The following is a 72,089-nucleotide window of genomic DNA, read 5'->3' on the forward strand; positions in this document are numbered from 1 at the left end:
GGCTCCCAAAGATCGCAGCCGCCCCCCATGGACCCCCCTTGCAGCGTACATTTTACAGGCGACGTTGCTGCCACATTACGAACTGGGGTCCAATGTGGTGATACCTCTAAATAAAGAATATAATCAGGCTCCACACCCAACAATCTCCCACTTGGAGATTGATTATAGCAACTCCACCACTGCTTCATTTGCTGGATAATGACTCCACTTTGGACCTACGGTTTCTCATCTTCTTCATCATACTTGAAGACCAATTGAAGCTGAGTAGAATCTCAGTTTCTCCCTGGTTACAAATTTTGTTAACATATCTGCAGGATTCTGGCTAGTGTGTATCTTTTCCAGCTTCAACTGTCCATCTTCTAATGCTGATCGTATGAAATGGTACTTGAGTTGTATATGTTTAGTCTTGGAAATTAAATGGAGAGTTATTTGCAAGATGTATGTCACTCTGGCTGTCACTGTATAACTTGCCCGACTCCTGCTTCTTACCCAATTCATCCAGAAACCTTTGTAACGAAATCATTTCTTTACTAGCCTCTATAGCAACAACATACTCTGCTTCCGTTGTTGAGAGTGCTACAACACTGCAGTTTTGAGACGCAACTGACAACTGTTCCACCTATAGTAAACACATACATTATAAGTCTCCTCCTCTTATCTCTATCACCTGCCATATTTGCATCAACATATCCCTATAGAGCAATGTTTAAACCACCAAAGTATAATGCTTGATTTGTAGTACCTCTCAAATACCTAAGAATCCACTTCACCACCATAAAAAAGTTCTTTTCCTAGATTGTTCATGTACATGCTTACAACTCCCACTGCATGTGCAATATCAAGCCTTGTGTAGACCATTGCATACATTAAGCTTCCAACTGCTAATGCATATGGAACTTTAGACATATAAGCCATTTCTTTCTGAGTCTTGGGACACACCTCCTTACATAGTTTGAAATGGCTAGCCAAAGGTATACTAACTGGTTTTGCATTCTACATATTAAATCTTTTCAACACCTTTTCTATGTACTCACTGTGAGACAATGTTAATTTTCGATTCTTGCTATCTTTAGTTATTATCATACAAAGGATTTGTTTTGCAGCACCCAAATCCTTCATTGCAAATGAGTTTGCCAATTTTCTTTGAGCATATTTATTTCTTTCATGTTAGAACCTACAAAAAGCATGTCATCTACATACAATAACAATATAATATAGTTTCCATCATTTTTCATTTTGAGATAAACACAATGATCAGAGTGACATCTAGTATAACCTTGTTCAGACATAAAGCTGTCCAATTTTAGGTACCACTGCCTTGGAGCCTATTTTAAGCCATACAAGCTCTTCTTCAACCTGCATACTAGTTTATCCTTCCCTTTTACCTCATATCCTTGTGGTTGTTGTATATATATCTCTTCCTGCAAATCCCCATGGAGAAAGGCTGTCTTTACATCTAACTGCTCAATATGGAAATATTCAGCTGCTACTAGACTTAAAATAGTTCTGATTGAAGTCATTTTAACAATAGGAGAAAATATATCATCAAAGTCTATACCCTTTTTCTGTGCAAACCCCTTCACCACAAGTCTAGCTTTATGCATTTTTCTAACTCCATCTTCTTCCTTCAACTTGTAAACCCATTTATTCTGCAATGCTGTTTTACCTGCAGGAAACTTGACTAAGTCCCAAGTCTGGTTATGTGCTAAGGAGTCCATCTCTTCTTTCATGGCTTGCTCCAACTTTTTCCTGGTTTCTACCTGCACTGCTTCTTCATAACATTTTGGTTCACTAGAATCAGTCAAAAATACATAATATAATGAAGGAGAGTATCATTCAGGGGTTCTACTTATCCTGGTAGATCTTATAACACCACTTTTAGGTGTTTGAGATGCTTGTTGCTATTGTGGTTGTTGGATTGTTAGGGCCTGACCCAGGTTTAGAGTTAATTAGCCAAACAAATTCCTGTACTACTGAACCTTTCGAAAACAGTCCGCAGAGCGTGGACTGAGGTCTCACCTGAAGTAGTATGGGGGGGGGAGGTGCTAGAACTAGGTTTCTGCACCCTTGAGATGTCTGAGGAGTTGACTTGGTCTAATTGAGAGTCTCTTCGCGCACTTCCCTCGCCTTCATGCCCTAATATATTTGTCTTCGTGCACTTCCCTCGCCTTCACGCCCTAATATATTTGTCTTCGCGCAGTCCTAACCAGGGGTTGTGGGGCTTTTGCACTGCTGGAGCAGCAATCTGCACTATTTCCCTAAGTCACGCCCGAGATCTTTACCTATCTTCTTATAACAATTAGTTATCTTCATGTAAACATATGCATTGTATTATAATTACTATTCAGCACATTCATATGAGTTCGCGTAGTAAATAAATAGTAAACTTGCAATTCATACCCAATAATACATAAAACAGGAAAATATACACAGAAATATGGTAAAACTTCTCTTTATTAATTCTTCCCATGGTTATAGACTCGACCTGCCCTGCGCACTCAGCTGCAGTGATCTGCACACTCATCTGCCGACTACTAGGCCTTTGCGCACTCAGCTGCAGAGCCTTCTCCTACTCTACGACCCAAAGACATGATTTACACTTGATTCAATGCTTCATCAATCCCTTAGACTCATCATGCTTCGATGTTCTTTCTACACTTAGAGCCTTGCTCTATTTATACAATCCCATGGTCCGCGGATCATGGGTAGATCTTTCAAACCGACATTACATTACAAAGCCAAGGGAGGACAACCCTGTGACTCTATTATGACTTCACACTCCATGCCCACAAATCGCGGAGTCTTTACAATGGAATTAATCAAAACTTGGGATTTAAGCCCCAAAACATGCCTTAGGGGGATTCCATGCCCAACAGGCCCCCAACAAAAACATCATGATTCACCCTCGAGTCACTCTGTCGGTTTGAAGATCTTTGCGAGGAGACCCTCTAACTCTACTCGAATAGCTGCAACGTCAGCAATGCACTTAGTCGCTGCTTGCTGAATCTCCTGTACACATTGTTCCGAGACTGCAGAGTCAGAACTGCTTCCATGCATCTGTTCATGTGTCCCCTGTATTTGCATGAACTTGCCTTCAATTGTTTCTGTAATGATGAAGGCCTCGTCGATCCAAGGCTGAACGTGTGCCTTTAAGACTGCTTCTCTATGCCATGTTGCGTCCACCTGCTCTTTCAGCCCTTTGGCCCATTGCATTCGCGCGAGCCTCTGAGTGAGGGCCACCGTTTGCGTGGTCCCTTTGATGCTGTCATACTGCTGATGGAGCTCACGTGCCTCTGTCTCTAAGCTATGCATGTTAAGGTCCTCATGTAGATTGGTGATGACCTCGAAGGACTCTTCCAACATTTTGGTGCAGTCCCTTACTGCACTGCTGATCTCTTACATCCTCGATGTAATAGCGCTGACGCGCTGTTCTCTTACTTCTGGAGGGGTGCACGACTGCCCCTTCAACTAGCTCTGCTATATGAAGGTTCAACTCCAGCTAAACCTTGGCCATTTCTTCTCGCACCTCGTGCACCCCTGCTTCCAGTCTGTGAATGCGCGCCTTTGCTGGGATGGCTAGCTCAGGGACCATCTGATAGGCTTCTTCCAGTACCTGTACCATCTGCCTATTCTGCGACACAACCTTGTCGCACTACAAGCTCAACTGCTCCATGTTGATCTTTTGCTCGCTCAGCACTTGCAATGCGTGACTCTCCCTAGTCAGCAGTTTTGCAGTAATCCCATCCTGCAGAGCGTAGAGTGTCTCGCACGGGAGCACATCCATGTTGATCCCTATCCATTTTAGTGCAATAACCATAGGCCTGTTGGCGTCATTTTTTGTGACTAGTTCCCCCTCTGGGAACACTATTGTGTTTGTTGTTCGAGCACGTAACATTTGCGCGGCTGCAGTTGTCCCTCCTACGAGGTTGGTCACAAGGGTACCAACCTGAGGAGTGCACACTTGCAACACCTGAATCTGTGCTCTGAGGCCCCCCAACACAATCTAATTCTCCTTTGCGAAGTTCTAGAGGGCCTCGGTGGTCACATCGTGCACCATCTCGCCTATGTCGTGTAGATCCCCCTCAGTAAGGGTGATTAGGTCGATAGACAGCTTGGATGATTTCACCTTCTTGCGTGGCCCCATCTGCTCACTCGGGCACTGGTGCTTCAGTATTGTTGATGCTGTTTGTGGGTCAGCACCGCCCTCCTCTTCATCTTTTTCCATTGCTTTCTGTTGCCCATGCAAAGGCAACTTCTGGCCCTCACGTGCCTTCTTGGCTACCTCCTATGTTGCTATTGCTGCGACCATTTTCTGTTCTGCTGATGTCTGCGCAGTGTCCCATGCCTCATGTTCTTTTGCTGCCACAACTTCTTGCTTTCTCTTCTCTACCAACTGTGCCATGCATAGCTTGGCCTCCTCTTTCTTCTTCTACGTAGCAGACTTCTCCATCGCCGCAATGTCTGAGGCGCGCCACTCCAGTGGCCATGTCTCGAGTACATCAAAAATCACATCATCTGTGGCTATAAAGGGTAGCTGCTCCATTTCTTGGTCGGGTCCTTGCACGCTCTGATATATATGTTGTGGAATTCCTCTTTAAATTATGCAAAAAATTGCAAGCTGTTGTAGACAGTGGGTGATAACCGCAGTTTGCGGTTAATCCCCATTTTGATGTTCATCTCCATGAACATCCAAAATATCTTACTGTCGTAGATCTGGTTTGCGTCTTTCGTGGCCCACAGTGAAGCGTACTTCGCGGCCTCCGGCAGAACCTTGTCAATTGTGGGGAACTGGCTGTCCTTCGGTAATTCTCTTGCCATCAGCACTATGGACATCAGAAGCCATGCATAGTGGAACATTTTTCCTTGTTCCTGGGCCTCGTGGAAATTTTCCAGGAACACTTTACATAAGAACTTGAACCAGTTAAACTGGACCCCTCCACGCACTGCTCAGCAAGTGCAACCACTGGTGCGAGCACCTCGTCCGCGCAACACTTCTGCATGAGCTTGCCTGACAGTATCTGAGTCAAAACTTTAACGACTTTGTTGTTGATACTGGAGATTGCGTAGCCCCCTTTATTCTTTTCAAGCTTGTATTTCTTCTTCATGGCCTCCGCTATTGTCAAATCGCTGCTCTTTCCCTCCAAGATGTCTACGGGGTCCTCTCCTTTGCACGGAAGCCAGGTAATGCGATGGATTAAGTGGTCTGTGATGGGGATGGGATCCTCCGGCCACCAAAACCCACCATGCACCAGGTAGAGAAGCTGCCTAATGACGAAGATCATTACTGGGGTGTGGTGGAAATGCAACACCTAGAGCAGGTTTAATAACCCTTCTTTTTCCACTCGGTGTAACCACTTTTGTGGCTCCAATTCTATAACCCCCACTGTGGTGTTCTGCTTGGGCTTCATGAGCTGTGTGGTCTCTAGGTGGGGGAATTTCTCGTGGTTAGCAAGATCCCAATCCTCAAACTTCAAGTTTGGCACCCGTCCTAGGTGCCTGCCCTCAAAGATGATGTCGATCAGGAGGAGCAGAGTCTGGAGAGAGCTCTTGCTCTAATCAAGGTCCTTGGGCACTTTTGCCTTCCGCTTTCACAAGGGGATATACGAGCAAATTTTTTGGAGGGTGCGCAAGCTTAGTTTCTTCCTCCATGCCCTCATCCTCATCTTCTTCAATTATAAGGTCCTCCAGGTTTTTCTCCTCCTCGTCAATTTCCAAGTTAACTGCTTTCCCTTTTTCCTCCATTGTTAGTCTGGTGCACATCGGGTTTCGCGAGGACACACACACCAAAATCATTAATTGTTTATCTTTATTCGGCCTCGGTGTGCGTGGTGATTTATGGATTTTTTCCACAATCCCGGTGCCTTCAGGGGCATCTTCCACAGTCAAGGCCTACACGGCCTCTTCGGCGGTCATCTTTGCAATTTCCCTGGCTTCCTCAGATGCTGCCGTCTTTCTCGTATAGAAATCTCTCAATTTCTCAATCAGGGGATCAATCAATGCTCTGCACACATCAAATAGGTCTTTGCTCAAAATACCCAGGGCATACAACAACTCACTTAACAAATGACCAAGTGTTGTTTGCTGGGTAGCCCTTTGTAATTTATAGCGTCTTTTGAATTTGAATTCGACCGTTCCCCCCAAATCCGGTTCATTAATTCTTCCTTAGCGATAGATTTTCCCAAATCTTGCCCATAAAGCCCATCTTAAATGCCTGCCGCCCACTCCATTTGGTCTCAATTCGAGCATCGTGTCGTGAATAGTGACTCTAACGGTCACTTTCTAGCCAACCTGCGTGACAGCATAGTCTCCCTTGCACGGTCGCGGACCATGTGACACTTTGTTCTTATGCGCAACTTCAACATCGCGCAGCTCCTAGGTAGAGTAGTTTATAGTCCTGCGCCTTCTTTCAACTGCTTGGAGTGCTAAGATTGCACTTCCCACGGCTAGTCAGGTGGCCGCACCACTTGTATAGTGTTCCAACCAGTCATCCATCACTTTTCCTGGAAAACATTCACCTTTTATTATTACTGGCTACATCGCACACTTAATCATCTGGAGTGTGCCACCATGGTTGATCCATTTAGTAATATGCAGTCCAATCCAAGGCATCAGGTTGATCAACTATCAGCGATAGTCCCCAAATTCGTCAACATGATCGTGCGCACCCTGCTTTATCACCTTGGTCTTCTTATCGAGAAAATATTCCTTTATCCTGTCCTCAAGCTTCTTGACTTCCGCTTCCACCAGAGCGCTTTTCTCCCTTAATCGAACCCTTTATTTCATAAGTTCTTGGAGCCTAAGTGCTTCATTCAGCTGCGTGACCCCTTCTTCTAAGGCTCCGTGATCTGTCATATCTACTTGCGCTGCTATGCACAAACTAGGCATTTGATACTCTATGGGTATTTCAGTGTTCACTCCATACTTCATCCTCAGAGGCATCTGCACCATCATTTTCTTGCACGTGGTCCTATAAGCTCACAGAACTACTGGTATGCATAGGTCCCAATCAGTCCACTACACATCATATACCTTGTTCAGTGCTTTGCATACTTCGTTAAAGGCTTCTGCATGGATAACCTTCTGCACATTCGTTCCTTCCATACTCTGTTGTTACAGCCTAAGAGGTCATTTGCGCAATTACCTCGCCGACACATGCCTACTGACTGTGTCTCCTAACGCAAAGTCTGTGTGCATTGCGCAGGTTTCATGACATATGCCTGTATCCATCTGGACAGGTATGCGTGTGGACTGTTTTGGCCAGCAATATTGTCTGTTAATCGCATCTGAGGCTTCCCAAACCATATGTGCATTAGTCTCCTGCATTTGCGCCAGTCCCCGAAACTTGGTGCACGCCCCACCACCTCGCGGGCATAGTGCGTAGTAACCATTTCAAAGCCTCGAAGCGTTGCTGTTCTGACACTTCTCTTTCGAATCTGTTCATGAAGTCATCTACCTCTCTTAAGCCATCATACATAGGTATATCCCTTACCTATATCGATACGCATTGCAATGATCTCATCATCATGTTACATTTCAGCCTGGTTACCTCGTGTAATCGGTTTTGCCATCGCTCTATCTCTTCGTCAGAATTTGATGTACAGGAGCTTACACGCTCCCATGAGATTCGCCCATCTGCGGTAAGAATTACCCTGTCTTTCTCTTACGCGGTTATCTTGTAGATGTAGTCCAAGTCGTCATCACTTTCATAGTCGTGCACTGGATCTGTGTAGCGCGATCCTTCTGCAGGGTCCAATGGTACGACTACGTGCAGGGAATTTTTCTCAAAAATCATCTTGCGCTTCTTCAGATTTATCACCCCATTCATGTTAGTGACCCAATCTATCCCTAATAGCGTTGGGTAGGGATTTCTATCATCAACAATCTCTATCACTTCAAAATCTTTCAGTGCGCTCACTCCTTCGATATCCACGGTGATCCCTTGCAATATTCCCATCGGTAGGATATTTTGCTGGCTCACCATTCACAGTTGGATAGGAGACCATTGTAGCATAGGCCTTCCCATGCACTCCCATGTTTTCTTCGGTAGAACGTTCCTGTCTGATCCTAGGTCCAAAATCACTTAGTCCATCTCATATTCCCCAATCTACGCGGTCAATCTCATCTCTCTTCCCATCCTCGTCACGTGCTTTCCAATCTTCTGGACTACACACATTCTCTTGGCACGGTCCCAACACATCTATTTATGAGTTCCTGCAGTCCCTTTACAACCTTGCTATCACACAACAACTTCATGCATATTTCCAGGAACATTGTAATCATTGATGGGTCCATGTCTGGCTTCGGTCTGTCTTTGCTTCCTGAAGTGGCAGCATCAACGAAGATATTCCTAGCTTCCATGAAGGTTTCCTTAGTGCATTCCAAATAAAACTCTGGTTCTTTCATCGAAGCCTTGCGAACCCAAGTACTCTCTTTAGGCTGCTTGCCTTTGTCATCCCCTGCCATAATTCCACTTCGGAGCACAATATTCACATTAGGATCTTCCTCGCGTGGCTCAGACCTCATCATTGCAGGTTCTAAGTCGGGGGAGGTTGGAGTGCTCCCTTGTTGCGAAACTACACTCCCTTGTCGCACAACCGCGCTATCAGTGTGGGACAATCCTCCATCTCATGATCAAACAATGTACAATACAAGCATGGTGGACGTGTTAGATTTGTACAATCGTGGGCATAATGTCCTGGTCCCCCATAATTATAACATATCAGCTATCCGCGACCTCTTCCAAGTCCTCCGCCACCTCGGCCTTGTCCACACCCATGAAATCCGGTTCACGCCATCCCTGCGTTTTGGAAAAGTGTCCACATTTTGGCTTCAACTCTGTAGGTGGGAGTTCTATCCATCATCAATTCATAGCTTCTACAGGTGCGCTCATCATGTCCCACTGATATACAGAAATTAAAGACCAACTGTTGTGAATTCTGCGTGTACTTCTGCAATAAATGGAAATTTTCCGTAGCATGCTTTCCTCCTATTTGACAAATCATGCACCACAAAGAAGGTGCCACGCTAGGTCTTGCTTGTGCCTTTGGTCTCAACGACATTGGTCCTCCTCCCGCGAGGTAATTTGTGAACACTGGGAAGTGGTCCTTATCATGACACTGACCGTTACATTTAACATACCATACTTCGTTGTGCACCTTTGGGCAAGCTGTCTTGTCCTGTTTCAGACTCTGCATCTCAAGGCACAAGGTTTTCAACTACGTGTGAATATGCTGAACTCCCAGGTTAGGATCCTATAGTGGGGACTCATGTAATCTCATCGCGATCTCCAAGGCTTCGGCCTGAGTTGTTAGCCTCTGTTGTGACAACACGTTCCTTAAATGCGGTGTTAACGATTATACGAACCATTCGTGGTGTTGTCCATCCATTAAAGTCATGTTAGCTTCGCGAATTATGCACTTCAATCTCTGAGCCAACTCCCAAGGGATCTAACCTGGTAGCATTGTGATCTCCTTGAACCCAATGATCGATTACACCTCTGACTTTGACCTGCTAAATTCCCTATTCAGTTTAGTTTGGATGTCTGCGATCCCCGCATTTGGATTGTCATTAAAATGCTTAATGTACCAGGTCAGCGTGAAATCATACAGAGTGATGACCAATGTTGCCTTCTTTATATTGTCATCCGTAACTCCCTATGTTTCTCACACAAATTTTATCACGAACCAAAACTGGTCTGGATCTTCATTTCCTATTCCCTTGAACACTGGTAACGTTATCGCGCTTTCCATATTGGTTCGCGGTGGTGGCAGAGGTGGTATGGGCGAAGATGGGGGTGAAGATGGTGACATTAGCAGTGGTGTGGGTGGGGGTGGTATGCATGGAATCCCCTGCCTTATCAAATTGATCGCAATCCTTGGTGAGACCTTCACGAGCTCTTCCTTGCTCCCTCGCAGAGCTGAAATCAAGGGGCTAGTTTCTAGTTCTGCACTAGCTTCGTTTCTATAAATTCTCCCACTTCGCATAGCCCCAAACATCAATTTATTTGCATAACCCGTTTTTCACATAGTATCATTTTAATCCAAGTGTTCAAAGACTTAAAGTACTTACCTTGTGGTCCTTTAAGGAAGCGTCGTTCTGCCTTGCTATAGCTGACTGAAGTATCTACCACGAACTCAGTGATGAATCCTCCTATAATTTGATTGAGCCAATGATCAACCGTGCACACGATCTTATCCTTTGATGCTTCCAATTTGTGCACCAATTCTCAAGTCCACACAATAGGTCTATCGAGCTTGCACCTTCCTTAGCTATCTGCTAGCTTCACAATCCACTTGTACAAATCAGTAGGAAAGGATGCGAAGAAAATTTTGTGGATCTTTGTGTATAGGTAACAGTTTAACCACTCTTCTTTTGATAGTCATGGATTCCTGTTCTCCTGCGCCGCGAACTCGTGAATCTTCCTATCCAACCAATTTTCAATTTATTTCTTAGTTGGATTCCAGTGATACGACATCAAACATTGTTGTCTTGTTGGGGCCTGACCCTGGTTCAAAGGTGATTTAGCCAAACAAATCCCGGTACTACTGGCCCTTTTGGAAACAGTCCGCAGAGCGTGGACTGAGGTCTCACCTAAAGTAGTATGGGAGGGTGCTGGAACCATGTTTCCACACCCTGGAGATGTCTGATGGTATCAAGTGGTCCGCGGTTTGACCATGTGCGCATGTCGCTACGCGCGCTTACCCGTACCTCGCAGCCTGAGATGCTGCCCTCACATTGCCTTATTCGAGGACTGAACAATGTTATTACCAAATTCCTTTCGGGGACTGAACAATGTTATTACCAAAGTCCTTACTCGCATTCCACTATTAGATGATTAACTGAATTTATTTATACCCTTTTAGTTATACTTAACAATGTTCACAATTTATATAAGTGTGCACAATAAATAAATAGTATAATTGCAAGTAATATCAAATAGGTAATAACTCAGAACAGATACACAGGATTTCAGATAAAACTTCTCCTTATTATTTTCTTCCTTCTATTACAGACTCAACCCTAACCTACGCACTTAGCTGCAGGGGTCCGCGCACTCAGCTGCAGACTCTACTAGGCCTCTATGCACTCAGCTACAGAGCCTCTTCCTACTCCTACAACCCAAGACACTTAGCCTCTTGCTCCATGCTCTGCTATCGTATTCTATCCATCTCATTCCATTCATTAGTTACTTTAAAACTTAGAGCCTCAATCTATTTATACAATCCCATGGTCCGCGGACCATGGATAGGCTGACACTACATTCAAAACTTAGGGCGGACAACCCTATGACTCTAACATACAATTTGCGCTCCGCGCCCGCAATTCGCAGAGTTTTTACAACAATATTACTCAAAACTTGGGCTTTGAGGTCGAAAACATGCTTTAGGGGGATTCCATGCCCAACATGCCCCCAACACAAACATCGTGACTCATCCTTGAGTCACTCTGTCGGTGAGACGATTGTGGCGCAGAGTCCCTCCAGCTGGTCTCGAACGGTCTTGATGTCTGCAGTGCACTGAGCTGCTGCTTGCTAAACTTGCTGGATTCTCCCTTCTGAGACCTCTATTTTTGGTGTGCCACGCTGCATCTGTGCATGCATCCCCTAAATCTACATGATATTTCCTTCAATATTTGTCGTGATTGTGAAGGCTTCGTCAATCCATGGCTGGACGTGTGCTTTGAGAATTGCTTCCTTATGGCGCGCCGCTTCCACTTGCTCCTTTAATGCCTTGGCTTGCTACATCCTTGCAAGCCGCTCAGTAAGGAATACTTTCTATGTAGTCCCTCTGATGTTGTCGTATTGTTGCTGGAGTTCGCATGCCTCTGTCTTGAGCCACTAGATGTTGGGGTCCTCCTACAATGTTGTGAGGACCTCAAGCACCCGTTCCAACATGTTGGTACAGTTGCACACTGCACCTCCAATCTCTTCCAACACTGCTGTAATAGCACTGGTGCATTGTTCTTTGATCTGTAGGGGAGTGGAAGGCTGCGTCTTCAACCGCTACTCGGAAATTTGAAGGTTCAGCTCCAGCTGAACCTTTGTTGTCTCTTCTCTCGCATCATAGACTCCACTTGCCAAATTGTGAATCCGCACTTCTATCGGTAGATCTGCTGCGATAACCAGCTCTGGGACGCGTTGGCAAGCATCATCTACTGTCTGCACCAACCTTTGGTTCTACGACACCAACTCGTTGTGCTACAAGCTGAGCTGCTCTATATTGATCTTCTGTTCACTAAGAACTTGGATCATGTGGTTCTCCCTAGCGCGCAGCTCTACTGTTATTCCATCCTGTACCTAATAGAGTGTTTCCTGGAGAAGGGAAGCTAGATTAAGGCCAAGGCTCCCTCTGGAAACACTATTGTGTTGGCCATTCTCGCATGCAACATTTTCTCGGTTGCTGAAGTGCCTGCTGCGACATGGGTAGACAGGGTACCTTCCTAAGGGGGCTGCACTTGTAACTCCTATAGCTGCACCCTAAGGGCCCCCAACACACTCTGGTGCTCTGTCATAAACTCTTGGAGTGCTTCACTGGTGACATCACGGACCGTCTCACCGATGTCATGGAGATCACCTTCGGTTAAGGTGATCGGGTCAATGGCCAACTTCGAAGCCTTGACCTTCATCCTTGGACCCGATCTCTCTGCGATGCGTAGCCGTTTGAGCTATGTGGACATGGTCCCTGGGTCTGCGCTACCTTATGCTATTTTAGTGTCCTTTGCCTCTTTCCCTGAGGACATTGCTTGGCCCTACTCGTCCTGTGCCATTGCTGCCTCTGCTATTTGTGCTGCTGCTGCTGCTTCTGTAGCCTTCTTATGCTCCGCGGCTTTCTGTGCCACTTCACGCACTGCCCTTACTTTAGCTGCTACTTTTTCGTTTCACCTTCTCTCTGCTAGTTGGGTGATGTGCAGCTTGCCATCATCCTTCTTTTTATGTGCTGCTTCTTTCTCTAGTTCCGCCAAATCTGGGGCGTGCCACTCGGGAGGCCATGTCTCCAATATGGTAAAGATCGCGTCGTCAGTGGCTACAAATGGTAGCTTTGTCCATTGCTACGTCGGATCCTTTCACGCCCTAATGTATATGTTGTGCATATCCACCTTGAAGTCTGCAAAACTCTATAGACTATTATGAACTGTAGGCGACAGGCGCGACCTCCTGTTGATCCACATTCGGATGCTTGCCTCCATGAGCACCCATAAATTTTTTTGTATCGCGAATCCGTTTCACGTCCTTAGTGGCCCTGAGCAAAGTGTACTTCACGGCCTCTGGTAAGTCTCGGTCAATGTTTGGGAGCTGACTATCCTCTGGTAGTTCTCCCGCTACCAGCACTATGGATAAGAGCAACCACGTGTAGTGGAAGGTCTTACCCTACTCCTGGGCCTCGCGACAGTTTAACAAAAACTCCTCGCAGAGGAACTTGGCCCAGTTGAACTGGACCCCCTTCGCGCACTTTTCGGCCAATGTGACCACCGGTGCTGATACCTCATCGGCGCAACATTTTATCATCACTTTATCAACCAGGAGTTGGGTTGCTACGCGCACCCCTTATCCTTGATGTTGGAGATGGCATAGCGCCTCTTGTTTTTCTCCAGCTTATACTTTGCCTTCATGGCTTCCGCGAGAGCTAAATCCCTCCCTTTTTCGGCTATAGTCACAGGATCCTTTCCCTTACAAGGAAGCTGAGAAATTCGGTGGATGAGGTCCGCCGTGATGGGAATAGGCTCCTCCAGCCATAGATACCCATCATGCACCAGGCAAAGTAGCTGCTTGATGACAAAAATGGTGATGGGCACGCAGTGGAAATGTGGTATCCATAACAAGTGCAGCAACCCACCCTTTTCCACTTTGTGCAACCATTTTCGTGGCTCTAACGCAATCACCGACCCCTCAGTATTCCGCTTCATTAGATGCGCTGTTTCTAGGAGGGGGAACTTCTCGCTGTCTGCGAGGTCCCAGTCTTCAAATTTCATGGTGGGCACGTGGCCTAGGTGTGAGCCCTAAAATACAATGCCATCGGGGAGGAGCGGGGTATGGGGTGAACTCTTTGTTGCATCCAGATCCTTCGGTACTTTGGTTTTCCCTTTCTGCGGAGGGACATACGCGGGCAATTTTGCTGCAAGAGTTCAACAGTTGGATGTCTTCCTCCGTGTCTTTGTCTTCTTCTGTGGTGGCAATCAGGGCCTGCAATTCTTGTTCCTCCTCATCTGTTTCAATCGTGACTGCCTTCCCTTTTTCTTCCATTGAAAAGTTGTTGTGCCGCGGATTTATCTAGGACATGCGTTCTGGTCCCATTGCCTGCTTATCCTTCTTCGGCCTTGGCGTTCGCGGTGATTTGGGGACTTCTGTCACAACCCCAACACCTTCAAGAAAATCTTGTACCATGGGGGTCTCCGCAGCCTCGCCGGCGGTTCCTTCTTCAATTCCCAACACATCCTTAGTGGCCGTCATCATCTCTACACAATATTTTGTCTCTCGCGTACTTAGGGGCTTAATTATCGCTCAGCTCTCAACACTTTATGATCTGCTCAAGGGTTCAATTCTCAAATGACTAAGTGTTGTTCACTAGCCAACCCTTTGAGTTTTATACTACCTTTTGAATTCAAATTCGACCATTCCCCCCCAATTCCGGGCCATCAATGCTTCCTTGGCGGCAGATTTTCCCAAATCTTGCCCATAACTCGCGTCATAAATGCCCACCGCTCGCTCCATTTGGCCTCAAATCAGACGTCTCGTCATGAACAGTGACACCAACAGTCACTTCCCATCCAACCCATGCATTAGCGCAACCCTCCATGCGCGGTCGTGAACCCTGTGACATTCTGCTCTTGCGCGCACCTCTCAGAGTGCGCAACTCCCAGGCAAGATAATTTATAGTCCCGTGCTCCCTTTCAACTACCTCGAGTGCTAAGACTGTCCTTCCTATGGTTAGTCAGGTGGTCACACCACCTATGCAGGGCTCCATCCTGTACTTTTTCATGGTTCGCGGAGAATCCTGATCTGCCATTGTGGTAATCGGAGTCGCACGCTCTACTATTTGCAATGCGCTACCCTGGTTATTGTGTTTGGCGATATGCGGTCCCAGCCACGACAGTAGACTAATCAATTCTCGATGATAGTCCTCCAATTCATCAGTATGATCGTACGCACCTTGCCTTTCCATCCTTGGTTTAGCGACAAGAAATGCTTCCTTTATTTCATTTTCCAGCCTCTTGACCTTGACGTCCATTAAAGCACTTTTCTTCCTTAGCTGTACCCAGTCTTTTTCAAGTTCGAAAAGTCTATAGTCTCCTCGTCGAATTTCTTCCTGAAGTCTTATATGTTCTGTTTTTCGCGGCTACGTGATTTCTTCGTTTTGGACTTCTTGCACTGTTGAATCTACAGGTGCTATTACATGCAGATTCGTCTTTGCATGCTCCTCAGAGATTACAGTCCCTGCTTCATTCCACAACTTTGGAATTGATCTCGCGGTTAGGGTTTTGCACATGGTCCTATAGGCCCATCGAACCACTGGTACGCGCAGGTCCCAATTAGTGCATCTCACATGGTGGACCCTGTTCAACACTTCGCACACCTCGTCAAATGCTTCTCTGCGGATAATCTTTGGCGTGCTTCATTTTTCCTGCCGCTGAGTTTTGTTCATGTTTTCTATCCTAGGAGTGGTGTGCATTTGTGCGGGCTATGTGCCATACATCTGTACCCATATGGAAAGTTGGGTGCGCAAGCTATTTCGCCCCTCATAACTGGCTCTCATCCATAGCTGGGGTTTTCCAAATCGTATAAGCATCCCCCTTCTGCATTCGTACCAATCCCCGAAACTTCGTTGGTGCGTACCACACCACCTTGTAGGCGTAGCACGCAGTGCCCATTTCAGAGCATCAAAATGTTACTGTTCTGGCACTTCGCTCTCAAATTTGTTTATAAATTCATCCACCACTGTGAACCCGTCGTACCTAGGTAGATCCCTTATCTCTGTTGTCACACAGTGCAGTGATCTTACCATCATGTTGCAATTGAGCGTGGTTACTTCGTGCAGTCGATTCTTCCATTGTTTTATTTCTTCGTCTGAATCCGAAGTGCGGGAGCTTTCGCGCTCCCATGAAATCCTACCATCTGCTGTTGGATTCACCCAATCCTACTCTCGTGCGGTTATCTTATAAATACAATTGAGATCATCATCACTATCATCGTCGCGCACCAGTTTTGTGTAGCGCGCTCCTTTCACAGGGTCTAAAGGTACTACTACGTGTAGTGACTTTTTCTCAAAAATCATTTTGCGCTTCTTTAGGTTTATGACTCCATTCATATCAGTGGCCCAGTCTATGCCCAGTAGTGTGGGATAGGGATTGCTATCGTCGACAATCTCTATCACTTCGAAATCCGCGAGCACACTCACACCTTCAATATCCACCGTTACTCCTTGCAATCTTCCCATGGGTAAGATCTTCTGTTGGTTCGCCATTCACAATTGAATAGGAGACCATTGTAGTGCGGGTCTGCCCATGCGTTCCCATGTTTGTTTTGGCAGTACATTCACGTCTGATCTGAGATCCAAAATTACTTGATCCATTTCGTACTCTCCGATTTGCGCAGTCAATCTCATTTCCCTTCCTATTCGCAATGCATGCTTTCCAAGTTTTCGAACTACGCGCGGTTCTCCTGACCCAACGCACCTAGTGATAAGTTCCTGCAATCCTTTTACTGCCTTGCTATCACGCAGTAGTTTCATGCATGTCTCCAGAAAGGTAGTGAGCATTTAACGATCCATCCCTGGGTCTAGTTGATCCTTACTACTTGAAGTGGAGGCCTCCGTGAAGCTCTTCTTAGCTTCCATGAATGTCTCCTTCGCGCGCTCCAAATCAAATTCAAGTTCCTTTGTAGAAGCCTTGCGAACCCACGCACTTTCTTTTGGCTACTTACCTTTATCATATCAGGTTGTGATACCACTTCGTAGCACTATGTTTACAGTCGGGTCCTCTTCGCACAACTCAGACCTCATCATTTGTAGGTTCTGTGTCGGGGGAGGTTGGAGTACTCCTTTATCGCACAACCTCACTATCAGTGTAGGGTAGTCCTCCATCTCATGATCAAATTGGGTACAATATAAACATGATGCTCTAGTCAAATTCATACAATTGCGGGCATAGTGCCCTGGCCCTCTGCAATTGTAACAAATTAGTTGTTCACGACCCCTTCCCGGTCCCATTCCACCTTGACCTCGGCTGCACCCCTGGAATCCAACACGCGCCATCCCTGCATTCGGATTGAGGGCTCGCATTTTGGTCTGCACTCTATAGGTAGGGGTCTGATCCATAATCAACTTGTAACTTATGCAGGTGCGCTCATCATGGCCTACTGACCTACAAAAATTACATAACAATTGCTGGGACGTCTGCATATACTTCTGCAACAGGTGACAATTATCTGTAGTGTGTTTTCCTCCTATCTGACAAATCATGCACCATAATGTAGGTGCCATGCTTGGTCCTGCTTATGCCTCTAGTCTTAATGGCATCGGTCCTCCTCCCACCATTAATTCACGAAAATAGGACAATGGTCCTTGTCATGCCCCTGACCTTTGCATTTTATGCACCATACCTCCTCGCTCGCCTTTGGCCGAGTTATCCTATCCTGTTTTAAACTCTGCATTTCCAGACACAAATTTTGTAGTTGCATGTGGATTTGTTGGACTCCCAGACCAGGATCTTGTATAGGGGTCTCATGCAATCTCATTGCAATCTCCAAAGCTTTGGCCTAGGTGGATAGCTTTTGTTGTGACAACGCCATCCTTAAATGCGGTGTTAGTGACACTAAAAACCATGTGTGGTGCTGTCCATCCGTCAAGGTCATGTTGGCTTTGCGAATCATACTCTTCAGTATTTGGTCTAGATCCCATGGGGTCTCGCCTGGAAGCATTGCAATTTCCTAAAACCTGATAATCAATTGGGTCTCCGATTTTGGCCTGTTAAATTCCCTATTCAACGCGACCTGGATATCTGTGATCCCTGCATTTGGATGGTCATTAGAATGCTTAATGTACCATGTTAATGCATGATCTTGCAATGCGCTTACCAGCGTAGACTTGTTTATATTGTCATCCACAACTCCTTGTGCTTCCCTTACAACCTTTACTACGAACCAGAATTGGTCTGGATCTTCATTCCTTACTCCTCTGAATACCGAAAGTTTGATCACGCTCACCATATTAAACTGTGGTGGTGGCGAAGCTGGTGTGGGTGGAGATGGGGGTGACAATGTGTTATAGACATTTTTGTGCCTTGCATCACTGAGCATGAAATGTCAATAATCAAGGGATCCAAAGTCCCTAAAAATGTTGTTCCTACCCCTAGAGGAACAAGGCCAGCAAACCACAGCACTTAACAAAAGTTCTCCACCTGAAAACACTCAAAAACAAGGCAATTCTGGATCATGTCAACTGCTCCACTGAGCATTTGCGCTGAATGTCAACTGCTCCACTGTATACCTACGTTGAATGTCAACTGCAAAGAAGGCTACCTGCGCTGGGCAAGTTTGGACATGTGGCAGAGTCATTCCTCAAGGTGTCAATGCCCAGGAAGCTTCCAAAATGACACTTGGATCAGGGAATTCGACTGGTGATGAGTAAGAGGTTCCAAATCTCCAAGTGGAAGCAAGAACCTCCAAGTGGACTCAAGAACTGAAGTGGGAGAGGACACTAGTCAGTCTCAGACCAGTCTCAAGCTGACTCATCCTCTCTCCAATATCCCTATATATAGATCTCTCTCCATGAGGTCAGGGGAGGCTGGAATTTGGTATTTGCAAAGAATTGCTGTTGGTTTGTGGCTAGAAACATTGGGTGTGTTATGCTTTGAAAGGAGCTGAAGAAGGAATTCCATTCTGCTGGGAAGGAGATGCTGGGTTGGAGCCCTATGGGTTGTATCTCTTCCTGAACCCTGTTACTTTCAATAAAGCTATCTTGATTCTTTCCTATATGCTGGTGTATTTTGTGTAATTGCATTAGTATATTTGATTTACTTCTAATCCTGAATCATTTATGAATATGTATATTTGCCTTTGTATTGTGTTCTTCTCTTGTTGCAAGTAGCTGTTCTCTTGTCACAGGTAGCTGTTCTCTTGTGATCTTGTGGGATTCAAGTAGCTGTTCTCTTGATCGAGCGAGGAGGCAAGTAGCTTTGGACACACAAAGAGAAGAGGATCTAGTTCGAGGGACAACCAGAAGATAACGGTAAGTCTGCCGATCTCCTCTCTTTCATATTTCATAAAGGAAGAAATCATGATAGCTGTATTCGTTTGTTGCTAAGGCGCTGTCACACCTTAGGTGGATAGGATCGTTCTAAATAGGCATTTTCCCCACAACACAATGGTGAAATTGGTGGTGGTGTAAGTGGGGGTGGTATGTGCGGAATTCACTGCCTTGTTAGACTGAACGCGCTTCTCGGAGAAACTTTTGCGAGCTCCTCCTCGCTCTCCCGCGAAGGTGAAATCAAGGGACTAGTTTCTAATTCTTTGCTACTTCCGTTTCTGTAGATCTTCCCACTTCGCATAATCCCAAACATTAATTTATTCGCATAACCCTCTTTTCACACAGTAGCATTTTAATCCAGGTATTCAAAGATTTAATGTACTTACCTCAGGGTCCCTTGAAAAAGCGATGTTCTGCCTCGCTGTAGCTGATGGTCATATCTACCGCAAACTCTGTGATAAATCCCCCTATAATTCGATTGAGCCAATGGTCCATAGCGCGCGCGATCTTATCTTCTGATGATTATAGTCTGTGCACCAATTCTGGAGTCCACACAATCGGTTTGTCTAGCCTACACCTTCCCTGACTGTCAGCTAGCTTCGCGATCCACTCGTACAACTTAGAGGGGAAGGACGCAAAGAAAATTTTGTGGATTTCCGTATATAAGTATCTCTCTAACCACTGTTCCTTTGATACTCGCGGATTCCTATTTTCCTACGTTGCGAACTCGTGAATCTTCCTGTCCAACCACCCTTCAATTTATTTATTTGTTGGATTCCAGTGACACGACATTAGACATCCCTTATGTAGATCCTGGTCCCGGCAACAGAACCATTTGTTTGCTTGTTGGGGCCTGACCCAGGTTCACAGATGATTTAGCCAAACAAATCCTGGCACTACTGGCCCTTTCGACAACAGTTCGCGGAGCGCGGACCAAGGTCTCACTCGAAGTAGTATGGGAGGGTGCTGGAACCAGGTTTCCGCACCCTAGAGATGTCTGATGATATCAAGTGGTCCACAGTTTGACCCTATGTGCACGTCACTACGCGTGCTTATCCATACCTCGCAGCTTGAGATTCTGCCCTCGCGCAGCCCTATTCAGGGACCAAATGATTTTATTACCCAAGTCCTTACTCGCAGCCCGCTACTAGGTTATTAACTGAATTTACTTATACCATTTTAGTTATACTTAACAATGTTCACATTTCATATAAGTGTGAACAGTAAATAAACAATATAATTGCAATTAATATCAAACAGGAAATAACTCAGAATAGATACACAAGATTTTAGATAAAACTTATCTTTATTATTTTCTTCCTTCTGTTACAGACTCAACCCTACCCTGCGCACTCAACTTTAGGGGTCCGTGCACTCAGCTGTGGACTCTACTAGGCCTCTACGCACTCAGCTGCAGAGCCTCTTCCTACTCCTATGACCCAAGACAATTAGCCTCTTACTCTATGCTCTACTATCGTATTCTATCCATCTGATTCCATTCATTAGTTACTTTACAACTTAGAGCTTCGCTCTATTTATACAATCCCATGGTCCACGGACCATGGGTAGGCTGAAACTACATTCAAAACTTAGGGCGGACAACCCTATGACTCTAAGATACAATTCGCGCTCCGTGCCTACAATTTGTGGAGTTTTTACAACAATATTACTCAAAAATTGGGCTTTCAGCCCCAAAACATGCCGTGGGGGGATTCCATGCCCAACAAACATCTCTATGCAGATCCTAGTCCCAGAAATGGAACCATTTGTTGGCTTGTTGGGGCCTGACCCAGGTTCATAGTTAATTAGCTAAATAAATCCATATACTACTGGCCCTTTCGGCAACAGTCAACGGAGTGCGGACTGAGGTCTCACCTGAAGTAGTATGGGGGGGTGCTAGAACCAAGTTTCCACACCCTTGAGATGTTTGAGGGGTTGACTTGGTCCAACTGAGAGTCTCTTCATGCAGGTTACTTCGTGCACTTCCCTGGCCTTCGCTCCCTGATATACTCGTCTTCGCGCAACCCTAACCAGGGGCTGTGCGGCTTTCGCGCTGCTGGAGCAACAATCTGCATTATTTCCCTAAGTCACACCTGAGATCTTTAACTATCTTCTTATAACAGTTAGTTATCTTCGCGTAAATAGATGCCTTGTATTATAATTACTTATTCAACACATTCATATGAGTTCACGTAGTAAATAAACAGTAAACTTGCAATTCATACCCAATAATACATAAAACAGGAAAAGATACACAGAAATATGGTAAAACTTCTCTTTATTAATTCTTCCCACAATTACATACTCGACCTACCTTGCGCACTCAGCTGCAGGGGTCCGCACACTCAGTTGTAGACTACTAGGCCTCTGTGCACTCAGCTGTAGAGCCTTCTCTTACTCTAAAACCCAAAGACACTATTTACAATTGACTCAACGCTTCATCAATCCCTTAGAATCATCATGCTTCGATGTTATTTCTACACTTAGAACCTCTCTCTATTTATACAATCCCATGGTCCGCGAACCATGGGTAGATATTTCAAACTGACATTACATTAAAAAGCCAAGGGCAGAGTCTTTACAATGGAATTAATCAAAACTTGGGCTTTAAGCCCCAAAACATGCCTTGGGGGGATTCCACGCCCACAATTGTTCTGGCTGTTGATCATTATGATTTTCAGGCACCTTCCCTTTTTCTGTGATCTCATCAAGCAGTGTGTATTCTCTGTTTTATTTTTCCTGTTTCTTTTCCTGTATCTGATCCTTATACAAAACCTTTTCATTGAATATGACATCTCTGCTCCTAATGATTTTTTGTTTTTCACAATCATAAAAGCGATAACCAAAATCATTTACACGATATCCACTAAAGGTACATTTCTTTGATTTTGCCTCAAGATTTTTTCTATTTTCTTTATTAATGTGGACAAAGGCTTCACAACCAAAAGTTTTTAAAAATGAGTAGTTTACCTTTTTACCTGTCCATGTCTCCTCTGGAATACCACCATCCAAGGAACTTGAAGGCCCTCTATTTATTAGATAAGTATCTAAAACATCTGCCCAAAATTGTAAAGGCAATCCTGCATGCAATCTCATGCACCTTGAACGCTCCATGATTGTCTTGTTCATTCTTTCTGACACACCATTTTCTTGTGGTGTTCCTACATCTCTCTTCTCTTTGCGAATTCCATTCTCTGAACAATACCTATCAAACTCTTTGCTGCAATATTCACCTCCATTGTCTGATCTGAGACACTTCAACCTTTTTCCTGTCTCATTTTCAACCAAATATTTCCATTTCTTGAAATTATCAAATACATCAGATTTTTCGAATACAATAATCTAGGGTTTTCTGGTTGCATCATCAATAAAAGTAACATAATAACGAGAGCCACAGAGAGATGATACCTGAGAAGGTCCCGATACATCTGTATGCACAAGCTCTAATTTTTCACTCTTTTTTCCTTTCCCAACTTTGAGGAATATGACTCTCTTCTGATTTCCATAAACACAATTCTCACAGAATTTTAAATCAACATGCTTCAAACCTGGCAACAAATTTCTTGAGTGAAGAATTTATATCCCCTTCTCACTCATGTGCTCGAGGCTATGATGCCACAATTCCGTATCTTCTCATGTAGAGGTTAAAGCATTAACATAATTAGAAATACCATTGCATGAATACAATGTACCAACCTTTTCTCCTTTTGCTATTACCAAGGATCCTTTAGTGATCTTCCAGGTTTTATCTATAAAAGTAGTTACACAATCTTCACCTCCCAACTACCCTGTTGAAATTAGTTTTTTCTTCAGATCTGGAACATACCTTACCTCCTTCAATAACCATTGATTTCCATTCTACTATTTTATGAAAACTGTACCCATTCCAATGATTTTATAGGGTTTATCATCACCCAATCGAACCTGTCCAAAATCTCCTTGAACATAATCATGAAAATGTTTCCTATCAGGTGTGGCATGGAATGAGGCCCCTGAATGTACCACCCATGCATTGATAATATTTTCTAATGAAAGAATCAAAGCATCTTGCGACACATCACCTGTCACATTCGCTTCATGATTGTTTTCTTACTGTGCGTCTCCTTATTTTCCCTTCCGAGACTTGCAATATTTCTTCAGGTGTCATTTCTTCCCTCATTTCGGGCACACTATCCCTAATCTAGACTTGGATATTCCTTTCCTTGACTTACTACGATATCCTAGGCTCTTTCCTCTTTCCATTTTTCTTCCCCTGGTCTCTGCAGTCAAAGCATTACCTGATGTATCACCAGAGCTTTTTTGTCGCATTTCCTCGCTAAAGATTGCATCGACAACATCATCAAAATTTAAAGTACTAGATTGATAGATAGAGTTACTAATGGCTATAACTAAACCATTCCAACTTTTTGGTAATGAGCATAGAAATAACAGATCCCTAACTTCATCATCAAAAGTAACTCCTACAGAACTTAATTGACTGGTAACTGTATTAAATTCATTTAAATGATCAACAATAGATCCACATTATGACATATTCATATTAAATAAACAATTCAGAAGAAATACCTTATTTGAGGCCGAGGGTTTTTTCATATAGTTTGGACAATGCTGATATTAATACCTTTGTTGTCCTTTCCTTTGAAATATTAAAGGCTACCGACGCCGCTAGTCACAACCATATTATTCCAAGTGCCTTTTTGTTGAGAATATCCCATTCTGTGTCTGTCATACTCGTTAGATTCTTTGTCTTTCCACTCAATGGTAGGTACAAATCTTTTTTATATATATAATATTCCATCTGCATCTTCCATAGTTGGTAGTTTTGGCCGTTAAATTTTTCGACCCTAAACCTACCATCTTCTGCCATTGCTCGCACTCGAACAAGGAACCCTTCTCTCCTGTGAGTTTATTAGCCAAATAGACCTTCGGCTCTGATATCAGCTGTTAGGAAATTATATATTACATAGAAATGGAACACATAAAATATATTGCAGAAACATAAACACAGAAAACACATAAAACAAGAGAGACATAGATATACATGGTTCACCCTATTTGGGCTACATTCACGGAGAAACACCCAGTCCTTCCTTTTATATTATCCAGTAAACTGAAGAGATACAACATACAACAAATCCGCTGTAATTCCCTCTTTGCTCTCACACAATCTCCTCTCTCTTTCTCACTCAGAATACAGATCTACATAGGCGCAATACAATTCCCTCATCTATAGCGAGCAGTTTCCTTCTAGGGCAAAAAACCCTAAATTAAACGTAACTTCTACCATCATATCTCTGCTTAATGAACGACCCATATTGATTACGAAATTACAACATTTTACAAGGTAATTTTACATCTATTTTTAGCTTCAGGGGCACTGCCCCCGATCCCCCGCCAGGGGGGCTCCCAAAGATTGCAGCCCGGACCCCCCCTTGCAGCATACCTTTTACGGGCGATGTTGCCCCCACATTACGAACTCCAGTCCAATGTGGTGATACCTATAAATAAAGAAGATAATCAGGTTCCACATCCAACACTTTGCACAAAAATGAGGCTTGGGATCTGTTGGAGTTTCCAGCTGGAAGGAAACCCATTGGCAACAAATGGTTGATGAAGAAGAAGATGAACGTAGAAGCAAAGGTGGAGAAATACAAAGATTGATTGGTAGCAAAAGGTTATTCCCAAGTGTCAGGAATTGATTTTGGTGATATTTTTTCTCTTGTTGCCAAGGTAGCTTCTATTAGATTATTTTTATCTGTTGTTGCTTCTTTTGATTTTGAGGTAGAACAGATGGATGTGAAGACAAGATTTCTTCACAGGGATCTAGAAGAAGAGATCTACATGAAGTAACCTGAAGGCTTTGCAGTGAAGGGTAAGAAAGAACTGGTATGCAGGTTAAAAAAGTCTTTGTATGGGTTAAAATAGTCACTAATGATGTGGTATCAGAAATTTGATACATATATACAGGGACTTGGCTTCACTAGAAGCAAAGTAGATCACTGTGTGTATTTTAAATTGATTGATGACCATGTTATTTATTTGGTCTTGTATGTGGATGATATGTTGTTGATTGGAAATAACAAAGAAATTATCTAGGAATTGAAGACCCAATTGTCCTCCAAATTCGACATGAAGGATCTTGGTGCTGCAAACTATATTTTGGGCATGGAAAATAAACGAGATCGGGAAAAAAGGAAGCTCTAGCTAAACTATAGGAAGTATGTTGAGACAATATTGCAGAGGTTTAATATGTAGCATAGTAAACAGGTGAAGGTTCCTATTCCTATCAATGTAAAATTATCTGCTGAACAGTGTCCAAAGACACAAGAAGAGGAAGAGGACATGTCCCAAGTTCCATATGCAAGTGCAATCGGTAGCTTGATGTATGCAATGGTATGTACTAGACTAGACATTGCACATGCAGTGGGAGTATTGAGAAGGTTTATGTCAAAACCAGGGAAGGAGAATTGGACAACAGTGAAGTGGGTTTTCAGGTATTTTCTTGGCACTAATGATTATGGTCTGTGCTACCAAGCAAGACTAGGAATTGACAAATATTTGGACATCTATGGCTTTGTTGATACAAATTAGGCTAGAGATACGGATCATAGAAGATCTACAAGTGGGTATGTGTTTAACCTATTTGGAGGTGAAGTCATTTGGATGAGTAAGGGACAACTTGTAATGGTACTTTCAACTACAGTGGCAAAATACATGGCAACCACTCATGCAAATAAGGAAGCAGTTTGGTTGCAGCGATTGTGTTCAAGTATGGGGTTAGTACAATGAGCTATAAGGATATACTGTGCCAACCAAAGTGCAATTTTTATTGGCAAAGAACCCTGCTTATCATTTAAAGACAAAGCACTTCAATGTTTAATATCACTTTGTGAGGGATATGGTTGAGGATAAAAAGGTGTTGTTAGTAAAGGTAGACACTTTGAAGAATACTGCAGATGCATTGACAAAGCCTGTGAGCACTGAGATTTTCTCTTAGTGTAGAGAAACAATGGGCGTTGCAGGGCTGGACCAATGACTAATCTCACTTGTGGTCCCTTGTGGAAAGAAGAAAACAAGTGGGAGAATATTGGGTGTGTGTTATATTCTTTCCACGACTACCCCACGCGCGCAGGGTGGGGGGGTGTGGGTCTCGGGGGGATGGTAGTCTACCCTGTACGTTGCGCCGAGTGCAATAGGGGGATTATAGGTGGGCGATAGCCCCCCTATTAGTGGGTTTGCAGGGGGGATAGGGGGGTTTGCAGGGGGGCGGTAACACCATTGCACAGGTTCTGGGGCAACGCCCTGAGATTTGTTTTTTTAGACCCTATATTAGGTGGGCGGACCTACCTATGGTTTTGTGCATGGATTTCACACATGGTTTTGGGCATGATGGTTTTATTTCCATGGTATTTTGTAGATCTGATTAAGGGAACTATGATTATGTCCTAATCCAAGGTTAATGGATTGGGGTTTATGGATGCTTCAACATATATCTATATATATATATGTATTGTAACATTGAAAGTAATATAACAAAAAATCAATATGGTAGTCCCGGTTTTAGGATCCAGGGGAAAATTTTTGTATGGGGTTAAAACCTACTTTGGGAAGTATTCAATACTCCTCTGTCCATATACTTGGTAACACATAACCATCAAGTACTGATATACCATTTTGAGGGACTTGGTTTTGTAAGTATTATTAGGTTTCTGGCAAAATTTTGTCAGTTCCTTCAACCTGACTTGATCACTTCCTTAGTGTTTAGATAGCCTGAAGTTGCATATATTTGTGAATCCAGGTGTTTCTTAGGTGTGGGAAAGTTGTAAATCAAGTGAAAGTCATGTGATCAATAAAAGGCAGGTTGCTGCCCACTAGCAATGTTCAATGACACGCTCTTGGTGTCCAAACCTTGCAAAATCCATATAATAATATATGCACATGGTAAAACTGAATTTGCAGGCAATCCTGTAGAACCCTAATCACTGGATGTTGATATAAACCTGTCTATCCTCTAAATCTTCTTTGAATTATGTTGAGGTGAATACATCCTTGATGGTAAGCCAAGTGACAATAGACTCCTTCTTGATGTAACATTGTGTATATGATAGAATAGGAATTGATATCGAGGGGATGTCAATAGCCTCTTATTTACTGCTCTTTGTGACCTCCTTGGATGCATATTTCTTAGGAGGCATGCCGCTACATGATGATGAAAGAGTGATATGTTCAATATCTTTAGTACCTGTTGCAAAATATGCACTCATGGCGATGACAAGTTAGTTCAAAAGAGATTAGTTCAATAGTGAACTTTCAAGCAACAAAATAGTTAATTAGGGAAAGGATTGCACAATGTTGGGATGCAAGGAGGCAGACTGGGCACTGGATATGTGCACTGCGTAGCTGTGGAGGAACACTATGTAGTTGTGGGTTGCAAGGAGTTGGATTGTGGACTAGATCTGTGCAATGCACAGTATCAGTTGGGAGAGAGAGAGCTTGGATTGTGTAGTGCACAGTTTTAGCTGTCACGCAGAGCCAATACTGGCTATGATTGTGCAATGCATAGTTGCATCTAGAACGGGAAGGGTCTTACTGCTTGTGATTGTGCAATGCACAGTGGGAAAGGCCAACAAAACTTGACGATTACACAGTTTCTTATGGGAGAGAGGCATATTCTACATCTATGATTGAGAAATGGATGGGTGTAGATTGGTCTTGGAATCAGTGAGGTCAATCACTAACATCAATCAATCAAGATCGTGCATGATAAAAACATGCATGCATAAATAGACCCAACAACAGTAATTGCTGGTAGGAGAAAAGACAAGAAACACTTGGTGACACATATAAAGAAGCTCAAAATAATGAAATGTCACTTGTACAAGCTAATAATAACATAAAATCCTCTCGTTACAAGAATAATTAGGCAAAATGACATTTACAAACACAAAAGCGAGAGAAAAAGCAACAATAAGTGACACTTGAGAAACATACCAAAAAAAGCACCACAAATCGAATCCAAAGCTCCTTGAACTTGTGAGAAAGGTTAGAGCTCCAACGTCAAATGTGAGAATAAGCTCTATGAGTCTCTCTTGTATATATTTTCTCTCATGAGATTAAGGTTATGCTTTCTAACGTGCATGCCTAAAATCAAGGAGATACTAACGCTAGTCTTCATACTGGAAATAGAAACTTATGCCACACTGTCGGATAAGAGTGCGCACTTCCTATTTTCTAGGAGGTTGCAATTGGCTGATCTAGGGGACTGCATAATTCACTGGCAGAAGAGGCTGCGCAGTTCCCAGTGACAAGCGATTGTGTAGTCGGATGTGTTGAAATATGTAACTACGTTTGGTCTCCATAATGACATGTGTAATCATGATTTTATGTAATTAATGTAAAGAATTAACAAGAATTATTTTATGCTTGAGACATGGGTTTCATGCTCAATAAATTTTATTTTATAGATGAAGCTCCCATTGTGAGCTATTAGGTTTGGTCATTAAGGCATAAAGTCGATTGAGTCAATGTCATGTATGAAAGACCATTCTTGGGAATGTTACATATGTATTTGAGTCATTGTAAGAGTGAAAATACCCTCCAAGGCCAAGCTCAAGCTCTTCTAGCAAGTCAACCTTAAAATGGAGCAATAAATCTACACGAAGATGACATGTCAACCTAGGATCCAGTCAAGTCTGCTTATTTACATGGGAATATCACCATATAAAGGAGCGCTCAAATTCATTCTAGGGAGACAACACAATCACACAAGGAATTTGAGCTCAGGGAAAAAAAATAAGAAGAGGTCTCATAGCAAGTAAAGAAGAAGGAAGACCAAAGTAATTTTTGAACTGTTTTAGGCTAATTCAATTCACACTTGTGAGGAGGCTAGGGTTTGTCCCATTGCAACAAATCCAAGGAATAGGTATCTCAAGGAGGCTGAAACATAACAAGGAAATAGTCTATCTTACAGGAAAAAGTCAAAAGTATAACACAAGCCAAGCGAAGAAGGAATAGGGATAAAGTTGCCCTAATTCTATCACACATGCAGAATTACATTCAACTTCAGGAGGCCAAGAGTTGCAGAAAGAGAGGCCGAAGATTTAAGGTAAGGGTTTCATGACCGAGGGCTAAAGAAGAAGGAAGAAATTGTAGTAGCATCAATAATAAATTGTTGTGACTTTAAGCAAGGTTTGAATTGGTCTTGGAGAGGTTGTTAAGGTTCTTAGTCTTGGAATTCATCAATTGGAGATTCTATCGAAGAAGATTTCGTTTTGGTTTTCCTCTCAAGTTGGAGAGGTTTTGGCCCTGACTAATCATGTACATTTTGTGTCCTTTGTCTCATGATTATTTATGATTTGGTAGTCATTTGATGATATAAAACATTAATATAATCAATTGGAAGAAAGAAGCTAATCAAGTAAAGTAAAATTACATCACAAACACTTATCATTGTTAAAGAAATCAATTATATTACTGCCCTATATTTCTCAACATGGTATCAAAGCTAAGGTGACAAGTTAAGGAAGGGAAAATCCATAAGAGACACTCAAGCACTAAAAGACCAAAAGGGAATCAAAGGCATGGAAAGAATATACTCTCTTCTCCAAGAAGACAAGGGCCTGATTTAGAAAAAGAAAATGTCAAAACCCTAGATCGATCAAAGGAGAAGTCTACACTAGAATCATTCTTGAGATCCTCGCTCATCACAATATCACGAGGAAGGAGACCTCAAAAGAATCTTATCTATACTCAAATAAAAATATCGAAGCACCACAAAATATACTCATCCAAGGGAAGCAAGATCAAGAACATTTTCATCATCATCAAATGATCTAAGATGATCTTCCTCTCTTTGGAGTCAAGGATCACTTTTGAAGGAAACCATATTCATCAAGGAGAAATTTTATATCACCTATATCATCATCAAAATCGAGGAGGCAGTGGGTTGAAGGAGAATCTTCACAAGTAAATATATCTATGTCTACATATGAATGTTTAAAAATGTCTTTTTGCAAGGAAAGTAAAAAAATGGTTGGGGCTTTGTTGACGGTGTTGGAAATTCGTCAACCAAGGGGTCTCCCCAATGTGAATTTCTAATTAGTCCTCATACCGTTTGGAGTAGGAGCCCCATCCAAAATATTGGCCCGGTTTCCATGTATTCTTAAAGATAGGCCTTGGCTTAGGCTATCAACAAGAGATAGGAGTGTGAATGCGCCTTCGAAAAGAAAGGGGGTGTGCCTGGACAATGTTCAATTGTATGTGTGTCAAAGTTTTTTCACTGCGGAGGGAAAGATAAGTGAGCCTCTAAGAGAGAGGTAGTAGTATCACCCTATTAGAGGCACTAATGAACAAGAAGGATTCGTACAACATCAAGAGGAATAGTCCACAAAGACGTGATGGTCATCATTGCAACCAATGTAACAAGGAAGATATGTCTAATATCCAACAAAATAGTCCATGAGGATGTGATATCAATCATAGAAATTACAACACATTCTCGATATGACAAGTACCAAAATAATTGAAATACTTTAACTACTTTAGCACAAATGAGAACAAACACAAATTATAAACATTCATACAATAGTCTTACAAATATCCATAATCCATGCATGAAAAATGTGTTGGCCCATAAGGCTTCTTATATTAAGTAAATTTTCCAAGACACATGCATACAATAAACATCACTAGCTCCAATAGTGGAGCGTTGGAGCCACTCCTTGCTCCTCAAAAGAACTGGTCTGTCTTTCTAATGCCTTGCGGGAGGAGCCAAGGTGAAAAGTCCCTTGCTCATACAATGAGGGTGTATATATAACCAAGAGGTGATGCTTCACCTTCCTTGTGACTCTTTGACTACCATCATGACTATTTGAATTCCTATGACTTTTTGACCTTACATGACTCTTAATATTATGATAATTACATAATCCACAATAATGATGTGGCATGTGATGACTTCTGACAGGACATGACATTGATGACATGAAATACATGATGATGTGATAGTGCCAAGTTATCCTTCTTGCTACTTATTTCTTGGTGTATTCTTGAAAATATGGTACACGTTCTTCTTTTTCCTCCTCCTTATGACTTGAAGATGAGAAGTCTTCCATGTGATATTGATCTTCATCTTTTGTTAGAGTTCGGTGTTCCTTCATCTTCTCTCTTGATGATCATCTTATTTATTCAATTCCATATGTGTCTTATATAATTTCCTCCTCCATTTGCCTCTTCATCATATTTCCATGGCATGATAAGGCATTTGTTTCTGCAATTCACTCATGACGAGATGACATCAACCCAAAAAACCACTAGTCTAAGATTGTGCATATTGATCCATTGACTGCGCCGGAACCAGATGGGACTTATGGGAAAGGGACTTAGTGATTGAGTAGTTGCAGAGTTCAAGTAGTTAAGGTGAGCCTTGAGCCTTGAGACTGCACAATTCCCAGTTCAGGATGTCAAGGGGAGCCTTGAGCCTTGATACTGTGCAATTCACAATTTAGGTTGGGTTGAGGAAGAAAATTGTGCAGCATGGGAGCTCAAGGTGATAGGGTGAGGGGATGGGCACTTGATCAACCTATTACGTAGTTCTAGAGGATATATGAGCCCAAGTTATTTCAAAATTGCACATATCAAGGAGTCAATGGTGAGCTTGAGCCCCGAGACTATGCAGTGCACAATTCAGGTAGGATTGGAGTGACAAACTACAAAATTTATGGACTCAATGAGCTTAGATGTAGGGTTTTTCACTACTTGGGAGAACTGTGTAGTTCTGGGAGGCATAGGAGGCTAGGCCATTTCATAGTTGCGTAGTTCATGAGATCAACGATGAGCTTGAGGCTAGAGACTACTCAATGTGTAGTTAAGGCCAAGATGGGAGGAGGAATTGTGTAATTATGGGAGCTAAAGTCGAGGTTTGAGCACTGAAGTTACAAAATGCGCAGTACTAGGAGGAAGAGATTGTGCATTGCACGGTGCCAAGAGACAAGGTCACTCCTTGAGGGTTGAGACTACACAATGCACATTTCAAGAGGGATTGATGAGGCTAGGTTGCTAAGAAGTTTCCAAAATTTGGCTATGTGGGACCGGAGAGACTATTGTGAGTTGTGACATGACTTGAGTGTGATCACACACTTAAAACAATTTGATGACAAAACATCATAGATAATCCATAACACGTTAAAAACACATTTCCCTCATTGTGACAACTTTGCGATGACTTTACGACAAGTGAGACACTAAAGGTACACTTTGCGATGACCGTGATGACACTTATGTGACAATGCTTAAAAATTTGGGAATGAGTGTGACTAATGTTTACATGGTTAGAAAAACTAATTCACAAAAATATAACCCCTTGAAACCACCAGAACAAGCATACATACATTTTTTGACAACTAACATGCAAAAAGACGACAATTGCTAAAGTGCGAACGACTCTTGCGATATGTGAACGATAGTGAAAGTAACACATGCCAAAGAAAAACTCATGAAAACGACACTAATTAAAGTGAAAAAAAAATGACATGAACAGTTATTGATCCCACGTGCCCAATCTTCTTCTTTCTTTGTCAAACATGAAAACATGAAAACAACACGCAAAAACAAAGGTGCACAAGAGTGACAATTTACAAAATTCACTGAAATGGAAGTACAAACGTAGCTAGAATGTGAGAAACTATCATTGTCAGTGCACACTGACTGTCGACATGGATTGAACATCGCACGGGCATAGTCTTGATGGAACGTGCTATGATTTTCTAAGATTTCGTAAAAGAATGCACTCATGCACTTGTTACAGACTAAGCATGTGTGAGAAAGTGACTTCAACACTTCTAATCCAAGAAGGGAGATCAAAAGCATCAACTGACCAAGAAGTGACTATGGAACGACCAATCACAAAATCCATAGTAGGCTCTAAAATTCGAGTGTATGCAAAATTTTGGAGGGTGTTTTTCACAACAAAAACAGGCTTCAAATTTTCTTGCATGGAAGAAAAGGAGAGATCTAAACCTCATAGAAAATGAGGTCATGGAACATGTTAAGGGCTCAATCACCAAACCTCCAAAGGGAGATGATCCAACAATTGCAAGGTATATGAAAGGGGAAGTAAGAGTTCAAAGGATTCTTATAGAACCCATCAAGGATCCCCTCATTCCCTATGTATCTAAACTTGAAACATCAAAATAAATATATGAAAAACTTGTAGAGTTGTTTTTTGTAATCACTGTAGGAGAAGTAATCCCATTAAGGCAAGAAATCTCCAAAATGAAGATATCAAAAGAAGAAGGAATAACCTCATACTTTATGAGGATATATGAAATAAGAGACCAACCACAAGATCTAGGAGAAATAATGTTTGACAAAGAGATGAATACCATAGTATTAAATGCACTACTAGAGGAATGGGGTAACTTTACATCAATAATTTTTGGAAAGAAGGAATCTACTCCATTCAAATATCTATGGTCACTATGTAAAATTTAAGAAATTAGGTTGAAGGAAAAATATGATGTAGGATCAAATGAGCAAAATTAAGCATATGCTGCTATGGCAAAGAGAAAATGGAAGTTTGGGAAATTTGGTCCTCAGAAACGAAAGAAGAATATGGCAAAGGTTCGATGCTATGGATGTCAAGAACATGGGAATTACAAGAGAGATTGTCCTAAGGTTAAGAAGGAAAAAAACAAAATAGGAAGGGAAGAATCCCATATCACTGAAGAAGTGGAAGAAGTTGAAAAGAAGAAATCCAAGAAGGAGGAAGTAAAAGATCTCTACTATGATTGAGATAGTCTTCCTAACCTAGTTATTTTCAAGTTTCTATTTCAAAATTTATGTTGTAAAGTATAACTATCATGGTAGGAATAATTAGAAGCATGATAGGATGCATCATGTTAGGATATGCCATTATAGAAGCATATAATTGAAAAGAAAAGCTTGTAACATCATCATAAAGAAGCATGACATATATATGAAATAGAAGTCTATGAATGTCACCTATAGAAGGATGTAGCTCTTGGTAACCTCATTAGAATCATAAGGAAGTGCTTATGGGAAAAATAAAGTCATCTAGTATAGGGCTCATCATAAATCATTCAAAAGGAGAATCTGTAGGATGAGGATAATCATGATCTCTGTTGGAATATTCATTAGAAGGTTCGCCTACTAGAAGAAGCAAGTGTTTCACTGGGAATTCCAACTTGTATGGCATTCATGGGATGATGAAAAAAGAAGTGAAGCAATCAAGGGATTGAATTTATTTCAATCGAGGAAGCTACCAAAGGAAGACTAGATGACCAAAAGAAATATATTAGATATATATTCTTGTACTTGATAAAATAGAGTCATGTCTTAGGGTTGCAGATATCATGAATGAGTTCTCTACCTCAAGAACATGATCAAGAGAAAAGATATCATCCCGTGAAAGGATGCATGAAGGAATGATTCACACATTGACTAGATGAAATCAACATAATATGTCATATAAAATATAAGGTGGTTGAAAAAGTTGAAGGAATTATGCTTGGAAGCTCCTCAGAGGAAATGTGTGAATAAAGAATGGAAGAGATCATGAAATATGCGACAATGGAGAAGGAAATCAACATCCAAGGACTAGAATATTTGACTATGATATCTCCATGGGAAAGATGTGAAGATCCTAATAGAGTCTAAAAAAGAAAGAGACCCTTGCCATTGTATATATTTTTGGAGATGTATATATATATATATATATATATATATATATATATATATAAGGACGATGATGCAAACAAGGATATGTCATGGTGAAATACCATCACAAAGATATTTGTGATTTAATGTTCATTTTCTATTTTTTAATAATATTTGGATGGGATTATGCATGGATACCAAAGGAAGAGCTGTAGATGTCATCTACAACTGATGATTCATGTTAAAGGATGAAAGATCCTAAGAGAAACATGACATGAAGAAGGTTGTAAGTCATAAAGAAAATGCCATATATGAACTAATGGACCAATTTCCGACAAAAATAAAGATGACATGTCTAACATGATTCATGGATAAAAGTGATGGATGGTATGTTCCCTACGAAGAAGTCCAAAAATGATGTAGGCTCCATAACAAAGAATAAATTTATGACATCGAAGGAGGGAGTCCTACAAGCAGTTGTTTGATCCATGAAATCTACCTAGAGAGTTGCGGGAAGCAGTCCCTGGTCGAAAGGGAGCTTGATCAAGCCCCTAATTAAGAGAGAGATTGGGTGCATTCCTTTTATAGGAATGGGTAGATTCCTTCATTGGAATGGGCATATCCACCCTAATTGAGAGGGAGAAATAGACAAATCATTCTTGTCTTCACCTGGGAAGATATAATGAAGGATTGGGTAAGCATATGACATATGATACTCTTTGAGGATGTGGTAGGGAATCCAAGGCGAGAGTAGTCATTGAGGATCAATATTATATCAGGACTCAGAATCTAAGATAAGAATAGTCCTGGTGGGACATACTCTAAGAGAACCTGGGTGGGGTCTCACCAGCATTATTCTCTGATCTTATGGATAGATAGAGTTGTTAGTCAAGGCCTTGCTATGTGACAATGCTAGACAATATGATTCTATATAGATGGGTTACCAATCCGGCTATTCTTATGAAAATTTTCCAGATTGAGAATGTCCAAGTACCTTGTATGGATTATGAATACCTCCCTAGGTAAGAGGGAGTGTTGAAATATGTAACTAGGTTCTGTATTCATAATGACATGTGTAATCATGCTTTTATGTAATTAATCTAAACAAGAAAATAAAATTATTTTATGCTTGAGACATGTGTTTCATACTCAAGAAATTTTATTTTATAGATGAAGCTCCCATTGTGAGCTATTAGGTTTGGTCATTAAGTCATATATTCAATTAAGTCAATGTCATGTATGAGTTAAAAGATCCTCGAAGACCAAGCTCAAGCTCTTCTAGCAAGTCAGCCTTAAAATGGAGCAATAAACCTACACCAAGATTACATGTCGGCCTAGGATCCAATCAAGTCGACTTATTTACTTGGGAAGATCACTATATAAAGGAGAACTCAACTTCATTCTAGAGAGACAACGCAATAACACAATGAATCTGAGCTCAAGGACACAAAAATAAGAAGAGGTCTCACATCAAATGAAGAAGTAGAAGACAAAGAAGAAGGAAGACTGAAGTAATTTCTGAACTGTTTTGGGCTAATTTTTTTCACATGTGCGAGGAGGCTAGGGTTTATCCCACTACAACAAATCCAAGGAACAATCATCTCAAGGAGGCTGAAACATAACAAGGAAATAGTCTATCGTTCAGGCTGAAGTCAAAAATAGTCTAGCACAAGCCAAGCGAAGAAGGAATAGGGATAAGGTTTCCCTAATTATATCACACATGAAGAATTACAGTCAACTTCAAGAGGCCGAGAGTTTCATAAAGAAAGGTCGAAGATTTTAGGCAAGGTTTGCAGGATTGAGGGATAAAGAAGAAGGAAGAAATTGTAGTAGCATCAAGAATAATTTGTTGTGACTTGAAGCAAGGTTTGACTTCGTCTTGAAGAGGTTGTTAAGGGTTTTTGTCTTGGAATTCAGCAATTAGAGATTCTATAAGAAGAAGAATTCATTTGGGTTTTCCTCTCAAGTTGGAGAGGATTTTTCCCTAGCTAATCGCCTACATTTTGTGTCCTTTGTCTCATGATTATTTATGATTTGGTAGTTTTTTGATGATAGAAAACATTAATATAATCAATTGTAAGAAAGAAGATAATCAATTAAAGTAAAATTACATGACAAAAATTTATCATTGCTAGAAAAATCACTTATATTACTTCCCTAGATTTCTCAACATGCTGGCACAGTAAGTTGCACAGTTTTGTCTCATAATGGTGATTGGGAAGTCAATTTTCTCAGTGGATATATGTCTCACACAACTTCACAGTTCAGTCTCATAGGGAGTTTTTCAGTTCCTAGTTATAGAGGATTGTGTAGTTCCTCAAGACAAGACATGCATCTAGTGCTTGATTAGGAAAAGACTTACCTTATGTCTAAAAAGGTGTTTGCTAAGAAGTTGTGCAATTGATGTCGACAAGACCTAATATTCATCATGACAACATAGTTAAGGCATCACAAGAATTGCATGAAAGAATAAGTAATTGCAACATTAATTAAACAAGAAGAACACTTGATGATAATCAAAATGACAGTTCTTATGAAAAAAGATAGGCTCCAAGATCGAAGCGTAGGAAATTTTTTAGAAGGGGGTTGTAGTAGCTAAAATAGGAGTATACAAACAAATGAGTGGTGTTAGTGATCAAACATGGGCTAAAAAGCATTGAAAGGAATTAAAATAATGCATGAACAAAACTAACCTAAAACTAGACTAAATAACACAAAATAACCTTATGAAGCAAAACAAATCAATAAAGGAGTAGGACAAGGATATTGTTTATTGTTTGTTGGCGGTGAAAGAGTTACAAATAAAGTATCAAAGACAGTTGAAGAGTGTTTATTGAGAAATGATGCTCAATATCTCTCACCAAGGATTTCCATTCTCAATATCCTTTACAAGCTATTACTCTCAAATAAGCATCGAAAAACTCTCTAAAATGGTGGAATTATCCTCACAATGGTATGCTAGATTTATTTAGAGAAACTTTTGCAGCATAACAATACAAAAATTATTTTTTGGGCTCTCTATGCACTTGAATTATACAAAATTTGAATACTCCTTCCCTCCTTTGGATCATCAATGAGGTTAATGAGATGAGAGCTACCATCCTCTTTCCATTAAGGATTCTTGGGGCTCAAGGCTCGAATGGTCAGCCCATCATGTCAATGGATTGAGTGTTTTTCAAGAAATTTCATGTTCTAAGGTGCTGACTGGGCTTCTAGTGACCCTCGTGTTATTGAAGGAAAAACTGCCATGTAGTGAATTTTCATCTTTGTAGCACCTGTGAGGGTTGATTTTTTAAGTCAATATTAGGAAAGCCTTTGAATTTTTTCCTATCATAATGTTTCCAGCTGAAAATGTAGCCTATGTACATGCTGATAACTAATTTTGATTATATTTTGTTGCATAAAAATGAGTGTACCATTTTCTGATAATAAAAATTTCAATTGAAGATCTGACAATTAGCTAAGTAACTTCCATATGTGAAGGAAATCATATACCTCAAGTAAATCAAGAAATTGTCACAAGCATGATAAGGGGAAATAAGATCACAATAGCTCCTCACTGACACCCAAATCATAAAAGCAGTGATCTCAACCAGTTTTCATATCCTTTTCCCTCATACCAGAAACAAATGACTTATTTTCCCAAAAACATCAATGCCACCATAATCTAGTATTATGATAAAAATTCATCCCAGGTACCAATAATCACAAGATTCCACATAAGATTAATTTGGGATGGTTAGATCATTTTAGAGTATGACAATTTTGTACCACACTCAAAAGCTCCTATCGTTTTGTATCATCAAAGATGACAATTTTGAGAACATAAGACATTCGAGATAGAAAAAGAGATCAAGCATTTTCATCAATAAGATTTAAAGACACCTATTTTCTAAACGAGAAGACTGTAGGTTTTAACCCCGTACATAAATTACCTTCATATGAATTATAAAAAATAGAAAATAAACAATGGCAGAGCATAACACATAAAACAAATATACACAGAGATTTTTCCCTGGATCTCAAAACCGGGACTACCAAACTGATTTTTCATTATGTTCCTTTCAATATTACAATATATATATAGATATATATAGATATATATATATACATGCCAAAGCATCCATAAATCCCAATCCATTAACCCTGATTAGAACATAATTGTAGTTCCTTTGATTAGATCTACAAAATACCATGGACCAAAAACCATCGCGCCCAAAACATGTGTGAAATCCATGCACAAAACCATAGGTAGGTTCGCCCACCTAATATAGGGCCCAATGTTTTTTCCTCGAGGCGCTTCCCCAGACCCTGTGGAGGGGGGATACTGCCCCCCCCTCAAACCCATCGACAGGGGGAGCTCCGCCCCCCCTCTAATCCCCCGGTTCAACTACTGGGGCTAGTCGTGGAAAGAATATAACACAACCCAACAAAGACAATTAAAAAAACATAAATATATAATATAAATAATAATTAATAAGTATACACTAATGTGTTATGAAAGGACATGCCTGCTGCTTAAGGCATGACTATTCGTGAAAGGGTACCTTTCTTAGTATATAAGTAGGACCCTCATTTCAAACCAAAACATTTCTCATATCCCTTATACATTCAAAATTTATATATATTAATATTTATCCCATTATGGATAATTGCGTATTTTAGATATTTGAATATTCCATGGAATATACAAACTCTGTTCATGTACACTTTATGCTATATAATAACATGTGTGCAGTCTGAAATATTCTAGTGATAACATAAAAGAGAATATATAACATGTATTTGGCAGGTGGGGGTTGTGGAAGGTGTGGTGGATATCCTTTTATGCTTATGAAAATGATAAACATATGTGGCTAGCATTGTGGACTATGTTCTTGATTATGCCAATAGTGCCTGTGCAGTTGAGCTTCGATGTCATCATTTAACAAAATATGATTGGAAGGAGTGCTTGTAAATTTTGGGGTATGCTTTAGTTTTTCCCGCTGAGTTGTCCTAGGCATCCACTTGGTCATTGGCCATGATATCAATATTATAAACCACTCTACATGTATTATTGAATTTCTTGTCCATGAGTTCATGATGAAAATAGCAACAAGAAATGATAAGAACAAAATCCAGTATATTCCAATTTTAATTTGTCCTTGAATTAAAATTGAGAATTAAAGTTTGAATTTAGTCTCACCAGCTGCTTGAAAAATAACTAATTATTTCATCTTGAGTTAATTAGTTGGAGAAATTCAAGCTAGAAGTATTTCTGAAGTCATGCAAGAGTTATCCCTTAAATTAAGGATATTATCCCTTAATTAAAGAGATAAGATTGAGTTATATTTGAGTTGTAATTAGTTAACTCAGTTTACTGAGTTAAGTCCAGTTAAATTAGTTCCAAAATGTTTGAGGAACTAATTGTGAGTTCAATCAGTTAATGCATGCATGCATCCAACTAGTGTACTCCAGATAACTGAAGATTCTCTCATTAGAAACTCATGCATGTCTATTCAGAGAAAGACCCAATTGATCTAAATGTCAAGGACATGTTACTATCAGTTGCATGAGTTTTCCTATAAAGGAAACTCATCCATGTAGAAGGAACAAGGTTCCTTGAGGATTGCGCAGTTTTACAGGGTGTGAGCTCAGTGTGAGTGATCAGTGTTATGCTTGGTAATAGTAGGATCACCCAGGAGAAACAACACAAGGAAATAGGAGCTTGGAGGGTAGAGGAGAAGGCATATGAGCAGTCTATTTTGTCTGTGAGAATATGTGAGGATTGTACTGAGAGCTGGCTAGCTGTGAGAGCTAAGGCTTGGTGTAATTCTGAGATATTTCTAACTTGTATGATAATACAGATAGTGGGGTTTTTTTAGCTAAGGCTTTCCCCAGAGTATTCTTCTGTGTTTCATGTGGATTGATTCTTCTTCTAGTTATATGTGTTTCACTTGATCTTGCTCAAATCTATTAAGCTTCCAAAAGTTTGATTGTAGAAGTAGATTAAAGTATTTTTCTTTAGTTATATTGCATTATCGAGTTAATCTACAGTCAGATTTTCTACATAGATCTCAAAGGTAGATTTGTAGAGAATTTGCAGGAAATTATATATGGTATCGGAGCCAAGTTTATCAAAGATTTGAATAGTATATTGAGAATAGAATTCGAAGTTTGAAGTTCGAGGTTGCAGGTACAAATTGAATTCATCTCATACTTCAAGTTGGTCAATGGCGTTCTATGGGTTGAGACTCGAGTATGCCTTGGAAGGCAACTCAAATTACATAGCATGGAAAGATAGAATGGAAGCTATAATAGAAGACAATGGCTTGAAGGATTTCATTGATCAATAAATCCCAAAGCCAGCTGCAGCTAATGCACAAGAATTGGCTGAGTGGAAGAAGTGTGTGGCGAAGGCGAGACAGATCATCCAGGAGGGAGTTCGAGACCATATTGTCTCGAGTCTCCATGGGAAGGATACTCCATTTTCGATGTGGAAGACATTGAAGGACCTCTACCAGAACAATAGCGACCAAAGGAAATTGGCGCTCAAGGATAAGCTTTGGAAAATCAAGATGGAGAAGGGTGATACTATTTCCACATATCTGAACAAGCTCACCACCTACAAAGATGAGCTTGGTAGTGTGGGAATAACTACTGCCGATGATGATATGGTGAGCCTCTCTCTCCTTGGGCTTCGAAAGAGCTGGAATAGCTACCAGGAATCTATGAATGGAAGGGAGAAACTACTAGATTGGGGAACAACTGTGGTCGGATCTGATGCAGGAAGATATCAGGAGGAGTACACGAGATGGTTCTTCATCTAAGAATGACGATGAAGAAAATATGGCCTTAGAAAGTAAGGCAAGGAAAGGGAAGGGCAAGGCTTTCCATTCCAAATCGAATTCTTCTCATGGAGGGAAGAAGGTTGACAAGTCTAAAGTGAGATGCTTTTATTGTCATGAGATGGGACATTATGCAACTAATTTCCCATCGAAGAAGTCCAAGAAGGGATCCTTGAAAGGATCGGAAGGTGAGGCATTAGCCTCTCAGTTCGAAATGGACTTTACCCTCATCGCATGCATGGTGTCATCGATGGTGGGTTGTGTTTGGTATCTTGACAGTGGAGCCTCATTACACATGACTAGGGATATTAGTTTATTTAGTACCTTCGAGGAGAAAGACCTCAAGATGCACATAGAGATGGGTGACAACGGAAAGTACAATGTTTTAGGAGTGGGCATGGTTGCTTTTCAAAGGGAGCATGGAGCTCCTCTGACCTTGACAGATGTGAAGTATGTGCTTGGACTGAAGAAGAACTTGGTATCGATCATGATGTTGGAGGACAAAGGCTACGATGTTGCCTTCAGTAAGGGAAAGGTTTTCCTTAGACACATCACCACGGGATAGGTGAAATAGATTGGTTCACGAGTTAAGAACCTGTATGAACTTAAGGTTCAAGATGCATGGAAAACCTTGAGGAGCAAGGAAAATGTTAGAGAGTTGGTGGTTGAAAGGGAGAGTAAATTACCTCTCAACATGCAGCCCCAAAAGAAGTCTCAGACAATTGTGGAGGGGCCACAATTGGAGATGCTGAGAGGAGACCAAGTGGAGGAATCCACTCATGCAAAGACCTCTAGTAGGGGGAAATTTTGAGCCAAGTCAGCAGAGGGATCACATGCAGCCGTACCTCCAGATGTAAGGTGGGGCGATGTGAAGTGATAGTCCCAAGAAGGTTGAAATTGGGCAGGGTCCATTGAGAGGTTTTATCTCATGGATCATACCTTGCTACGGGAGCCCAAAGTACATAGTAGCGGGAGGAATCAATGGGATTGATGCAGTCAGAGATCAAAGTGATAGAGGATAGAGCAGTCAGATATTGAAGAGCACAGAGAAGGATTGACAACAATGCAGAAAGGTTGATTCAACAGAAGCGCAGAGTTTTCAGTTGACAGAGGCAATAGCAGTCAAAGACTTTGATGACAGATGCATCATACTGATTCAGGTTGGATGTTTTTTTTTGTTTATGGAATTGCTGGAGCAACAACACTAGAGAGAAGTGTTGCATGCAGAACATTCCAAAGGTTGAGGATCGAGATCAAGTTGAATTCCTTTCTTGTTGAGAGGGAGTGTTGAAAATAGCAACAAGAAATGATAAAAAGAGAATCCAGTATATTCCAATTTTAATTTGTCCTTGAATTAAAATTCGTATTGAGTTAATTAGTTGGAGAAATTCAAGCTAGAAGTCTTTCTGAAGTTATGCAACAGTTATCCCTTAATTAAGGAGATAAGATTAAGTTATATTTGAGTTGTAATTAGTTAATTCAGTTTACTGAGTTAAGTCCAATTAAATTAGTTCCAAACTGTTTGAGGAACTAATTGTGAGTTCAGTCAATTAATGCATGCATGCATCCAACTAGTGTGCTCCAGATAACTGAAGATTCTCTCATCAGAAACTCATGCATGTCTATTCAGAGAAAGACCCAGTTGAGCTAAATGTCAAGGACAGGTTACTATTAGTTGCATGAGATTTTCTATAAAGGAAACTCATCCATGCAGAAGGAACAAGGTTCCTTGAGGATTGCGCAGTTTTACAGGGTGTGAGATTAGTGTGAGTGATCAGTGTTACACTTGGTAATAGTAGGATCACCCAGGAGAAACAATGCAAGGAAATAGGAGCTTGGAGGGTAAAGCAGAAGGCATATGAGTAGTCTATTTTGTCTGTGAGCATCTATGAGGATTTTACTGAGAGCTAGCTAGATGTGAGGCTAAGGCTTGGTGTAATTCTGAGATATTCCCAACTTGTATGATAATACAGATAGTGGGGTTTTTTAGCTGAGGCATTCCCCAAAGTATTCTTCTGTGTTTCATGTGCATTGATTCTTCTTCTGGTTATATGTGTTCCACTTTATCTTGCTCAAATTTATTAAACTTCGCAAGTTTGATTATAGAAGTAGATTAAAGTATTTTGATTTAGTTATATTGCATTATAGAGTTAATTTATAGTTAGATTTTCTACATAGATCTCAGAGGTAGATTTGTAGAGAATTTGCAGGAAATTCTATAGTTCAACTTATTCTAATGGCTTGTTGTTAGGGGATTTTCTCCTCCAATGCTTAAGCAATGAAGGCCTTGTTTAGTGAATAAGGCTTGACGAAATTGGATTTTTTTGTCTATGGTTCTTGAAAATATAGTGTCTTGCACCCACTCCTTAAATTCTGTCTCCAATTTACCCTTGGAAAATTTCTCCTCTTTGTGTTGATTTCCTTTAGTTTCCACAAAGAATTAATGGAAAATATATAATATCTTATGTAGCTGCAAATTTTTCTTTGGTGATGCGTTAGGGTACATGCTAAGAATGGGAATTGTTGGTAGTGGAAGAAAATATGTTGTACCCACACTTAATAGATTAAAGGTCTATGTTTTTTCTCACACTCATCATTGACAAGTGCTATAAATTTATAGAAAATAAAGAGGGCCAATTATGAATGAGGGGAACCAGGATACCCGAGGCCTAGGAGTTAGGAGTTAGCAAAGGAGCTTCAATGTAGGTTTTTTATTTTCCATGGAGGACTAGAAATTGGGCATGTACCTAGACATTAAAAGGGGCCAAATAAGATTACTAGAATAGCCTTACCAAAAGAAAATAGGGAAATATTAATTGAGGTAATTTCCATAGGAGCATAGGGACTGATGCTTTCGAGGCCAACAAGTGACAGGGGTATCAAAAAATAGATTTTATAGAAAAAAAAGTTTGAGGGGATTAATAATGGCAAGGGTAGAGGCAAGCTTGGTGCCTTAGACGGGGCAAAAAATGTTGAGAAATGGAAACAAGAAATTCCAGTTTAATTTGTGCTTGAATTAAACTGTGAATTAAATTTGAATTCTATTCTGATAGCAACTTAAAATAGATAAATTAAGTTTATTAAACTTAATTAACTTAGGAAATTCGAGTTGGAAGTCTTTTGGAAGTCATGTATATGTTCTCCCTACTTTTTAGGAGTCTAGTGTGGATTAATTGTGAGTTGTAAAATAAAATACTTAGTTTCATGAGTCAGTTCAGTTAAATTAGTTCTCAAAATAATCTAGAGAGCTAATAGTGAGTTAACAATCAGTGGTGACACTAATGAACTCCACCACTACTCTAGTTAACTGAATATTTACTCATCAGAAACTCATGCATGTCGATTCTGAGAAATACACAGTTGAGACTAGAGTGCAGGTTCATTGTACTATTTGTTTTATATTTTTCTGAGTTGCATTGATAGTGCGTGCTTTCAGGAACTGATCCTTGAGGGATTGCGCTATTTCTAGAGGATTTATTTCCCTTTAAATACAAGCTATCCTTCATAGGAATTACACATTGGAATAGAGACTTGGAGAGCTTGTGAAGAGGATAATCTTTGGCCTTGAACTTTCTTATGGGTTGGAGATTGAATTTGCTGAGTGCTGGGATTGTTCTAGAGAGAACAAGCATTGTAATTTCATCTTGATTTTTCAGATTAATACAAAACAAATAGTGGGGTTTTGAGTGGTGGCTTTCCATGGATATTTATTTTTTTATGTGCCATTGATGTTCTTCCTCTTGTTGATTATTGTTTTCTCGATGTTTAAGGGCTTCCGATGTAAAGAGTGGAAGTAGATTCTTGTCTCTTGCTTTAGAAAATTGCATTAGCTTGTGAATCTACAAGATTTTCTACATGGTATCAGAGCAAGATTGTTTTTTGGGCGGAGAGTTTGTAGAGAAGATCTGAGAATTTATATGCAAAACTTTAAGAAAAAAATTGTAGATCTCGATTCATTGGGAAAAGATACCCAAATTCAAAAAAAAATTCATCCGAATTGGATTTTGGACAAGGGAGATATCGCTGATTTAAAATTAGCTCTCTAGAGGAGATTTCGAAGTTTTGAGTTTCTGGGTTACAGGCGAAAGTCAAATTTGCACACATACTTCAGGATCGGTAGATTTCGTTCCATGGGTCGAGGCTTGAGTATTCCTTGGAAGGAAACTCAAATTTCATAGTCCGGAGGGACAAGATGGAGGCTGTGCTAGAGGACAATGGCTTGAAGGAATTTGTTGAACAAGCAATTCCTAAGCCAACAGCTACTGAGGCACATAACTTGGCCGAGTGGAAGAAGTGTGTGGAAAAGGCAACGTGGATAATCCTTGTGGGGGTTTGAGATCATATTGTCTTGAGTCTCCATGGAAAGGAAATGCTACATGCTATGTGGAAAACATTGACGAACTTGTATCAGAATAGTAGTGATCAAAGGAAGTTGGCACTGAAGGATAAACTTTGTAAAATCAATATGGAGAAAGGCAAGACAATTCCAAAGTACTTGACCAAGTTCACTCAATGTCGGGATGAACTTGGAAGTGTTGGAATCACAGTTGCCGAGGAGTATATGGTGAGTCTTGCTCTTCTTGGACTCCCAAAGAGTTGGCATAGTTATCAGAACTCTGTCAATGGTTGGGAGAAGTTGCTAGATTGGGAATGACTATGGTTAGATTTGATGCATGATGAGATCAGGAGTAACACCAGGGATGGCTCTTCATTAAAGAATGATGATGAAGAGAACTGCGTCTTAGTGATTAAGGCGGGGAAGGGGAAAGATAAACTTTCCCATTCGAAATAAGATTCTTATCATGGAGGTAAGAAGAAGGACATGATGAACGTTAAATGCTTTCATTGTCACAAGATGAGTCAATTTTCTACAAATTGTCCATTGAAGAAGTCCAAGGAGAAGTCAGGAGGAGCGGTGGGTGAGGCTTTGGCCTCCTAATTCGAATTGGACTTTTCCCTCATTGCATGCACGATGTCTTCATTAATGGGAAGTGTTTGGTACTTAGACAATGGAGCTTCTTTCCACATGATTGACAACAAAGAGTTATAAAGTGAACTGGAGTAGAAAGATCTCAAGATGCATATCAAGATGGGTGATGACGGTAAGTATATTGTTACTGGTGTGGGAACTATTACTTTTCAGAGGGAGCATGTGGCTCCACTAACCTTGAAGAATGTTATGCATGTACTTGGACTGACGAAGAACTTGGTATCCATTTCCATGCTTGATGATAGAGGCTATGATGTTATCTTTGCAAAAGGAAAGGTGTTCCTTCAATGCATAGCCATGGGTAAAGTAAAGAAGATAGGGATTTGAGTTTAGAATCTGTATAAGATAGAGGTAGAGGATTGTGTTGCTTTGAGTTCAAAAGTGGAAAATATTTTGAGCCAAGATGTCAATGAGTTGTGATGTAGGCAATTGGGCCACTTGCATCATGGGGCTTTGAAGACATTGCAACAAATCTCTACTGGTCTCCCCAAAGGTATGCTTGAGCAAGTTGATACATGCAAGGGTTGTACTTTGGGAAAACACACCAAGTCTTCCTTTGGAGAGAGAGACAGTCGAGAAGAGTCTATTTTGGAGAGAGTCCATTCAGATGTGTGTGGACCATTCTCAACAATATCCATGGCCAAACATAAGTATTATGTTATATTTGTTGATGAATATTCTCATAAATGCTGGGTATATTTTATGCGGAAAAAGGATTAAACTTTCACAAAGTTTTGTGAGTTCAAAGAATTAGTAGAGAATGAGTCTGGCAAGAAGGTTAAATCTCTACGAAGTGATAACGATGGTGAGTATGTCTCCAATGAGTTTAAGAAATTTTATGCATCGGAATGGATTAAACAAGATTTGACGGCACCCCATAACCCTCAACAGAATGGGGTTTCTGAGAGGAAGAACAAGAGAATAGTAGGGGTAGCAAGGGCGCTGTTGCATGATTAGGTCCTACCACTACACTTGTGGGCTAAGGCATGCAACACATCAGTTTATGTTCAGAACCACAACCCACATTGGATACTTGAGATGAAGACACTAGAGGAGGCTTATTCTGGTAAGAGGCCAGATGTTGGTCACTTCAGGATTTTTGGGTCATCAGTTTATTACCATGTGACCAAATATGCATGAAAGAAGCTTGAGCCAACAACAGAGTTAGAGATATTTGTGGGGTACAATGGTACACCCCACAACTATTTAGTGTACATGCCAACCATTCGGATGACAATGGTTCGCAGGGATATCAGGTTCGATGAGGAGAAGGCTATGTGAGTATCCCTTGAGAGGGAGCTTGAGCTACATGCGAATGAGGATCTTTTAGCTCCTAAGGTTGAGGGACCTCAGATTAATGTGGATAAGCCACATGAAAAGGTTGAGAGAGTGGAGACATCCAATTAGGCAGAGTCTTATAGAGAGGGAAGAAAGCACACTAAAGAGGTTGACAGATTGTTAGATGATGCATGGGAGAATGTGGGAGCACCCTCTTCTCAGTGCAGAAACAGGAGGTCATGAGAGAGGTACACTATATATATGGCACTTATGGGTGCATGTGTTGTGACAGAGCCATCTTCCTTTCAAGAAGTAGTGCAGCAGCCGGTTTGGGTTAATGCGATGGTGGAGGAGTATGACTCCATAGTTTGAAACAATGTTTTGGATGTGGCCCCAAGATCGGAGGACAAGTCATTTGTGAGCTCCCGTTGGCTTTACAAGGTAACACAAGATGCATATGGTAGTGTGGAGAAGAATAAGGCAAGATTTGTGGCCCATGGATTTTCACAAGTAGAGGGGATTGACTATGATGAGACCTTTTCTCCTATTGCAAGTTACTCGTCAATCAGATCTATATTAGCAATATCAGCACAGATGGGTTGGAAGATCCATCAGATGGATGTGAATACTACCTTCCTCAATGGCATGATTGAGGAAGAGGTGTACATAGAGTAGCCCGAAGGTTTTGAAACCTTGGACCATGATTCACATGTGTGTTAACTCAAGAGAGTGTTGTATGGGCTGAAGCAAGCACCCCATGCTTGGTACACTAAGATATATTGCTACTTCACTGGGTTGGGCTTCAGGAAGAGTGAAGCGGATGTGATCTTGTATTACATAGTGGTGGAAGGTAAGTTGTTGATCATTGTTCTTTATGTAGATGACCTTATACTAACTGGTGATGAGAAGCTCATCAAATCTTGCAAGGAGGGCCTTGCAAGAGAGTTTGAGATGAAGGATATGGGGCTCATGCATTACTTTCTTGGCATGGAGGTATGGAAGGGATGGGGAATTTTTTGTATCTCAGGGAAAGTATTCCAACGAGATACTCTAGAGATTCTTCATGGAGAGTAGTAAACCCATGGAGACTCCTCTAGCTGTTAACTGGAGGAAGGAGGATGCTACTTTAGGGGAAGTAGTGAAAGCTACAATTTATAGGGAGCTTGTGGGTTCACTCATGTACTTGGTGAACACACAACCGGATATGTGCTATGCAGTTAACCAACTTAGTCAAGTGATGGTTAGACCTACCAAGTTGTATTGGAAGGCAACAAAGCAATTATTGAGATACCTTAGAGGCACTACTCAGTTTGGGTTATGGTACATATGAATAGAGGGAGTGAATCTTCAAGACTTCATCGATGTAGATTGGGCAGGGAGTCCATCCAAATGGAAGAGCACATCAGGAAGTATCTTTAGTATTGGGTCAACGACATTTTCTTGGTGCAGCAGGAAACAAAGATTAGTTGCACTCAGTTCGACAGAGGCAGAGTAGATGGATGCAAGTTAGGCAACATGCGAGGCTATCTGGACGAGGAAGATCCTAGTTGGTTTGTTTGATCAACATATGGATCCGAAAGTGATTTATTGTGATAATCAGAGTTGTATCAAACTCTCTGAAAATCCAGTATTTCATGATGGGTCCAATCATATTGATATCTGGTATCATCATCTCAGAGATTGTGTATTGAGGTGGATCATGTTGTTAGATTACATTCCCATAGAGGAGAAAGATGCTGACATCTAGACAAAGGCATTGTCAAGATGTAAATTCGAGTTTCACAGAGACAAGATCAGGGTAGTTGATAATCCATTTATTATTTAGAGGGAGTGGTGAGAAATGGAAACAAGAAATTCAAATTTAATTTTTCCTTGAATTAAAATGTGAATTAAATTTTAATTCTATTCTCATAGCAACTTAAAATAGTTAAATTAAGTTTATTAAACTTAACTTCGGAAATTCGAATTGGAAGTCTTTTGGAAGTCAAGTATATGTTATCCCTACTTTTTGGGAGTCCAGTGTGAGTTAATTATGTGTTGTAAAATAGAAGACTTAGTTTCATGAGTCAGTTCAGTTAAGTTAGTTCTCAAATTGATTGAGAGAACTAATAATGAGTTAACAGCCAGTGGTGACACTAATGAACTCCACTAGTGCTACTCTAGTTAACTGAATATTTACTCATCAGAAACTCATGCATGTCGATTCTGAGAAAGACCCAGTTGAAACTAGAGTGCAGGGGCATTGTACTATTTGTTTTAGATTTTTCTGAGTTGCATTGATAGTGCATGCAATCAGGAACTGATCCTTGAGGGATTGTGCTATTTTTAGAGGCTTTATTTCCCTTTAAATACAAGTTATCCTTCATAGGAATTACACATTGTAATAGAGACTTCTAGAGCTTATGAAGAGGTTAAGCTTTGGCCTTGAGCTTTCTTATGAGCTGGAGATTGAATTTGATGAGTGCTGGGATTGTTCTAGAGAGAAAAAGCATTGTAATTTCATCTTGATTTCTTGGATTAATACAAAACAAATAGTGCGGTTTTGAGCAGTGGCTTTCCCTGGATATTTATTGTGTTATGTGACATTTATGTTCTTCCTCTTGTCGATTATTGTTTGCTAGATGTTTATGGGATTCTTCTGTAAAGAGTAAAATTAGATTCTTGTCTCTTGCTTTAGCAAATTGCATTAGCTTGTGAATCTATAGGATTTTATACAACAAATACCCATGATGAATTCACCCAACTCTTAGTAATAACCCATCTTGGACTACTAATGTTAAGACCTATATAATTCCCATGTTAACCCAAAAAATCCTTATTAATTTAACAAAAAATCCTTATTAATTCCTAGATATTCAATGATTACATTTATGTTGTTATATTGTAATGTAGGTTAGAACCCCTCATGGTATCATTTTATTATAATTGTATCCTTTGTTTCTAATATATACACTAAGGAGACCTAGTCTTAGGATCATAAAATATTTTCTTGTTCATTATATTTATTGTGAAAGGAGGCGTATCCCTCAAACTAATCCTCAAAGTAATCTGTAATTATTGGTTTCTTATCATTTTTAAGGCGCAAGGATCATCACATTTGGCATTAGAGCTCTTGATCCTAGGGTTTTACTGTTTCAAATAGGTCATTGTGGAATTTTTGTATATATATATATATATATATATATATATATATATATATATATATATATATATCTTTTTTGGGGGTGTCAAATGGTGAAACATGGAGACGATTGAAAATGTCAATCTCTAGTTCAAGTTTCAGATCTTGGTTCACGATATGTTTGGAGATATGGTATAAGGAAATTAGGGTTTCTGAATGGTCCTATATTTTGTCTCAAATAGGTTAGTTTGACATTTTTACTAACTATAACTTTTATTTTGTGTGGGTCTTGAGACTGCAAAACTTAGACCGCATTGAGGTGAAACTATGGTGAACATCAAGTCCAAGTTATAGAACTTGGTTCACTAAAGTTTTAGAGATATGATCTAAGGAAGTTAGGGTTTCAGTATGCTCCAAAATCTAGTCTCAAACATGTCAGCTTGATGTTTTTTCTATAAGGATTCATAAAGTGAAACATGGATCATATTAAGGAGAAATCATAGGGAATAACCCATTCCATTTTCAATTTTTTTTTTGCAATACTTTTGGATTTTATCCTTTGGAAAGCAGGGTTTGTGAACAATCATGAAATAAATTTTACAAAAATCAGCTTGGTATTTTTTTTATATCTTCTTGTTTGCAAATTTTCAGACTGTGAAATATTCAGGAATTTCAGGAGACATATAGAAGTACCTTAGGTACAAGTTCTAGAATTATATTTCAATAATTGGACATGTGGAACGTTATACATGTTTTCTCGTGGGAAGAGGCTAAAAACTGAACACGTTTTGGGAGAGTTACTATAAATTTCAATTGGAACATCAGATTCAGTTCACTCATATTGAATTGTGTAAACTACATATCAAAGTATTACAAAACAATTTTTTAGATCCATAAGGCATCAAATATTAGAGATATATTAATAAATGTTCAATCATTCTGATAGTCTCCAAATTAATGTACATAACATACTAGTGACCTAATTGTTCATTATATTATCCCATTTTTTGTTGTAAAAAAGAAGAGGATTGTTGTTATTTTCCAACTTGCCTCCAAAGAAAGCTACTACTCCCATTAAATATACTAAAACCCATCCTTGACTCATGAAGTTAGAGAAGACTTAGAATTTAGGTTATCTCAATTAGAGAAGAAAGTTAATGAAGTGGATGGTAGCATGTTGAAAAATGTGGATTTATTAGGTTTTCAAGAAAATATTAAAAGAAAATTGGAAAAGAAGATGAATGAAAATAAGGAAGAAATACAAAAATCCATGTTTTCCATGGAAAATATTCTCTTGGAGAGGCTTCCTAAAAGGGATGTGGAGATCCAAGGAAATCGTAAACATAAGGAAAAGCATGTTGGTGAGGGTATCACAATTAGAGAGCACAAATTTTGTATTGCAAAACCATAAGAAATTTCAATCCAATATTTACATCATTAGGGATTTAAAACAACACCAAGGAATTACTATATTCCAAAGATTGATATGAGGAAATTTGATGGTAATGATCATGTAACATGGATATTTCAGATGGAGCAATATTTTGATCTACACCATGTGGCATCATTACAAAATTTAAACATTGCATCCATGTTTTTAGAATAAGACCAACATGTATGGTATCAATGGATTTGTGAAAGAACAAATTGATTTTGTTATATCTTGGTAGATTTTTATAGAGGAATTTATAGAAAATTATGGGGATATTAAGAGAAAAACATTCTTTATTAAATTAGTAAATATTCAAAAAAGGGTCCATTTATAGAGCACATTCAACCATTCCAAAAGTTGAGTCTCAGAGAAAATAATATTTGAGAGGATAACTTGTTAGATCTATTTATGGGAACTTTAAAGGAAAACATCCAACATGAGGTGCATATCTTTGAACCTAAATATCTAGAGCATTCTTCCAGTTTGGTAAGGAAATTTGAAAATACAAATATGGCCACTAGAAAATTTTTCATTAATAACTATATAGAAAACCATGCTCCCTTTCTTAAACCGACAAGGTTGACTCAGGAAATGGATGAAAGAAGAGCAAAGGGACTATGTCTCAAAAGGGATAGTAAGTACAATAAAGGGCATATATTTAACGAGAATAAATTATTCTACATAGACTGTGAAGATGAAGAAGTTTAAGAAGTGGAAACTTCACAAGATATAGAGCTATAATAAACTACTCCAACAATCTCTTGTATTTATTGGTTAGTCCCATGATTGAAATCCAAATGGGTTGTGATGATGTTTTATTAGGGGTCCAACAATTACAATCATTAGGAATAATGGCCCATAATTTCCAAGATCTTTTCATTATGTTTTTCTCAGAAGGAAAGGAAATTGAGCATTAAGGTATCCAAGGTAAACCTAGTAAAGTTATAAGATCTAATAGAATGACAAATTTCTAAACAATGGACATCAAGTTGTAGTTGCACAATTGTGTTCATTAGATGTTCAAACATCTATCTCCTTTGCTCCAATGGATCTTCAAAAAGTTATCAACAATTATGCTAAGGTATGTGGTGAAATGCATGGGTCTTCCACTTATATGAGATCATGACCATGCTATTCATTTAGGCCTTGGAAGTGTACCACCTAAAATGTGGCCTTATAGATATCCACATGCATAAAAGAGTGATTTTGAGCATATGGTTCAAGAAATGTTAGAGGCGGGAACCATTCAATCTAGCTAGAGTGCTTTCTCTTCACCAATGGTGATGGTTATAAAAAATGATGGTTTTTTGTGTATGTGTTCAAACTATAGACAACTCAAAAAAATGACAATAAAAGATAAGTTTCCTATTCCTGTCATTGTTAATTGTTAGATGAGTTTCATGGAACAATTTTGTTTACTAAGTTGGATCTTTGTTCTGGATATCATCAAATCAGGATGAGGCAATATTTCATTACCAAAATGACCCTTAGAACACATTAAGGGAATTATGAGTTTTTGTTGGTGTTGTTTGGACTTCCAAATGAACCTTCAACATTTCAAAGCTTGATGAATTCTATTTTCAAACCCTTCCTTAGAAAATTTATGCTAGTATTTTTTGATGACATACTAATTTACACTAAATATTGGGAAGAACATGTACAACATGTTGATAGTGTGTTGAAGCTGTTGGAAGTGAAATATTTATATGCATATACTTCCAAGCGTGCTTTAGGAGATTAATAAGTGGAATATTTGGTTCATATCATATCACACGATGGTTTCAAGGCGGATCCTAACAAAAGTAAATCTATGAGGGATTGGTCAATCCCTAATACCTTGAAGAAACTCATATGATTCTTATGATTGACAAGATATTACCGCATTTTTTTTCGAGAATTATAATCAAATAACAACACCTCTAACAAAATTATTGAAGAAGGAATAATTTTATTGGATTAAAGTAGAAACCAAAGAATTTGAATAACTTTAAGAGGCTACATGTACAAATTTTGATTGGAAACACCTGACTTCAAAAAAATATCAATTATGGAGTTTGATGTCTCAGGACATGGCATTGGTGTCATTTTGATGCAAGAAGGAAGGACCCTTGCCTTCAAAAGTAGTGAAATTAAAGGAAAAAACTTACTCAAACCCATCTATGAAAAATAAATTTTGGCCATACTACATGCAATTAAGAAATGACATCCATACCAAATAGGAAGACTCTTCAAAGTAATACAGATCATGATAGTCTGAAGTTCTTCTTGGAGCAAAGAATATCTTTAGAAGAGAAACAAAAATGGGTCACAAATATGTTGGGTTATCACTTTTAAATTATCTACAAAGAGAGAAAACTAAATATTTTGGCATATGCACTTTCAAGGAAAGATGAAGACGAAAATGGTTTACTATGTGTTATTTACATTCCACAATTTGATTGGGTGGAAGAAGCAAGTATATAATGGAAAAAAGATGAGAATACATGCAAGATCATTTAACAGCTACAGGAAGACCTTGATGCAGTAGAAAAATTTACGTAGGAAAAATGATTTATTATGGTATCAAGATCTCTTATGTAAGAATTCTCAACTCAAACATAAGGTCCTATTAAAATCACACAATCATCCTATATGAGGACTTTCAGGGTTCTTGAAGACATACCATAGGATCAAGAAATATTTTTGTGGGAAGGTCTTAAATAAAATATGAAAAAATATGTGGAAGAATGCATGGTATGGAAACAAAATAAATTAGAGACTATAAAGACCCTAGGGTGTTGGAATTGTAACTAGGTTTAGTCTTCGTAATTGTCATTGTATCAATATGTATTTTATGTATATATATATATATATATATATATATTATTTTCTAGCGTGTTCTTCATGCTTTATTTTGGTCAAAATAAAAATGTAAAAGGGCATGTTATTTGGTGACCCTTGTAAAAGAAGAAAATTTGAATTTTTGAAAAACATCATTCTTCCCTCAAGTTTCCAAGTCATCCCCCTAGATTGACAAGTTAGTCTGCCCAAAGGATGTGTCTCTTCACATGAATAAATAACTATATATTGCATCTATTCTCCATCTTTTGGAAACTAAGTTAGACTTCATTTGTGGAAGAGAAATTCAAGCACATGAGGAATATCATATATGTGTGATGCGAGCTACAAGAAGGCTAATTTCTCTATGTGATACAAACTATAGGAAGGCTACTTTCTCCATGTGATGCAAGCTATAGGAATGTTGCTATCTGTGTGTGATGCAAGCTACATATCTATGTGGGACAAGGCATCTAAAGGACATGTATGTGGAATATTGGTTAACTATCTTACGGAAAAAACATGGCAGAGTTTGGAGGGATGACTTGGAACTTGAATCATTATTTAGTTTGACTTGGATTTTTCTTATTGGTGAAGAATCTACAAGGAAAGGATTGATGGGTTTTCCCCTTGTGGGTTTTTCCATGGCCTCTGACCTATTTTTTGGTGTTCCTTGTATTTTTGTGCATTGTATTTGTATAATTTCTTGATGACCTAGTAAATGAAGTAAATTCTAAATGGAAACACACACACACACACACACATATAGTTATAGGTAATTATCATGTTTATAAATTCTATCTTGCAAAATGAATTTCATCATTGTATTAGAGCTAGTTCTGAAGGTCTAGATGAAGTAAAAATTATTCCTATTTACCTATATGAAGTGATACAAGTTATCTATATTCTACTAAGCTAAAGTATATTCATGGTTTACTCCCCTATGCCAGGGAAAAAGTTTGAATCATCTGTTTCTCTGTGGAAGACTGAGATTACCTCTCTGTGATGCATAATTCTATCTTTGTGAAAACTACAAATCCAAAAATATTTTCTCTGAGGAAGATACAAGTTTAAGGGTATGTCTCTTTGGAATCCATACAATCCAAATAATATAAATTCCAAATTTCTGGGAAGACATACAAGTCCGAATTTTTTTCTATCAATGGAAGCATCAAAAGCCCGAGTTTATGCCTTTTTATGGTTCGAATTTCTGATGCGAACATATCTATGATATGATCAAAATTCCCTATGTTTATTTGGTCTAGCATGTTTGAATACAAATAATCCATGTACTATGATTATGATTGCTATGTGAAATCGATGACACTAATAAAGTTTGAGTCTCAATAATGAAAATCCAAACTTGTTGAAGGTGATCTAGATTGAACAAATTACATCCATAAAGCATGCCTAAGTCAATATTTCACCTTTGGAATAAAACTACATGGGCTCTGAGTTAAATTGTCTTATTCAAATGAAATATTATGAGTATGAGGTTCAAAGTTATCCTCTGATATAAGATGATAAAATCTCAAATGTTACCTATACAAAACCCCCAACAAAATGAAGGATTGTCGGTGTCATAAACAATCTTGAGTTTGTACCCTTGTAAGACAAAGTTTGAGGTTGAAGATCGAGTTTCTTTACACTTGTGGAAAGAGGACAAGTGCAAGTTCAAGTCTCTTTCAATTCAAGTATGAAGAATAATCTAGTAAGAAAGTCATGTCTCTTGTACAAGGTTCATCTGTGGACTAAACAAGAAATCATATCAGAGCTTGTACATGGGAAAAACCTAAACTATTCGAGACATTATAAACCTGTATCTCTTTAAAGTAGACAAAATAAAATGTGATTAAAATACACCAAATCTCTTTCTACCATATCTCTTGAAGAAAAAAAGTTTTATCTATGTGTTTTAAAGGGTTCATTCAATGTGATTCATATCCTAATTTGAAGGTCGAAGACGTTGAAAGAAAACAATTTTGATTAGTTAAATAAATTAGAATTACCTCTATTACAAAGGACTGAAACTAGGACCGAGATTTTATAGCCGATCTCTGTGATGGAAAGTTTATAAAATTATACAAAGCTGACATCATGAGGACATGGATGGTTATGTAAGCTGAAATGTGTTCAAGTCATATAAATTTGAAGGAATACTGGAATATTAGAATGATTTGGTTTGCAGTAAGAAGAACACCAAGGTTGAGATAATTTCTTATATAATCAAATAACCAAACATTGTATCATATTTGACCATAAAAAAATTGATATTGCAATTTGGAAGATGGAAAATTTTAGGGTTTGTAAACTCTAGAAATATTTTTGAAGAATGGTTACATATTAGGGTTTGAAAATAAAACTATAGCCATACAATTATAAACCCTAATCAATCAAAAGGGTTGAAGAATAAGGACTAAGGTTTGTAGACTAAACACTAAGACTAATTTCTTCCACTTGAAAGATGAAACCATAGCATCTGGATGATGATGTGGAAAAGGATGATTGAATGATTGGATATAAGAATACTAATATTAAAAGGGAGCATGATTTTCTCAAGAGATAAGCACTCTACATCTCCTTTCTTTGATTACGATTGTTTCTATTATCTATATATTTGATAATCTCTTGCCTATGTTCTTTGTTTAATTGCAAGTTGATGGCAAGGTATGCCCATATATTGACAATAGATGAAATAATTGGAAGAAAGTAGTAAATCATGAGGACATTCCTTAATCATAGAATACATAAATGCAAAAGGAGAGAGAAGTTTGAAGTATGAATTAAAGAAGTCAAAAATATAACATGCACCAATGGAAACATGATAGCAAGAAGATTCTCCAAGTAAGAGGGAGAGTATATTGTTAATACAATTGTCCCAGTTAGAAACGTTATCCCAAGATTTTGAAAAGGAGTCTCACGATTAAAGAAGAACTCGTACTAGGAAGGACTTATGAGTCAAAGGAAGAAATATTGACTTCAGAGGGAGCTGGAAGCATAATTCAACAAAGAATCTTGAATTGATACACTACAACTTGGGACTTGAGGTTTTGGAAGAATAACTAGATACATTAATTGGGTTAGAAGTACTGATGATAAGTAGAGATAATATTAATGGTTGGGATCTGATATGGTTTCTTGGAAGAGCATGAAGAAGGATTCTATTACACAACAAAGGTAAAAGATATGATAATTTGTACAATTAACTATGAAGCAGTTTTGGCTCCATAAAATGTTTGATGGACTATTTGATAAAGTTCAAAGCACATTAGGATTCATGAAATGATTCATAACGGAGTCGTGAAGCTATAATATATTTTCCAAGGGAAAGCATGAGAATTTTTGAGACAAGCTTGGGCTTGTGGATATCTCCTCCCAAATTGAGAGGGAGTGAGGATGGAAACCTTTTTATCTATGTGTCATTCACTATGAATAGGACTAAGAGTCATAAGTCTAGTACATGAACATGGATATGAAGAATGGTGGATGGATAAGCATCATGGATCGACATTCTTGAGACATGTACTATGACTAGGACTAACAACTGTAAGTCAAGTATATTGATCAAGTATAAGAATGGTTTGAGGAGCTGATATTTCCCTGTGTCAAGTATTATAACAATGGATTAGGAAATGGTCTTGCAAGGACATAATTTGGTGAACCTAGGTGGAGCATGTGCCTTAGAGAGGCGGTGGGGTCCTATTGAATGCCTCCTATTGTTGTGCTCTGATTTAGTGGAGAGATATAGCTTACTTTTCAAGGCCTTGGTATTTTGACAATGATGGTTATGATGATGTTATCATCGATGATGCTTATCAATCAGGATCCTTTCTTATAGAAGTTCTCAATTTGAGAATATCCCAATAAGTCATTATGAATACCTCCCTAGTTAAGAGGGAGTGTTGGAATTGTAACTAGGTTCGGTCTGTTGGATACCTATACTAATAGGTTTCATATTTCATGATTGGCCAAGGAAAGTCCAAATATGCTCTGCTTTGATATCACAAAGATCCCATATTTCCTAGAGAACAAGAGGTGTGTAAGATGTTTCAAATATTGATGACCTTATTTCAAATTTTGATGGATGGTCCAAAAGTCTAATCTGGATCATGCCATGTTTAAATTTTTTGTTGTAGAATAGAGAAAGGAGTCTGTCCAAACTGCTTAATCTTGGCAGACAAGTAGTTTAGGTAGAGAAGTAAAGGTTCCCAACAGCTTAATCTGGGACCTTGGAAGAGATAAGGGTAGAAGTAGATAGAAAAGAATAAAGAAAAAGCCAAAGAAAAGAAAAGGCAAGTAAGGGTTTGCAAGCCTAAATGCACCCTCCAAGGAGAAACAAAAAATGTTAGGAGAGTAGCTGGGTAAGCAGTTGTGGTTGCAGAAAAGGTATTTTCACCATTTCACACATGTCAAGAGGTGTTTTGCCAAGGCAAGAATCTTTCAATGGACAAAGTGGTGAATTCCATCAAATTACAGCAAGGAGCATGACTAACCTCCCTCTCCTCCTTCATTCCATTACTAACATTCCCTTTCTTTAAGCTGAGATTTATGAAGAGAGATCATGGTTTTATGGTGGTTCTTGTTCATTCAGAGGCCACATTTATTGTCTAAGATCTTTTCATTTTGATCTACTCTCAAAACTAAATCAACTTTACATAAACTCAGTAAAATCCCCTTCATTTGCTCCCCTCATTCATATTAACCTCTAATTCTACTATATAGCTCCCTTATCTTACCCCTCCCCTAATAATACTAACACTATGGTGTATAAAGCCCCAAATTCTATAAATACTCCTCCCCTTGGCATTATAGCCATATGTTCTTCAAAAGGAACCAAAGTGACCTCTGGTCACCTTGGTGAACCTATCACATCCCTTTCCCCCTTGCTACAAGCCAACTTGCTCCTCAAACCACCAATTGCATTGAAAAAACCCTTGAAAACCCTCTTTTACCCTTAAAACCTTTGCAAAAATTACCCAAAGTCTAAAAGCCCGCCTCTGGCACATTTCCAAAGGTTAGCGCGCGGTTTGATTTTATAAAAAAAATTGAAAAACCACTAAAAACCCACAACCCAAAGTTTTCCGCCCTCGCATATAACCCGAGCATGTTGATGCTCCGCCCACCGTCGGATCAAGGCCCGAAGATCCGACGATCCACGATGATATCGGAGCAGCCCCCGCAGCCGTCCTTTACCGCCCGAGAAGGTGACGTTGCGTCACGTCAGGGCCTCTCCACGCGTCAAGCAATAAGGTCTCTCGGAGCCAGGCCTGACACTTTCAGCGCCGTACCCAAACCGCCCCGAGAGACCGTAGCGGTTAGCCTTAACCGTAACCGCTACGGTCCTAACCGCCATCTGTCTTCCACTAATGCTTCGCCACGTCATGTCTGCTTGTCCTCACCCCTGTTATTCGTCCACCTGGCCGCTGACATGGCTGCCACCGCACCATCCCCCATGGACCAACAGTGTACTGACACGTCACCCGATGACGTCAGCTGACGTCACTTGACCTTGACCCACCAATGACGTCATGCTGACGTCATCACTAAAAAGCGCCAAAATCATAAAAAGCCCATATTAAGCCAAAAAACGTCTATTTTTCCATTATTTGCACATTTCTCTACTGTTTTCTCTGCATGAGCGTTTGCGTCCTAAAAACTCTGCCAACCTGCTCAATTGACCAAGGCGACCTCCACAGCATCAACCGTGCGCGCCCATGCGACCTCTGTTCGTCAATTAACAGGTATTTACCGCTTGCTGCCCTCCATACGCCTGTTATTGAAATTAAAGTCACTCAGAGGGCCAAGGAGACCTTAAAAATTGTATTTTCACCGGCCATTTCCCTCTGCACGTCCACATTTGCAACTGTGAAGTCCCTAAAACACCAGCTGAGCCTTAATACCTGTAATTTCGCTCAAAACCATCATTCACTGCGTATTCCCGGCAAATTTCTGGTTAAACTCAATTCACCCGCTAAAAGAGGACATAGTGAGACCATAGAGAAGCCCTGCTCCTGAAACAAACAGTATTTCAATTGCTGTTGTGTAAATTCCTCCTCTGTTATCTGAGATACAAACTGCTTTTACAGAAAATCACTTCTATTCTGTGTTGCTTCCATTAAACCATCCACCTGCAATTGTTGAACTCTGAAGAAGATCATGGAGACTCCCATTGCTCTCAACATCAAGCCCCTCAATGCCCCGCACCAGGAATTGGAGTGGAAAGCCCTGGGAGATATGGATTACCAATGCTGGACTGGTTTCTTATGGGCTCCAAGTATAATATCCAGATGCTGAATGAGTTGAAAGCCCAGCACCTGAGTGGAGCAGACATCTTGGGGATTTGGGACTCAAACCTGCCAATCTACAACCTCCCCCAGGTAAATCCTATGCCAGAGTTGATATACAGCTGCCAGGAATGCTATGACCCAAATCAAAGAGCTGTCATCAGTCCCACAGGCTCAGTCCTGTTCCAGATCACCCCAGAGAGTATTAATGAGATGCTGCACTTCCATACTGCCAAGCAATTGACCCCCCTCAATATGCAGAATCTGATAAAGAAAGGGAGCAAGCTGTCAATTGACCAAATCATTAAAATTAATCAGCTGTTTGTAAAACCAGGCTCTGAATTTGCCAGAACTCCTCCTATTGGATATCAGTACTTGAATGAACTGGGCAGGATGTTAGTGGATTTGATCAGCTATGCCCTAGGATTCAAAGGAATGGAGGATGTGGATGAAACCATAATAGCAATCCTGTCTCTATTCTCTCCTGGTAAGCCCCCAGCTGTGCATTATGATTATGCTACATACATTGCAGATAAAATCCATGACCAGTTTATGAACTTAAAGAGAGAAAGATTATTCAGGTATACCTCATACATATACCACCTCTTTTTGTTTTATCAACCGGCTACCTTCTCTTTTCCTTTGAAGCAACTCAATGCCCAAGGAAATCCAAGATCAGTGGTGTTCTGGACCTCTGTCTTCCACTATACATCTGTGTCACCTTACACATACAATGAGTTCATTGACTTATTCATTTATCCAGCCATGACAGTACTGCAGGGTACTCCTCCTCCTAGACTAACCGATGACATGAGGAGAATTCTCCATTTGAATAAGTCCTACAGCATTGGGAATTGGTACTTCTACCAAAACCACACAGTCATCAGAATATATGGCTGTGAGTTGACACCTTTTAGATTGCCAAGGTATGTCCCCATGAGGCTTTTTGCCTTGGAATATTTCAGACAGTTTGGCAACTCAGACTACCTGCATTTTCAGAGCAAGAACTAGAAGTCACAGCTAAAGGTAAGGAGCCAGCTGGGTCCTTTCCTATATAACAGAAAAGAGGAGGGATGGAAAGAGGCAAACACTATCCTGGAAGGCCTCAGACTGCAAACTAGTTTTGAATGGATACCCTATGACCCCAATCATTTTGTCTCCCTCAGGAGGATAAAATACAAATTGGGTGGTTATGCACACAAGAGACAACCTGAGATTGAACAGTATGCCAATGCATTAAGCTGGGAAGAGGGTACCTTAGAAGAAGAAATAACTGCTGAAGAGCTTCTAGAAAGAGAAGCTAGAAATATACAAAAGCAAGCTGACTTGGAAAATTGTGGACAGGTTCCTCATTCATACAGAAGACAGCTTGGAGCAGCTACTACATCATCAACAACACAGCAGCAAACTGCCGAGAAGGCACCACAGACAGCGAGCAAAGATAAAGGGAAGCAGGTGGAACAGCCACCTCCATTGACAGAAGAACAAGTGGAGACATTGCTACAACAGCAAGAAGAGATGGAACAGCAGGAACAAGGGCAGCAGCAAGAAGAAGTGCCACTTAAGGAACAGCAACCCTTGCAGCAAGAAAGGGTGATTGACACTCCTAGTTCCACTGAGCAACAGGCTCAGAATATAGTGCCTCCTAGGGCAGAAACTACCTTTGATACATCGGTCCTCCAAACCCCACAAAAGGAGGACTTAACCAGGAAAAGAGATAGAGAGACTCCCCTGACTTCATCCATCGATCAGGGAGAGAAAAGGCAAAGGTTGAATGACTTCCCAGAAGATGATGAGGCAATAAGACAAGCATCGGGCATGGGCCCACCCAGCCGAGAAGTATCAGCCAGTTCTTTCCAGCATGAGCATGATAGAGCTATGGGAGGGGAGGTCAGCTCCTCCAGCCAGCACAAAGAAGGACAGGTAAGCATCAAACCACAGTTTATCGACATTAAAAGGAGGAGTGATCCTATTAAAGTACAGCTGTACAATCATTTGCTGAACCTGGCTCCCACCAATCAGCAAAGACTCATGTCTGCCTTTGATGTAAGTGAAGGCAAAATGATCATGAGTCACTTCATGCCCACAACTCTGCATCCCCAATCTACCTCGGATTACCTAAGGACCAACATGGAGGTTCTGGCCAAAGATATACACCCTATGGATAAAATCGAACTGCATAAACAAACTGGTGAAATGGTGTATGCCTCCTTGGCAGATGAAACATTGGAAAACTACAAATTGAAGAGCAGCCTTGATAATACAACCTCTCAGCTGGAATTGGAGAGAGCATCATCACAAGCCAAGGACAACAGAATCAAGTCCTTGGAGGAGGTAATTATAGAAATTGGACATGATCCTAAAGATGTTAAAGGCATCCAAGAACTGTTGAAGATAAGGGATCAAGACATGGCTGCCTTAAGAAAGAAAATCAAGCTCCCAGCCACCATACATCCTCAAACAGATGAAGTTGCCCAGCAAAGGCTAGAAAAGGATACTACGGATTTGATGATATCCTTATACAAGGAGCTGGTTCGGACTCAAGACCAGCTAGGACAATCAGAAGCTGCAAAGGCAGCATTACAGACAGCATTGAAACAGAGAGAAGAGGGCCAAACTTCCCAGCCCCCTCCGGAAGTAATCAATCTTGAAGAAGCTCCTCCAATAACTACTCTTCCTCCTCAGCAGACAGGAACTACAGCACCAACTACAGCACCATCTACAGCAACAACTACGCCAACAACAGAGCAGACTCCTAGTCTGGATATGCAGAAGCTGCAAGCTGAGATCCGAGTTCTTGAATCCCAAATGAAAGAGCTTGATGAAGTCAAAAAGTCTTTGACTAAGGTGAATGAAAGATTTGATAAAAGCAAGCAGAATGAGGCAGCAAAGGAAAGAGAAATAAAAGCTCTAAAAAAGAGAATAGCTGAACTAGAAAAAGAGCTTGCACTAGAAAAAGTAACAGCAGAATTAAAAGCAGTCCTCTGGGGCAACATTGGTCGATCCATCACCAATCAGTGGCAGTATATTGAGACTATGGATGAGCAAATAGTACTCATCACAAAGGCAAACAAGGAAATACACAGAGCAAGAGCAAGCCTTGGCCACATGCCAGATGCTGCCAGCAGAATGATCAATGTTTTAAATAACAAAACTAGCTCTCAACTAGCTACCATGGGAATTACTAACAGGACTGAAACAATCTCAGTAGTTAAAAGAGTCCTGACACTGAGAAGCCTAGTTGGAACACTGGAGAGGAGAACACAGGACATGCAGACTGAAATCAACAAATTCCTGGACAGATTCCTGGCATTACAGAACAGAGGTCTCCCCAGCATTTTAAGCAGTGTAGGAAGACTGCTTACCCTGGAAAATTACATCAAAAGGGTTGATGCCCATGCTGCATCACAAATTGCAAAACAGCCCAGTACCTCAGCAGAAACAGGGCCAGCATCAGGGCAGAATTTGTATGATAGGGTGGATAACTTGTTTTTTATCATGAATGAAATTGATCACCTGTTTGATACACCACCAAATTTCTTTAAGTATACAGAAGCAGATGAGACTATGGGGGCAATCATAAATCATCAATTGCCCACACAGGAAGTATGGAGGAATTTGACACAGATAATTTTATCAGGCCAGAACCTGTAGCGTTAATTTCCTCCAGTTTATGAACAGTCATGCACAGGCAGAATTTTGGTGGATAACTCCACAAGGAAAGGACAGATGCTGAGCCAACTCAGCAGGGCTATTTACTCACCACAGCAGCAATCACAATCACAGGTGGCAGACCCAAAATACAGAGCGCGAGCCATAAAGTCGGGTTCTCCAACATTTGATCAAAGTATCCCGACCGACTTAGCAGCTCCCAAAGGCCAAAATATCTTCTGACAGAACATCAAGACGCCTTTATCTTGTATTCAATGCTGTAATAAATTTCTTATAATAATATCTCAAAAGTTGGTGAGAACATTAAGTCTGAGATAACTTAGAACTCAGATATTTTTGTGAAATCGTATGTATATATTCGCCCCTGACTGAAGCTTAAGGGGTTGTTGTTATTTTCATTTTGGGCATCTCACTTGCTGTAAAATTCTCAAAGAAATAATACAAAGGGTGAATGGAATTTCCGAAGCTTGGCGTACCTTGATGCATTGTGATGAATGGTGGATGTTGCAGGATTCCAGAGTGTTTCATAAAACAATAAGTCTTTCTTAAATCTCTGTGTTACATGTTTTCGAGTCTTTTGTTCTCTTTCATTGTTTAAATGTTTTACACTTGATAGCAAAGTAGAAGAATAGTTCCAGGATTTAATCACTGATTACCCTGAACTCAATCTGAGCTATTATCCATGTTTTCTTCAGATACAGTGAATGAAGTGTAATTCTTAATTGCTGCACTTTAAAACTATATCTTTTACAGTGATAGATATTACCAGGGATTCAAGTTTGCTCCTGATATATCTATCTGTTTCTCATACCTAGTTTGGTGGAAATACTAGAATACTTTAGTGAAAATTCTTAATTGCTTTCACTGGTTTTTTCACCTGTTTGTGTTATAAATCAAAAATTTTGTCGTATGAAGCATCCAAATGGCCCTGTAAGTTTCACCAATTCACCTCAAGGTTTCGAGACACCTACAGCCATAGACTCCATTGCCCAATGATATTTGACTCCTTGAACATTATATCACAAGACCTGAAAGGAAATCTTCAACCAAAACATAAACAAAACCTGTGCCTAATACCTAGCCTAAAACACTATCGTAACAGATACAAATCATAAAAAGAGAGCCCTCTCTGATCACAGTTTGGCTAGAAACAGTGATCCAAAGATTGGTTAGTGGTTACCCCGGCCGTATTCCCTTGGGAGTCATAGGGAACAACCTGGGTGTTAACATAATTGGCGACTCCACTGGGGACTTCTTAAGATTTTTCAATTACTATCTATCTTCCAAAGCTACCATCAAGCCTGAAACTAGCCAAGAGGCCTTAGAACTGTTTCTGTAATACAGGGACAGCTTTAGGGAAGAGCTAATTAGGGAATCTTCCTCCTAGCTTTGGAACATACATAGCCATTCCAAAATTTTCATCCAGTCCTTGCATATATAAACTTCTTGTACAAATTCGAAAGAAATTAGAAGCTGGCTCCCAAAAGAAACCCAAGGCACACTAGGGCAAACCCTGACCCTAATCAACCTATCATTGTTGATAATCCAAATACCATTCCAAAGAACATTAGGAGACAGCAAAAGCAGGAGAAGCCTGCTGAGTCAGATATAATTTCAGATCAGCCTATCTGCATTCCCACACCCTGCAAAGTTCTTTTCCGATCCTCACCTAGTTCCCCTAGTTCATCATCAACACCTCAAAGTCCTCTTCTCCCATCTTCACCATCTGCACATACTCTTTCAACCAGTTCCCCGCTTGTTACCCATACCATTAACCCTGTCACACCTGTAATCCCTGTTGTTCCATTTGTTCCTGTTAACCCTCTAAACCTCATAAACATGGCTAACAGGTATGCACCTCTGCAGATACCAGCTAATGCTCCAGCTCTACCCCAAGACTACCAAACCAAAATCTCATTTTTTGACTCCCATGGCCCTTTGACAGCTGTCCAGCATGCTAAGAAGATGCAAGACCACTTTGAGACCTATGAAATAGATGATAACAGCGTCAGGATGAGAATTTTTGTTCAAAGTTTAACTGGGGATGTTAGAACTTGGTTCAGATCCCTCAATGCAAACTCCATTGCAACACCTGATCAGCTTTACGAAGTTTTTGCTGAGAGATGGGAGAAGAAGAAAGATCCTCTACACATACTTGGTGAATATAACACTATTAAAAGAGGTCCCCAAGAAACAGTTTTGGAATATTGTGCTAGGTTTAACAACGTATATAATGCTATCCCCCAGAACTTAAGGCCCCCTCCTGATTTGGCCCTGTATAACTTCCCTGATGGTTTTGATTCTGATATGGCCTATCAGTTGAAAGAAAGAGATCCTCCAACCCTTGCAGAAGCTCAAAGGGTTGCAGTCACTGTAGAGGCTAACCTAATTGCCAAAAGAAACAGGGCAAAGTTGGAAAAGAAGACTGGCTTCAGAGAAGAACCCTCAGGTTTTGATCAAAAGCTGGATGCAATACTAAACAGCATGAAGAGATTGGGTGAGAGAGTGGAATCAGTTGAAAGAAAATCATCATGGGAGGCATCACAAAGCAACCCTCCTAGAAACCCAAATTTTAGGAGAAATCAGAACCCAAACATAGGAAAAACAAGTGCTGACCAAGATATTAGACCCCCTTTTCAAGAAAACTATGCAGAAACTTCCACAGACAATCAGCTCAATGAAGATCCTGAAATTAACTTAATGGGTCTGGATGGTAAAAGCCATGTTTTCTTAACACAAGAAGACCATGAGGAGGATGAAAGCAAAACATTCCAAACTAAATCAGGAGAATCCTTTGACTTTAAACAAGGATATGATACTGCTGTCTATGAAGTCCATAAACAATACAAACTAAGGAGTAGGACTGTAAATGTAAATCAGCCTGAAAAGATAAAGGAGAAACAGCAGTTTAAAGAAACATCAGTCACAGAACCTAATGACAAAACAAACTGGCCTACAAAAGAAGTAGTGGTTGAGGAGGTTACTGAAATACCGTCACCACCACAACAGCCCATGGCAACTTTGTCCTCTCACCCTGATTCAAATTTTACCCCTCAAAACATGAGTAAAAGGGGCAGGTCTCAAAGTCAAGATGAAATCCAACAAGAAGATTCAATAAACAAAGAAAAGACTGTTACCCGTGACTCTAAAACCCAAGTTGACAAACCTTTTGACCTAGCCACAGAGATTGGCAAGCTAAAGATAGCAATTCCCCTCTCAGAGCTAGCCAAGCATGATATCTATAAACAGCAGATCAAGAACTCCCTTCAACTCACTAATAGCAAAGATGATGTAAATGTGCTAGATGACACTCCAGAATTACTGTTTGGCCCAGAGGTAGATGGAAAAACAATAGTCACAGGGGTTTTACCTTTTTATGTCAGCCTGCATGTTCATGATAAAATACTGCATAATGCAATGTTCGACTCAGGCGCCTCTCACAACCTCATGCCAAAAGCAGTCATGGAAAAATTGAATTTGGATATAACAAGGCCATACAAAGACCTGTTTTCCTTTGATTCTAGCCAAGTCAAATGTTTGGGCCTAATAAAAGATTTATGTGTGTCCCTGGTTCAATTCCCCAACAAAACCATTCTAATGGATGTTGTAGTCGCTGATATCCCACCCAAATATGGGATGCTGTTATCAAGATCGTGGGGAGCCAAGCTCCAAGGCTCCCTGCAATTAGATATGTCATATGCAACCATCTCTGTCTTTGGGCAACCAAAAAGACTTTACAGGGAAACACTCATGAAGTATATGGTCAGCAGTGAAGAAAAGCCTCAAAATTTTCCAATATATGCTGTCCATTCGGACATAGACTCCTTCATCCTTTTCAATGACAGCACAAGCCTCTCAAACAATGACATTAGGACCGAAACACTCATACAAGAACAAAACATTGATCAAACAAGTATCGCCTGCCAAACATTAATCAGCCCAACAATACACAGTATCCCTCCTCTAGTTGTCAAAGATTGTCAAAAAAGTGATGAAATTGTCCTAGAAAACAAATGGGAAAAGAAACCCCAACTCATGCTCACATTGCCATCCCATGAACAGAATTTTAAATCTCCTGTTCAGCAAGACATCCTGTGGGTCCTAGAATTTGATGGCTCAGTTAACAAGCTAGGAGCAGGAGCTGGAGTGTGGATACATAACAAAGAGAAAGATTATGCAGAAGGCAGGGCTTATAGATTGAATTTTAGATGCACTAACAACATGGCAGAATACGAAGCTCTGTTGCTCGGTCTCAAACTAGCAAGGTCATTACAAGCTCCTAAACTCTCCATCATGGGAGACTCTGATCTAGTAATTCAACAAGTGAAAGGAAACTTTGTCACCAATGACAAAAGATTGAGGTCCTACAGATCTGCTGTAATTGAAATATTAGAGACCTTCTCTGAGTGTGTTATCACAAAAATTTCAAGGGGCCACAATCTCCATGCACACAGCTTGGCAACGTTTGCCAGCACCTTCAAATTCCCATTAGATCCCAATAACTGTTTCACAGCCGAGGTCAAATACAGACCCTCTATTCCAAACAATGTTAAAGAATGGCAAGTATTTGAGGATGACATGCAAATAAACAATTTTTTAACCTTGCAACAAGAGTTCACAGGATTAAATATTGATATTGATGGAGCAAGTCAATCACAAATACCTGAGTCAGCAAGTCAATCACAAATACTGTTTCAACAGTCTGCTCACCCAATGTCACCTAGAACAGCAAAACAATTACTGAGTCCAACCATTTTCAGCAATGAAAACATTCAGCAAATTCACCAAATTGACTGTGAAGAGATGAGCAACGCTGAAGCTGAAATCATACAACTCAAAGACAATTTCCTTCCAGTAGGCCTTACCCCACTAGAGGATATTTTTGACTCAAATGACATCCCTAGGAAGCCAAAGATGCAGCCATTAGATGCAACAGTTGAAGAATGCAACATTGGTACCACTGACAAGCCTAAAATAATAAAGCTATCTGCCTCTTTGCCCCCTGATCAAAAGCCCAAATACATTGATCTCTTTAAAGAATTTCAAGATGTTTTTGCTTGGGGATATGAGGATCTAAAGTCTTATGATACCTCTGTCATCCAGCACACCATTCCCCTCAAGCCTAATCAAAAACCATTCAAACAGAAATTGAGAAGGATCAATCCTGTGCTCCTTCCTTCCATTGAAAAAGAATTACAGAAAATGTTCAAAGCCGGTATCATAGCACCAATCAGGTTCTCTGAGTGGATTTCAAATTTGGTCCCTACAAGAAAGAAGACTGGTGAGATTAGACTTTGTGTAGACTTGAGGAATTTGAATCAAGTATCACTCAAAGATAACTACCCTTTACCCAAAATGGATCACATTCTTCAAAGAGTAGTAGGGGCTTCAAGGATATCATTGCTTGATGGATTCTCAGGCTTCAATCAAATCCTAGTGCATCCTGATGATCAAGACAAAACTGCATTTACAACCCCATGGGGAACTTTCAAGTATGTGAAAATGCCCTTTGGATTGAAAAACGCAGGGGCAACGTTTCAAAGAGCAATGGACATTGCTTTTGCAAAAGAGATTCATGACTTCTTGGTCATTTACTTAGATGATCTTACACCCTTTTCAAAATCTGACCAAGAACACTTGAAACATTTGAGACAGATTTTCATAACATGTAGGAAATATGGCATTTCCTTAAACCCCAAGAAGTCATTATTTGGCTTGGAAGAAGGGAGACTCTTAGGACACATTATTTCAAAAGATGGGATAAGAATTGATCCAGATAGGATACAAGCTATCCTACAAATGCCTCACCCAAGGAATGTCAAGGAATTGCAAGGATTCTTAGGGAAAATCAACTTTTTAAGAAGGTTTATCCCTAATTTAGCAGAATTAATCAGATTACTAAACAATATGCTAAAGAAAGATTCAAAGGTCAAATGGACTGTTGAAGCAAAACAAGCCTTTGAAAGTATAAAATTGGCCTTGACTCAAACCCCAGTGTTAACCAATCCTCAGTTTGACAGAGAGTTCATTATCTTCTCTTTTGCCTCCCAACATACTATTGCTGCTGTTTTATTACAGAAAGATGACCAAGGGAACGAGAAGCCTATTGCCTTTTTCAGCAGAGCTCTTAGAGATGCCCCTCTAAAGTATCAAATTATGGAGAAGCAAGCCTACGCTTTGATCAAAGCTATTAAAGACTTTAGGATTTACATCCTTTACTCCCATGTTGTGGCTTACGTACCAAGTCCTATTGTCAAAGACATTCTCACCCAAGAAAACTTAGAGGGCAGGAGAGGAAAATGGATTGCCAATATACTAGAATTTGACATTGAAATAAAACCTACTAAGCTGATAAAAGGGCAAGGTTTGGCCAAATTAATGACAGAAGCAAATTTCCAAGCCTTAGATATCAACCAACTGGACAGTGGAACAGAGCTGGCGACTCCAAAGATCAATGTAGCCTTTGAACAATCTCCTTGGTACTCTGATATCTGCTATGTGTTACAAAACCTGTGTGCTCCCCCAGGACTGTCCAGAACTAAGTGTAGGTTCCTAAAAATGAAAACATCTAGATTTGGTGTGATAGATGGAAACTTACTTTGGAAAAACCATGAAGGTATATTGCTGCACTGTCTAATAGAGAATGAAACTAACAATATCATGCAAGACTTCCATGCTGGAGACTGTGGTGGACATTTGTACTGGAAGTCCACTGTGGACAAAATATTGAGGGCTGGTTATTACTGGCCCACCAT

The sequence above is a fragment of the Pinus tabuliformis genome, chromosome Q (assembly GCF_031772625.1).
Source record: "Pinus tabuliformis cultivar Carrire ecotype Pingquan chromosome Q, CPIR1, whole genome shotgun sequence".
In the NCBI taxonomy this organism is placed as follows: Eukaryota; Viridiplantae; Streptophyta; class Pinopsida; order Pinales; family Pinaceae; genus Pinus; species Pinus tabuliformis.